Raw genomic sequence first — 70,028 nt, 5'->3', positions numbered from 1 at the left:
GTGTCCTCTCCTGCTGACTTCATATATTGGTCAGAGATTCTGTCATGCATAGGTGTAATAGGTGGCAGGGAAGTCAGGCGCAGGAGAGTCAAATGGAGTGTAAAATGGAGTCTTTTAATAAAGGCGGAGTGTGCTCCATAACACTGAACGTACATAAACAAACATGGGTACGAGGACCCGACGCGCACCTATACAACAGTGAAGCCGAACGCCGAGCACCGCCCGAACAAGGAGAGGCAACGACTTCGGCAGAAGTCGTGACAGCCTTTCCCACTGTCTCCATTAGATGGGTTGATTATTCTATCACGTTGTATAATGATTGGCGCACGAATATGAAAATAGTTTTTTACATTTCTCTATCCAAAATAGCGCACGTCATTAACATGACGGGTATGAAGCCCAAAACAAACACGTATATATTTAACACAGGGCTGTAACCCAAACAAAGAGCGAGGTGTAAACCTCTAATAAACACATGGGACGAGACCCATAATAACAATACACGGGATGAGACCCGTAATAACAATTGTACACTAATACGGTAACACACAAGCCGATACAACAGAGCACAGGACATGAAACAATAATCAACAAGGAGCAGCGGTCCTGGAGGAATCAGTGACAACGATTCAACGACTGGCTGAAGAAATTTGGCATGGCCCCTAAGACCCTTACAAGCTTCTATAGATACACCATTTAAAACCTGTTAGGGATGATGCAAATTTTCGCAGCTTTTTGTTAAAAATCGCGCAACATTTCAAAGTCATGCTACTCATGCCAGGAATATAGTATATGCATATGATAAGTATGTGTGTATAGAAAACACTCTGAAGTCTCTAAAACTGGTTAAATTGTGTCTGTGGCTATAACATAACGTGTTTAGGAGTAAAAATCCCTCGAAAAACTGTTCACCAAAAACACAAAAAAAATATCAATCCGCCAGTCAATGTATTGTCTAAGGCGACATAAAATAAATGAGGATGCCCTGTAAACGCCTAAGATTCCACACGATGTCGCCAGTACTGGCATTTCCAGTCAGCTTCATCCTTGGTTATATGACGTTTTGGCCCTTCCTGTTTTAGTCTCTCCACAGGATGTTGTGAAATTGAAAACAATGGACGATGATTTCAAGACTTGCTGCTATCGAATACAGATCGCCCCGTGATCAATTTGATAGATTATTAACGTTTATTAATACCTAAAGTTGGTTTCGAAAAGTAGTTTGAAGTGATTTGCAAAAGTTTATAGGCAACTTTTGTAATTTTAATAAGTGACGTTGCGTCTTGTAAAATGGAATATTCCTGGATCAGACCGGTCTAAGGAAAACTACATTTTGGCTATACAATGACGGATTTAATCGGGAAAAAGACCCAATTGTGATATTTATGGGATATATAGGAGTGCCAAGAAAGAAGCTCGTCAAAGGTAATGAATGTTTTATATTTTATTTCTGCGTTTTGGGTAGTGCCGGCTACCGCAAAATCTGTTGGTTTAGGTGACGTTCCAGTATTTTGGGGGGTGCATGCTATCAGATAATAGCTTCTCATGCTTTCGCCGAAAAGCATTTTACAAATCTGACTTGGTGGCTAGATTCACAACGAGTGTCGCTTTAATTCAGTACCTTGCATGTGTGTTTTAATGAAAGTTTGAGTTTTATCGAAAACTATAGGTGGCGCTCTTGAAATTTCCGCTGATTTGGTCCCGCCAGCGGAACCAAATCCCAAATCTGGTGGGCTGTGTACGACAACTGCTCCGCCCTCAACCACTTGGCTCTCCAGAGGGTGGTACGGGCAACCAAACCGGGGGAACAGCACCCGTATCAAAGGAAGGCCAAGAAGATAATTAAATCAGCATCATGGAATCGACTCTTCACTGTTGACGTTGAGACTGGTGTTTTGCGGGTACTATTTAATGAAGCTGCCAGTTGAGGACTTGGTCATTTACAACATTAACAATGTCTACACTGCATTTCTGATCAATTTTCTGTTTGTTAAATTCACAATTTAAAAAAAATATTTAAAAAACAAGGAAATTTGTAAGTGACATCAAATGTTGGAACGGTGGCGTATATATATATATATACAGTATATATATATATAGGATAGCTGTATATATGTATATATATGTGTGTATATATATTTTATTTTATTTTATTTGGGGGGTCAAATTAAACCACCCGCAGGCCACCAGTTAGGAAACCCTGCTATATAGTCTACATGTGGGCACATGTTTTGACTCAGCTTTGAGTATTTACGTTGCTCAGACAATACTAAAGAACATTTCGTAAGTTCCAAAGCACTCACCTTTAACACATCATAAACATGTGTCAGGAATGTGTTAGTAATCTGAATGTAAACTGGGCAGTAAATTGCTAGAAATATATTGTGTTGGCCTATACATTGCACAGAAAGATAAATACAAACAATTGGCTGATGCTTGTGGATTCCACCTTGTCGGAACAATGTGGTTGACTGAGCTTTGACCTTTCATGACTTCTCACTCAGAGGCCTTTCCACTGGTATTAATTAAAAAGTGAAAGCACCTCCCAACACAACCCTGACCTGCCACAGACTTCGCCTCCAATTAGCTGCACTACTAGAGGCAGTCTCAGAGGTTTGAGGCAATACCATTTTTTTCATGTGAGCCAGTGATGGATAACAGTGTTGAGCAACTTTCTTTCATCTCAACTGATTCCAACCTTACAGTATTCTTTAGTTTGAAGTGAATTTAGACCTATTATGAAAATGTTTTATATAGGTCAAATGACACCTCTGCTAGTGACCTGATCCTCTGGCAACCACAGCATGGTACCAGCAGAAGAGGCAGGCCAGAGATCGCATGGACCAGCTCAGGAGAGACACTGGACTGGAGGATGAGGAGATTGCATCTGCGATGGAGTACAGGCAGCTCTGGAGAATCCACTTTTCATCCCTGTTGACCCCAGATAATGATAAGATGATGGGAGGGTGAGTGACAACATGTTCAAATTACCTGAAATAATGATACCTCACTCCTCTCCCTGTGTGCCTATTCGAAGACATGAATATTGTCTACAAAGGCAACATCACCAAATGAAAACATATACAATTAAGACAGCAACTGTGCAGCTCTGAGAAGTTTGTGGCTTTTCTTATCTTTACAATGTGTTTTAGTTTAGCCAAAAGAGTTCTCATTTCAGAAGGGGTCTTACAACTCATTTTGAATACTCAGTTAATTTGCAATTTCTGTTCAGAGCCTGTTTAAGTCAAACATAACATGTTACAGTTTATACCTCCTATTCCAAATGCATTGAGAGCCTGGACCATAATGCATCTGGGTGTGTTAGATTTACTTTCTCACAACCAGGAAGTCCATAGCCAAGTGTAATGAGGGGAGGTGCATGCATGCTGTTGTTAATCCTCCTTATGGGTCCATTGAAATGGTTTTGTTTAGAAAGGGAAAATTAAAGAGATGACCAGATCTGATCCCTCTTCACCTATTTCTATAAGGAATTACAGCAGGGTCTGCTCTGATCTCTGTGACCTGTGCTTGTGCACATGGTATGTATGTTTTGTATGGATTGAAACATGCCACGTGTCGATGAGTCTATTTGACGCCATGGCACCAGCTTATCTAGGAACATATTTACATGTTTCAAATCATCTTTTGAAGCATATTCTTTGAAATACCCTGAACAGTCAAACTGAACAAGTCCTACCTCAGTGGATCTCTGAGTTATTGAGAGTGCAAGCTGAGTTGTGCTCATCAATAGAGCCATCCTGACACATGCTAGCTATTTCGTGGATGTAGAGTTATCCTCCCTCATGTATAACACTCCCACATGCTGACAATTTTAATTGCTGATTATGTTTGACTCATTTTAGATGTCCTCCGCTCAGCGGGTTGGCCCTGTTCAGAATATCACTGCATCATCTTAGCAGAACAAAGCTTTTTCAGCCTGCTGGTTTCATACACAGGCTCATAGCAAGGGTTGAAACAGAGGTTCACGTACAGTACAAATACTTTCCATTCAGAAACTTTGGAAATAAACTATGGATGTTCATGCACAATTTTACAGACTTTTAATGAGTTGGTGGATGAATAGAGTTTAATTGGTGATAAGTGAAGATGGGCCTCCTGCGTGGCAGGTGAGAAATGATATCACTGGCGATACTGACATGTCCTTTGGGAATTTTAGATTTTATGTTCAGAAATTATTCAGAGGAAAGTAAATTAATATGATGTTGACTTCCCTTTCCAGTTTTTAACCTGCGCCTCCAAGAAAAGTTAGGAAGACAACGAAAAGACTTGGCAGATCATTTTCATCCTTGTCAATGTAACTTCTTCCACTCATGAGAAATGTTACCTACTTTGCCTTGGGAGGCTAAACCAAAATTCTACACTGAACTATGAATGACCTTTGACTCAAATGTGTTGCCATTTGCAGAGGTCACAGGCTCTCAGGCAGTGGTAATTTCAAAAGAAGAATTTGTAAATATGCTTGTGAAATATTAATGCAAGCCAAAATCAATATTCTCAGGTATGCTTATAGCTGCTATGTGTGTGACATATTCTCCCCACTAGTTTTTCTGTGTACCTCTCCGACTCTCTGAAGCAACAGTGTGCCATTTACTCTGAGGCTGATTCCGCTCTGTGAGAATGAGAAGATACTGTGGTGAGTCGACTCTCATATCTGGACACTGCTAAGTTCATTACCCCCCCGCCTTCCAGGACACCACACCCATCATCCCTGAAGCACACAACTCGCTGCTCTTCTCACTTACCCAGGCATCCCCCTCTCGCCGTTAAATATTTAATTTGTAAACGTGCTGTGGAAGATCACACGCACGAGCACTCACAAAGGACCCTCAGCTGAATATGCAACGCTCCGATAAATATTTCAGCATTCCATTTCACCAGCCCCCTGTTGAGCCGCCATGAGCCTCGAGCTGACCCTTGCAAGAATTCAACATGTTTTCCTTTCAATGTTCATTCTTTGAATCAAATCAAGTCAACGTTTTTTGGTCGCATACACAGATTTTCAGATGTTATTGCAGGTGCAGCGAAATGCTTGTGTTTCTAGATCCAACAGTGCAGTAATAACTAACAACAACAAAATCGAATAATTAAACAACACACATATAATCCAGAAATATCAGAATGAGCAATGTCAGAGACTAGAATGTACAGTACCAGTCAAAAGTTTGGACACACCTACTCATTCAAGGGTTTTTCTTTATTTGTACTGTTTTCTACACTGTATTGTAGAATAATTGTGAAGACATAAAAATTATTAAATAACACATATGGAATCATGTAGTAACCAAAAAAAGTGTTCAACAAATGAAAATAGCCACCCTTTGCCTTGATGACAGCTTTGCACACTCTTGGAATTCTCTCAACCAGCTTCACCTGTAATGCTTTTCCAACAGTCTTGAAGGAGTTCCCACATATGCTGAGCACTTAATGGCTGCTTATCATTAACTCGGTGATTCAACTCATCCCAAACTATCTCAATTGGGTTGAGGTCGGGTGATTGTGGAGGCCAGGTCATCAGATGCAGTACTCCAACACTCTCCTTCTTGGTCAAATAGCCCTTACACAGCCTGGAGGTGTGTTGGGTCATTACCCTGGGGCGGTAGGGTAGCCTAGTGGATAGAGAGTTGGACTAGTAACCGGAAGGTTGCAAGTTCAAACCCCCGAGCTGACTAGGTACAAATCTGTCGTTCTGCCCCTGAACAGGCAGTTAACTCACTGTTCCAAGGCCGTCATTGAAAATAAGAATTTGTTCTTAACTGACTTGTTAAAAAAAATAAGCGCAAACCAGATGGGATAGCGTATAGCTGCAGAATAATGTGGTAGCCATGCTGGTTAAGTGTGACTTGAATTCTAAATCCCTGACTGTGTCGCCAGCAAAGCACCCCCACACCATCATACCTCCTCCTCCATGCTTCACAGTGGGAACCACATGTGTAGAGATCATCCATCTTACAAATACACAGTGGTTGGAATCTCAAATCTCAAAAACGAATTTAAAGTCCAATCTCAAATCTCAAACTTCCACCAGTTTAATGTCCATTGCTCGTGTTTCTTGGCCCAAGCAAGTCTCTTCTTATTATTGGTGTCATTTAGTATTGGTTTCTTTGCAGCAATTCAACCTCGAAGGCCTGATTCACGCAGTCTCCTCTGAACAGTTGATGTTGAGATGAGTCTATTACTTGAACTCTGTGAAGCATTTAATTGGGTTGCAATATCTGAGGCTGGTAAATCTAATGAACTTATCCTCTGCAGCAGAGGTAACTCTGGGTCTTCCTTTCCTGTGGCGGTCCCCATGAGAGCTAGTATCATCATGGTGCTTGATGTTTGTTCAAGTGCACTTTTGAAATGTTTTAACCTTTATTTAACTAAGCAAGTCAGTTAAAGGACAAATTCTTATTTACAATGACGGACCTACCCCGGACAGACCCTAACCCGGACGATGCTGGGCCAATTGTGTGCCACCCTATGGGACTCACAATCATGGCAGGGTTTGATACAGCCTGGAATTGAACCATTATCTAATAGGGATATCTTATGTATACCACCCATACTTTGTCACAACACAACTGATAAGCTAAAACACATTAAGAAAAAAATTAATTCCACAAATGTACTTTTTCTGTTAATTGAAATGCATTCCAGGTGACTACCTCATAATGCTAGTTAAGATAATGCCAAGAGTATGCAAAGCTGTCATCAAGGCAAAGGGTGGCTACTTTGAAGAATCTAAAATATAAAATATATTTTGATTTGTTTTACACTTTTTTGGTTACAACATGATTCCATATGTGTTATTTCATAGTGTTGATGTCTTCACTATTATTCTACAATGTAAAAAACAGTACAAATAAAGAAAAACCCTTGAATGAGTAGGTGTCCAAACTTTTGACTGGTACTGTAAATACAGTATATAATGTTGTGTATAGACAGTATGGACATTATATGAATATACTAGTGTGTACAGCAGTAGTTATATAAGATGAGCCATGAATAGAATACAGTATATACATATAAAGTTGGTAAAACAGTACGTGAACAATATTAAACTGACCCCTGACCAATGGCTTTAATACAGACTATAGAGGCCTAGACAACAAGATATTTGTTTTTCTACAAAAAAGCGACCAGGGTCCAGTTGACCCATAAATTCACATAATTTTTATATTGACATTTCTAAGGGTCAATCTGCAAGATTAGGGGGAAGAGATAGCAAAAAAGGTGACCCATGTTGTATAGAAATCTCCTTCCTTGTTCGTAAATGTACCATTCCTTTTCTCTAGTGGCAATACCACTGATTTATTGTTGGTGGCTGGTCTTTTATCCAGTTATGAAGAATTTGTGGGCCAAAAATAGTATTGCTTTAAGGAGATTGAGCTGTGCTAAGGTAAGTGATTGCCTGTTCCCGATGACACCCAGTACAAATAGCCATGGGTCCAATCTTATAGGACATATGACCATTATGTTCAGAAATCCACATGCTCGTGCGGTCACGACGGACAGATGAAAATTTCAAATAGTATCCGTAAAGTACATAGAAACATGTCAAACGTTTTTTATAATCAACACTCAGGATGTTTTTACAATAAATAATCGATAATATTTCAACCGGACGGTAGCCTTTTCATTAGAAGAGTGAAAGAAAAGGACTCGCTCCAGGCGCGCATGCATGCACAAATCTGAGGACACCTGACTATCCACTGACGCGATGTGATGATTCTCGCAAATTTTTCTGAATAAAAGCCTGAAACTATGTCTGAAGACTGTTCACATCTTGTGGAAGCAATAGGGAAAGGAATCTGGTTGGTATCCCTTTAAATGGAGGATAGGTTTGCAATGGAAAAGAGTAGTTTCAGAAAAACAGCACTTCCTGGATGGATTTTCCTCAGGTTTTCACCTGCAATATCAGTTCTGTTATACTCACAGACAATATTTTGACAGTTTTGGAAACTTTTTGGAAACTGCCCCAATTATATGCATATTCTAGCTTCTGGGCCTGAGAAATAGGCAGTTTACTTTGGGAACGTTTTTCATTCAAACATCAAAATACTGCCCCCTAGCTTAAAGAGGTTAACTAGCCTCTAAAAACATTTCAGGATGACAAAAGTGAATGCAACAGGGCGATAATAATTTAGTTTGGTTACCTTTGCTTTCTTTGGTACAGCAACAATGGTTTACATCTTGAAGCAAGTGGAGAGAAAAGACTACGATATGGAGAGATCCGTAAACACTCCAGCCAGCTGATCTGCACATGCTCTGAGGACGCGGCTTGGGATGCCGTTTGGGATCAAATCAAATCAAATGTATTTGTCACATACACATGGTTAGCAGATGTTAATGCGAGTGTAGCGAAATGCTTGTGCTTCTAGTTCCGACAATGCAGTAATAACCAATGAGTAATCTAACCTAACAATTCCAAAACTACTACCTTATACACACAAGTGTAAAGGGATAAAGAATATGTACATAAAGATATATGAATGAGTGATGGTACAGAACGGCATAGGCAAGATGGAGTAGATGGTATAGAGTTCAGTATACATATATGAGATGAGTAATGTAGGGTATGTAAACAAAGTGGCATAGTTTAAAGTGGCTAGTGATACATGTATTACATAATGATGCAGTAGATGATATAGAGTACAGTATATACATATACATATGAGATGAGTAATGTACGGCATGTAAACATTATATAAAGTAGAATTGTTTAAAGTGGCTAGTGATATATTTTTATATCAATGTCCATCAATTTCCATTATTAAAGTGGCTGGAGTTGAGTCAGTGTGTTGGCAGCAGCCACTCAATGTTAGTGGTGGCTGTTTAACAGTCTGATGGCCTTGAGATAGAAGCAGTTTTTCAGTCTCTCGGTTCCTGCTTTGATGCACCTGTACTGACCTCGCCTTCTGGATGATAGCGGGGTGAACAGGCAGTGGCTCGGGTGGTTGTTTTCCTTGATGATCTTTATGGCCTTCCTGTGACATTGGGTGGTATAGGTGTCCTGGAGGGTAGGTAGTTTGCCCCTGGTGATGCGTTGTGCAGACCTCACTACCCTCTGGAGAGCCTTACGGTTGTGGGCGGCGCAGTTGCCGTACCAGGCGGTGATACAGCCCGACAGCATGCTCTCGATTATGCATCTGTAGAAGTTTGTGAGTGGTTTTGGTGACAAGCCAAATTTCTTCAGCCTCCTGAGGTTGAAGAGAAGCTGCTGCGCCTTCTTCACAATGCTGTCTGACAACGCTGTCTGTGTGGGTGTCCGTGATGTGTACGCCAAGGAACTTAAAACTTACTACCCTCTCCACTACTGTCCAGTCGATGTGGCTAGGGGGGTGCTCCCTCTGCTGTTTCCTGAAGTCCACAATCATCTCCTTTGTTTTGTTGACGTTGAGTGTGCGGTTATTTTCCTGACACCACACTCCGAGGGCCCTCACCTCCTCCCTGTAGGCCGTCTCGTCGTTGTTGGTAATCAAGCCTACCACTGTAGTGTCGTCCGCAAACTTGATGATTGAGTTGGAGGTGTGCATGGCCACGCAGTCGTGGGTGAACAGGGAGTACAGGAGAGGGCTCAGAACGCACCCTTGTGGGGCCCCAGTGTTGAGGATCAGCGTGGTGGAGATGTTGTTACCTACCCTCACCACCTGGGGGCGGCCCGTCAGGAAGTCCAGTACCCAGTTGCACAGGGCGGGGTCGAGACCCAGGGTACTATGGTGTTAAATGCTGAGCTGTAGTCGATGAACAGCATTCTCACATTGGTATTCCTCTTGTCCAGATGGGTTAGGGCAGTGTGCAGTGTGGTTGCGATTGCGTCGTCTGTGGACCTATTTGGGCGGTAAGCAAATTGGAGTGGGTCTAGGGTGTCATTTAGGGTGAAGGTGATATGGTCCTTGACTAGTCTCTCAAAGCACTTCATGATGACGGAAGTGAGTGCTACGGGGCGGTAGTTGTTTAGCTCAGTTACCTTCGATTTCTTGTGAACAGGGACAATGTTGGCCCTCTTGAAGCATGTGGGAACAGCAGACTGGGATAAGGATTGATTGAATATGTTCGGAAACCCACCAGCCAGCTGGTCTGCGCATGCTCTGAGGACGCGGCTGGGGATGCCATCTGGGCCTGCAGCCCTGCAAGGGTTAACACGTTTATCCCTGTCTGTCTATCCCTGTTCTCTCCTCTCTGCACAGACCATACAAACGCTCCACACCGCGTGGCCGCGGCCACCCTAATCTGGTGGTCCCAGCGCGCACGACCCACGTGGAGTTCCAGGTCTCCGGTAGCCTCTGGAACTGCCGATCTGCGGCCAACAAGGCAGAGTTCATCTCAGCCTATGCCTCCCTCCAGTCCCTCGACTTCTTGGCACTGACGGAAACATGGATCACCACAGACAACACTGCTACTCCTACTGCTCTCTCTTCGTCCGCCCACGTGTTCTCGCACACCCCGAGAGCTTCTGGTCAGCGGGGTGGTGGCACCGGGATCCTCATCTCTCCCAAGTGGTCATTCTCTCTTTCTCCCCTCACCCATCTGTCTATCGCCTCCTTTGAATTCCATGCTGTCACAGTTACCAGCCCTTTCAAGCTTAACATCCTTATCATTTATCGCCCTCCAGGTTCCCTCGGAGAGTTCATCAATGAGCTTGATACCTTGATAAGCTCCTTTCCTGAGGACGGCTCACCTCTCACAGTGCTGGGCGACTTTAACCTCCCCACGTCTACCTTTGACTCATTCCTCTCTGCCTCCTTCTTTCCACTCCTCTCCTCTTTTGACCTCACCCTCTCACCTTCCCCCTACTCACAAGGCAGGCAATACGCTCGACCTCATCTTTACTAGATGCTGTTCTTCCACTAACCTCATTGCAACTCCCCTCCAAGTCTCCGACCACTACCTTGTATCCTTTTCCCTCTCGCTCTCATCTAACACCTCCCACACTGCCCCTACTCGGATGGTATCGCGCCGTCCCAACCTTCGCTCTCTCTCCCCCGCTACTCTCTCCTCTTCCATCCTATCATCTCTTCCCTCTGCTCATACCTTCTCCAACCTATCTCCTGATTCTGCCTCCTCAACCCTCCTCTCCTCCCTTTCTGCATCCTTTGACTCTCTATGTCCCCTATCCTCCAGGCCGGCGCGGTCCTCCCCTCCCGCCCCGTGGCTCGACGACTCATTGCGAGCTCACAGAACAGGGCTCCGGGCAGCTGAGCGGAAATGGAGGAAAACTCGCCTCCCTGCGGACCTGGCATCCTTTCACTTCCTCCTCTCTACATTTTCCTCCTCTGTCTCTGCTGCTAAAGCCATTTTCTACCACTCTAAATTCCAAGCATCTGCCTCTAACCCTAGGAAGCTCTTTGCCACCTTCTCCTCACTCCTGAATCCCCCCTCCTCCCTCTCTGCAGATGACTTCGTCAACCATTTTGAAAAGAAGGTCGACGACATCCGATCCTCGTTTGCTAAGTCAAACGGCACCGCTGGTTCTGCTCACACTGCCCTACCCTGTGCTCTGACCTCTTTCTCCCCTCTCTCTCCAGATGAAATCTCGCGTCTTGTGACGGCCGGCCGCCCAACAACCTGCCCGCTTCACCCTATCCCCTCCTCTCTTCTCCAGACCATTTCCGGAGACCTTCTCCCTTACCTCACCTCGCTCATCAACTCATCCTGACCGCTGGCTACGTCCCTTCCGTCCTCAAGAGAGCGAGAGTTGCACCCCTTCTGAAAAAACCTACACTCAATCCCTCCGATGTCAACAACTACAGACCAGTATCCCTTCTTTCTATCGGCTGCCTTCGATACTGTGAACCATCAGATCCTCCTCTCCACCCTCTCCGAGTTGGGCATCTCCGGCGCGGCCCACGCTTGGATTGCGTCCTACCTGACAGGTCGCTCCTACCAGGTGGCGTGGCGAGAATCTGTCTCCTCACCACGCGCTCTCACCACTGGTGTCCCCCAGGGCTCTGTTCTAGGCCCTCTCCTATTCTCGCTATACACCAAGTCACTTGGCTCTGTCATAACCTCACATGGTCTCTCCTATCATTGCTATGCAGACGACACACAATTAATCTTCTCCTTTCCCCCTTCTGATGACCAGGTGGCGAATCGCATCTCTGCATGTCTGGCAGACATATCAGTGTGGATGACGGATCACCACCTCAAGCTGAACCTCGGCAAGACGGAGCTGCTCTTCCTCCCGGGGAAGGACTGCCCGTTCCATGATCTCGCCATCACGGTTGACAACTCCATTGTGTCCTCCTCCCAGAGCGCTAAGAACCTTGGCGTGATCCTGGACAACACCCTGTCGTTCTCAACCAACATCAAGGCGGTGGCCCGTTCCTGTAGGTTCATGCTCTACAACATCCGCAGAGTACGACCCTGCCTCACACAGGAAGCGGCGCAGGTCCTAATCCAGGCACTTGTCATCTCCCGTCTGGACTACTACTGCAACTCGCTGTTGGCTGGGCTCCCTGCCTGTGCCATTAAACCCCTACAACTCATCCAGAACGCCGCAGCCCGTCTGGTGTTCAACCTTCCCAAGTTCTCTCACGTCACCCCGCTCCTCCGCTCTCTCCACTGGCTTCCAGTTGAAGCTCGCATCCGCTACAAGACCATGGTGCTTGCCTACGGAGCTGTGAGGGGAACGGCACCTCAGTACCTCCAAGCTCTGATCAGGCCCTACACCCAAACAAGGGCACTGTATTCATCCACCTCTGGCCTGCTCGCCTCCCTACCACTGAGGAAGTACAGTTCCCGCTCAGCCCAGTCAAAACTGTTCGCTGCTCTGGCCCCCAATGGTGGAACAAACTCCCTCACGACGCCAGGACAGCGGAGTCAATCACCACCTTCCGGAGACACCTGAAACCCCACCTCTTTAAGGAATACCTAGGATAGGATAAGTAATCCTTCTCACCCCCCTTTAAGATTTAGATGCACCATTGTAAAGTGACTATTCTACTGGATGTCATAAAGTGAATGCACCAATTTGTAAGTCGCTCTGGATAAGAGCGTCTGCTAAATGACTTAAATGTTAAATATGTAAATGTTTAAATGTTTTACTCACGTCGGATGCAGTGAAGGAGAGTCTGCCGTGTCATTGGCACTGTATTGTCCTCAAAGCGGGCAAAAAAGTTAGTTAGTCTGTCTGGGAGCAAGACATCCTGGTCCGCGACAGGGCTGATTTTCTTTTTGTAATCCATGATTGACTGTAGACCCTGCCACATACCTCTTGTGTCTGAGCCGTTGAATTCCGTCTCTACTTTGTCTCTATACTGACGCTTAGCTTGTTTGATTGCCTTACAGAGGGAATAGCTACACTGTTTGTATTCGATCATGTTTCCGGTCACCTTGCCCTGGTTAAAAGCAATGGTTCACGCTTTCAGTTTCACGCGAATGCTGCCATCAATCCACGGTTTCTGGTTTGGGAATGTTTTAATCGTTGCTATGGGTACGACATCGTCAATGCACTTTCTAATGAACTCGCTCACCGAATCAGCGTATTCGTCAATGTTGTTGTTGGACGCAATGCGGATCATATCCCAATCCACATGATCGAAGCAGTCTTGAAGCGTGGAATCAGATTGGTCGGACCAGCGTTGAACAGACCTGAGCGAGGGAGCTTCTTGTTTTAGTTTCTGTCTGTAGGCTGGGAGCAACAAAATGGAGTTGTGGTCAGCCCTCGCAAGGATGGCAGCCTTGCGAGGGTTAACACTTACTCACTTACTCTTACTTACAGCCTGGAGTCCCTGCCACATACTGTACATGTCGTGTGTCTTAGCAGTTCAATTGCAACTTCACTTTGTCCCTGTACTGTCGTTTTACCTCTTTGATTGCCTTATGGAGGTCGTAGCTGGTCTCTTTGTACACGTTCATGTTCCCAGTCAGCTTGCCATGGTTAAATGCGGTGGTTCATGCTTTCAGTTTTTCGCAAATGCTGCTATATATCCGGGTTTTTGGCTTGGATAAGTTCTAATTGTCACAGTGGGAACAACATCCTCTATACACTTGAACAGCGTCACCGAGTCAGTGTATTCATTGATACTATTCTCAGAGGTGACCCAGAACATTTCCCAGTCTGCTTGACCAAATCAATCTTGAAGAAAAGATTCAGATTGGTCAGCCCAATGTTGAATAGTCCTTACCACGGGAGCTTCCTGTTTAAGTTTCTGCCTATAGATGGGGAAGAGCAGTTTAGAGGCGTGATCTGATTTGCCAAAGGGAGTGCGGGAAAGTGCCTTGTAGCCATTCCGAAAGGGAGAGTAGCAATGATCCAGGGTCTGTGGTGCATGTGTGAGATAGGAGATGTGATGAGCATCTTCTAACAAAAGGACATGCGTTCCTGTACGTTACCACAATCACACCATGAGTTGTTATTCATGACACAAACCCCTCCGTCTTTCTTTTTCTCTGAGAGTTCTTTCTTCCTGTCCATGTGATGGATGGTGAACCCCACTGGCTGAATAGACGAGGATAATATATCCGTAGAAAGCCATGATTCCATAAAACAGAGTATTTTACAGTCTCTGATGTCTTTCTGGAGGGAGATCCTCGCCTTGAGCTTATCTACTTTTTTGTCCAGGGACTGAACATTTGTGAGTAATATACTTGGAAGGTGGATGGTATGCATGCCGCCTGAGTCTGACTAGGGCCGCACTCCTACCTCTTCGCCGGTGTCAGTGTTTTGCTGGAGCCTCCAGTATGAATAGAGCTGCCTCTGGAAGAGCAAACAAAGGATCTAGGTCAGAGAAGTCGAATTTCTGATGGAATTTCTGGTGAGTGACCATTGAGATAATATCCAAAAGTTTTTTGGGGCTGTAGGTAATAATACTAGAAACGTTCTGAGCAAATAATGTAAGAAATAACTGAACAAAAATATAAACGCAACATGCAACAATTTCAATGATTTTACTGAGTTACAGTTCAGATAAGGAAATCAGTCAATTTAAATTAATTCATTACACCCTAATCTATAGATTTCACATGACTGGGCAGGGGCACATCCATGGGGAGCCAGGCCCAGTCAATCACACTAAGTTTTTCCAGACAAACAGGCATTATTACAGACAGAAATACAGTTTCATCAGCTGTCCCGATGGCTGGTCTCAGACGATCCCGTAGGTGAAGAAGCCAGATGTGGAGGTCCTGGGCTGGTGTGGTTACACTTGGTCTGCGGTTGTGAGGCCAGTTGGACGTACTGCCAAATTTTGTAAAATGATGTTAGCTGCGGCTTATGGTAGAGAAATGAACATTCAATTCTCTGGAAACAGCTCTGGTGGACATTCCTGCAGTCAACATGCCAATTGCACGCTCCCTCAAAACTTCTGTGGCATTTGTGGCATTGTGTTGTGTGACAAAACTTTGTTTGGTACAAACACTGCAAAGTCCCCCACGCGCCCACACACACACACACACACACACACACACACACACACACACACACACACACACACACACACACACACACACACACACACACACACACACACACACACACACACACACACACACACTCCAGTGTAATTCTATGCATGTCACAGTCTCTTAAGCAGCCTAATCCTATCCTCTCTCTCTCTAAGGTAATCCTTTCATTACCACTTAACACCTCACCAAGTACTCTCATTCAGTCCAGGAGCATTTTCAAACAATACTAGTGCTATACACTATAACCACAGTTTTTATCTTGTTATAAGAAAGCCTAGGTCATTCAAACACATTCTACAATCAACACTCTCAATGTAAATTATCTACCTAAGGGATAAAAAAGGTAGACATGGTGTCATTGGAACAATTTCACTGAGGATTTCATGTTAATCCCTGTAGTTTCTCCAAAAGACAGTGCTTTCGGGAAGAAGAGCTTTGCTTGCTTTTCAGGGAGCAGTGAAGTGAAAACACACATTTGACACTGAATGTGCAAAAAATAGTTATTCAGTGGCAGGTTGAAAATAGAAGGAGCATATCCTGATTCTCAACAATAATAATAATTATAGGGAGAATGAAGACAACTGTCACGTTCGTCGTAATGATGAGACCAAGGCGCAGCGTGATAAGAATTACATTCCTCTTTAATAAACGAAGAACACAAACGTGCCGCTATTCTAAACCGAGGGCTGACATGCTACTACACAGACAATAACCCACAAAACCCAAATGGCAACCTACATAGGATCCTCAATCAGAGACAATGATAAACAGCTGTCTCTGATTGGGAACCAATTCAGGCCACCGTAGACCTACATATACCTAGACATACCAAAACCCCATAGAATACAAAAAACCCTAGACAAGACAAAAACACACATACCAGTGCATGTGTTGTTAGCTTGTGTTGTTACAGACTATGTGACTCCTATTATCGAAAAGATCACATCACTAGTCAAGTAGGGAACAATAATGCCTTACGGAGTACACTTCCTAACTGCTATTCTTAACTTTTAATGACAATGCTCAGAACTAAAGAAATGCTAACATTCCACTTCTGCTCAAACGATGAGAGTAAAACAATAGGTTGTATGTGGCGTCAAGTCTCATTCTGGTCTGTGGTGCTCTTCCTCTTATGGGGGGGATTCATCAATAAAACAATTGTTTACTCTCCCAGAGATCTCAGTGCAGGCTGTAAAATGTATGAACAGCAGAACAAACAGACAGTGGATGGTTGGGAAAGGTTCCCGGAGTCCTTAGCAATAACGACAAAATCAATCACATCTCACACAAGTCACACACATCCCAGGTTCCCTAGTAGTGCATTCCAAATGCATTCTCACATTCACATGTTCTCTGCTCCATCATCATATCTCATAGTTTTAGTAGGTTGTTCCATCATGGGGGGGGGGGGTGGATGGTATACCTCCAGCTTAATCTCAGAGTCTCTCTGTGTAAAATCCTGCTAAGCCTGCAACACACTTCAGGCTTTTTAGAAATCCTATGACAACACTACCTTTCACATAACAAGCCTTGGAGAGAGTTCTGAGAATGGAGTTGCTAGCATTCCTCTAGCAGTAATCATTTCACAGCAGAATGGTGGATATTCTTTGGAGTGGACAGCAACAGGGGCAATTAAGATACCAACCATGTTTGACATTTCCTGACAGTGCCTACAGAACCTTTTACATGTTGTTCCTTTAATTCCAATATGATGTCCCCAACTTTTATGGAAGCCTTAATCATTTGGAATGTCTTGCAAGATATCAATTGTGTTATCTGTTAAAGCACAGGTATCAAACTCATTCCAAGGATGGCCGAGTGTCTGCCGGTTTTCGCTCCTCCCTTGTACTTGATTGACAAATTAATGTCACTGATTCATAAGGAACTCTCCTCACCAGGTTGTCTTGGCCTTAATTGAAAGGAAAAACAAAAACCATGCAGACACTCGTCCCTCCGTGGAATGAGTTTGACATCCCTGTTTTAAAGGCTTTAGAGACTACAATCCTGAAAGAAGCACTACTTTTAAACATTTTGACAACGCAAAACTTGTAGTGATTAGCTGATATTTGAAGTGCAAAGTTTAGTCTGTCTATTGATTTGAAATTCCTCTCCCTCGTTCATTTTTCCATCTAGGCCCTGTATGATTGAAGCACACCTGATTCAGCCCTCAATGAGTTGAATCGGGTCAGTTTGTCTGGGGCGACAACAAACCTGTTGGGGCTACTCGAGGACCGGAGTTGGGGAAACACTGCACTTAACCATGGGACAGTACTGTTCTTCCTTCAAACAAAAACTAGAGAATGTCGGTCTGTGTTCCGTCACGTTTGCTTACTCGCATGGCCCCTCCGAACAAGTGTGGATGCTTTTTTGGCCTCCCCATCCACAGTTTACATGCTTGGAGAACCACATGGATAGCAGATTTGCCACTGGCATGCTCACAGCACCAGCTAGGAGTCTGCTCATTATTCTCCACACATTGTAAATATTATGTTTGGAGTGGGGCCTGGCGGCATCCTCAGGGCCGGACAGCAGTCTCAACCTGCACTGATGGGGCCAGATAGGCCTCTGATCTATCTATGCACATGGATTTACAGTGGAAGTGGACATAGAGAAAGCCTTGCCATTCAAAAGGGACTGCAGCAAAATAAGGCTCAGTTTATACAAGGGTACATTCCTTCTGTTCTTTGGAGGAGCACAGGGTGAAATGTACAGGTGCAGAAGTTGTATGAAACCTGACTGGGAAGCAGGGCAGGGTCTGGCTGTGGTAATCAGGCTTTCTAGTAGTTTATCTGTAAGAAGACAAATTTGCCATAACCAAGACCTTGCAGAATTCACAGAAGATAGACTTAGGGGTGCATTTGTGATTGATTGCATTTTCTTGACATCTCCATCATAAAGGCGCTGTGTATACAGAATGTACATTCAAGAGGATGCACACACATTCACATTCCTTCACACTCTTCACCTACGCTGCTGCTGCTACTCTCTGTTTATTATCTATGCGTAGTCACCTTACCCCTACCTACATGTACACTACAGTTCAAAAGTTTGTGGTCACTTAGAAATGTCCTTGTTTTTGAAAGAAAAACATTTTTTTTTGTCCATTAAAATAAAAATAAAATAGTTCAGAAATAGAGTGTAGACTTTGTTGTAAATGACTATTGTAGCTGGAAACAGCAGATTTTGTTATGGAATATCTACATAAGCGTACAGAGGCCCATTGTCAGCAACCTAACCTTAACTAATCCAAGTTTATCATTTTAAAAGGCTAATTGATCGTTAGAAAACCCTTTTGCAATTATGTTAGCATAGCTGAAAACTGTTGTCCTGATTATCGAAGCAATAAAACTGGCCTTCTTTAGACTAGTTGTGTATCTGGAGCATCAGCAATTGTGGGTTTGATTACAAGCTCAAAATGGCCAGAGACAAAGGACTTTCTTCTGAAACTCGTCAGTCTATTCTTGTTTTGTTTAATGAAGGCTATTCCATGCGAGAAATTGCCAAGAAACTGAAGATCTCATACAACGCTGTGTACTACTCCCTTCACAGAACAACGCAAACTGGCTCTAACCAGAATAGAACGAGGAGTGGGAGGCCCTGGTGCACAACTGAGCAGGAGGACAAGTACATTAGAGTGTCTACTTTGAGAAACAGATGCCTCACAAGTCCTGGACTGGCAGCTTCATTAAATAGAACCCTCAAAACACCAGTCTCAACGTGAACAGTGAAGAGGTGACACAGGGATGCTGCCTTCTATACAGAGTTGCCTCAGACTGGCCAATAAAAAGAAAAGTTTAGGTGGGCAAAGGAACACAGACACTGGACAGAGGAACTCTGCCTAGAAAGCCAGCATCCTGAAGCTAGCTAGCTTACAAAGAATAACAACAAAAAATATCTAGTTAACAGAAGAAAGGAAGACAAAATAAGGACAAAAGAAGGACAGAAGAAAAAGGAAAAGAAAGAGGACAACAAAGTGAAACAGTCAGCACTTCTATTGCAACTTCGTATTTCGTCGTCCTAACGTAGTCTACACTGCTATCTGCCCAGCAGCTAGCCAGCTAGCAAACGTCCACCATCTACCGAATAGCAGCACTGTAGAAACTATTACACTCAACTGAACGACTTGATTAGTGTAGTGTTAGCTAGCTACATAGTTGTCTTTGCTGTCTTCGTATCCAATATAATTGTGTAGTTTAGAGCGTGTAGTCTTAGAGTGATTATCTTAATTTACCGAGGTTAGCTAGCCAGCTATTTGTCGTCCTTAACATAGGAGACACTGCTAGCTAGCCAACAGCTAGCCAACGTCTACTGAATAGAACTTCCGCACTCAACAACCCGGTCGCATTCCGCTTCGCTCCACAGGTAGTATCACATTTTCATTTAATTTCATTACAGCACAACGATTTGATTTGTTTGATCGTAGCTAGCTACATAGCTAGCTACATAGCCGTCTGTGTATCAAAGATAATTGTGTAGTCTAGAGCGATTTTCTAGGTTAGCTAGCCAGCTATTGTCGTTCTTTTAACGCAACGTAACGTAATCAACACTGCTAGCTAGCCAGCTAGCCCCCGAATAGCAGCACTGTAGAAACTATTACACTCAACGGAACGACTTGATTAGTGTAGTGTCAACAACGCAGCCACTGCCAGCTAGTCTACAAAGTCAACAACGCAGCCACTGCCAGCTAGCCTACTTCAGCAGTACTGTATCATTTTAATCATTTTAGTCAATAAGATTCTTGCTACGTAAGCTTAACTTTCTGAACATTCGAGACGTGTAGTCCACTTGTCATTCCAATCTCCTTGCATTAGCGTAGCCTCTTCTGTAGCCTGTCAACTATGTGTCTGTCTATCCCTGTTATCTCCTCTCTGCACAGACCATACAAACGCTCCACACCGCGTGGCCGCGCCACCTAATCTGGTGGTCCCAGCGCGCACGACCCACGTGGAGTTCCAGGTCTCCGGTAGCCTCTGGAACTGCCGATCTGCGGCCAACAAGGCAGAGTTCATCTCAGCCTATGCCTCCCTCCAGTCCCTCGACTTCTTGGCACTGACGGAAACATGGATCACCACAGATAACACTGCTACTCCTACTGCTCTCTCTTCGTCCGCCCACGTGTTCTCGCACACCCCGAGAGCTTCTGGTCAGCGGGGTGGTGGCACCGGGATCCTCATCTCTCCCAAGTGGTCATTCTCTCTTTCTCCCCTTACCCATCTGTCTATCGCCTCCTTTGAATTTCATACTGTCACAGTTACCAGCCCTTTCAAGCTTAACATCCTTATCATTTATCGCCCTCCAGGTCCCCTCGGAGAGTTCATCAATGATCTTGATGTCTTGATAAGCTCCTTTCCTGAGGACGGCTCACCTCTCACAGTTCTGGGCGACTTTAACCTCCCCACGTCTACCTTTGACTCATTCCTCTCTGCCTCCTTCTTTCCACTCCTTTCCTCTTTTGACCTCACCCTCTCACCTTCCCCCCCTACTCACAAGGCAGGCAATACGCTCGACCTCATCTTTACTAGATGCTGTTCTTCCACTAACCTCATTGCTACTCCCCTCCAAGTCTCCGACCACTACCTTGTATCCTTTTCCCTCTCGCTCTCATCCAACACTTCCCACACTGCCCCTACTCGGATGGTATCGCGCCGTCCCAACCTTCGCTCTCTCTCCCCCGCTACTCTCTCCTCTTCCATCCTATCATCTCTTCCCTCTGCTCAAACCTTCTCCAACCTATCTCCTGATTCTGCCTCCTCAACCCTCCTCTCCTCCCTTTCTGCATCCTTTGACTCTCTATGTCCCCTATCTTCCAGGCCGGCTCGGTCCTCCCTCCCGCTCCGTGGCTCGACGACTCATTGCGAGCTCACAGAACAGGGCTCCGGGCAGCCGAGCGGAAATGGAGGAAAACTCGCCTCCCTGCGGACCTGGCATCCTTTCGCTCCATCCTCTCTACATTTTCCTCCTCTGTCTCTGCTGCTAAAGCCACTTTCTACCACTCTAAATTCCAAGCATCTGCCTCTAACCCTAGGAAGCTCTTTGCCACCTTCTCCTCCCTCCTGAATCCTCCTCCCCCTCCTCCCTCTCTGCAGATGACTTCGTCAACCATTTTGAAAAGAAGGTCGACGACATCCGATCCTCGTTTGCTAAGTCAAACGACACCGCTGGTTCTGCTCACACTGCCCTACCCAGTGCTCTGACCTCTTTCTCCTCTCTCTCTCCAGATGAAATCTCGCGTCTTGTGACGGCCGGCCGCCCAACAACCTGCCCGCTCTCGACCCTATCCCCTCCTCTCTTCTCCAGACCATTTCCGGAGACCTTCTCCCTTACCTCACCTCGCTCATCAATTCATCCCTGACCGCTGGCTACGTCCCTTCCGTCTTCAAGAGAGCGAGAGTTGCACCCCTTCTGAAAAAACCTACACTCGATCCCTCCGATGTCAACAACTACAGACCAGTATCCCTTCTTTCTTTTCTCTCCAAAACTCTTGAACGTGCCGTCCTTGGCCAGCTCTCCTGCTATCTCTCTCAGAATGACCTTCTTGATCCAAATCAGTCAGGTTTCAAGACTAGTCATTCAACTGAGACTGCTCTTCTCTGTATCACGGAGGCGCTCCGCACCGCTAAAGCTAACTCTCTCTCCTCTGCTCTCATCCTTCTAGACCTATCGGCTGCCTTCGATACTGTGAATCATCAGATCCTCCTCTCCACCCTCTCCGAGTTGGGCATCTCCGGCGCGGCCCACGCTTGGATTGCGTCCTACCTGACAGGTCGCTCCTACCAGGTGGCGTGGCGAGAATCTGTCTCCTCACCACGCGCTCTCACCACTGGTGTCCCCCAGGGCTCTGTTCTAGGCCCTCTCCTATTCTCGCTATACACCAAGTCACTTGGCTCTGTCATAACCTCACATGGTCTCTCCTACCATTGCTATGCAGACGACACACAATTAATCTTCTCCTTTCCTCCTTCTGATGACCAGGTGGTGAATCGCATCTCTGCATGTCTGGCAGACATATCAGTGTGGATGACGGATCACCACCTCAAGCTGAACCTCGGCAAGACGGAGCTGCTCTTCCTCCCGGGGAAGGACTGCCCGTTCCATGATCTCGCCATCACGGTTGACAACTCCATTGTGTCCTCCTCCCAGAGCGCTAAGAACCTTGGCGTGATCCTGGACAACACCCTGTCGTTCTCAACTAACATCAAGGCGGTGGCCCGTTCCTGTAGGTTCATGCTCTACAACATCCGCAGAGTACGACCCTGCCTCACACAGGAAGCGGCGCAGGTCCTAATCCAGGCACTTGTCATCTCCCGTCTGGATTACTGCAACTCGCTGTTGGCTGGGCTCCCTGCCTGTGCCATTAAACCCCTACAACTCATCCAGAACGCCGCAGCCCGTCTGGTGTTCAACCTTCCCAAGTTCTCTCACGTCACCCCGCTCCTCCGCTCTCTCCACTGGCTTCCAGTTGAAGCTCGCATCCTCTACAAGACCATGGTGCTTGCCTACGGAGCTGTGAGGGGAACGGCACCTCAGTACCTCCAGGCTCTGATCAGGCCCTACACCCAAACAAGGGCACTGCGTTCATCCACCTCTGGCCTGCTCGCCTCCCTACCACTGAGGAAGTACAGTTCCCGCTCAGCCCAGTCAAAACTGTTCGCTGCTCTGGCTCCCCAATGGTGGAACACACTCCCTCACGACGCCAGGACAGCGGAGTCAATCACCACCTTCCGGAGACACCTGAAACCCCACCTCTTTAAGGAATACCTAGGATAGGATAAAGTAATCCTTCTCACCCCCCTTAAAAGATTTAGATGCACTATTGTAAAGTGGCTGTTCCACTGGATGTCATAAGGTGAATGCACCAATTTGTAAGTCGCTCTGGATAAGAGCGTCTGCTAAATGACGTAAATGTAAGACGCCTCTTCACTGTTCACGTTGAGACTGGTGTTTTGCAGGTACTATTTAATGAAGGCATGAGCTCTGATTTGTTTCTTGTGCAGGCTGCACACACTTCATCTGTCTTGAATTTCCCAGCGGCATCCCCCTTGTGTGGCCGTAATGCCCCCTAAAAAATCCATGCCTTTTGCTGCCAAAGTGGCTGTTGTGCCCTTGGGCTGAATATTATAATTATCAGTGCTTCATTTGTAAATTGGGAGGTGCTGGAACAAAAAGTGAGTGCGAGGGTGGGTGACCTGGGGAGCTCTGAGGTACTGGAACGCATGAGAAAGAAAATTACCTTTATAATAAAAGATTGCATGCATATCATCACATTTTCGTAGTGGCATAGAGCAGTAGAGTAGAGGCACTTACAGAAGTTGCACACGTGGGAAACAATTTTTGTGGCCTTGGGTCTGGGAAATGTTTGGCCATTTATTAAAGCATTTTATGAAATTGTACATCATTTTACATGACTGGAGACTTTGGCATAATCTTTTTTAATACCGTGTTCAAAACAACTGGTGCTGAGAACGGTCATCCAACTCGGAATTCCAAGTGGTGAACTCTGGCCTCTTTCTAGAGCTCGGACTTTCCGACCTGAAGATCACTGACGTCATGATTCAACCGTTTTTTTCAGAGTTCCTAGTTGTCTTGAAAGCACAAATATCTCACAAATGATTGAAATGACAGGATACTTTGATACTGACAAACTGAAAATCTGAGATCAATGAAAATGACCTTGTCTTGAATCCATCAATATCCTAGGCCTAGGTGTGTGGAGATATATTGCATGCTACAATATGAGGAGCAAATTATAGTCCTAAAAATACTTTCCAGTTTCACTGACTCACCTTATGATGCACAGCTTACTTGCTGGTGATGGCATATGCACTCGTGCCAAAAGCCTCTCTCTCTCTCTCTCTCTCTCTCTCTCTCTCTCTCTCTCTCTCTTGTTTTATTTTGTGGAACAATATTTGGAAATTGATCAATTATTTTGTTAACCTACAGCTGACAGATTAGTCTTCTCTTTTCAGCAGGAGCCATTTGCTTTTCATCCTATGTTTTCCCTTGATTGTAGACTATTTTAAATATTGCGAATTGCCAGTTTTGTCTACATTCTGTTTGTTCACTGACAGATTTTCCGCCGAATGTAGGCTATTCCTTGATGTTGGACTACACTCCACATCTATGTATCCTCTGTGGCAAAATGTTAGACTTTCTCATGGTGTAGTAGGCTATTCTGAATTATTTAATTTATTTAATACATTTATTTCAATTTATCAGGCGTTCTGCAAAACCGTTCGCTCGGCTCTATAAGGAAATAAAAGATAAAATACGATGCTGGAGAGATGAGAATTACAGGCTCGTGTATCAGAGCAGAGAGAGGGAGAGAGATCATAGAAGGTAAATATTATTCTAGTTCTGTGAGATATACGGTGTCACGTTCTGACCTTTATTTCCTTTGTTTTGTCTTTTGTCTTTATTTAGTACGGTCAGGGCGTGAGTTGGGGTGGGCAGTCGATGTTTGTTTTTCTATGTTGGTTTTTGTGTTCAGCCTAGTATGGTTCTCAATCAGAGGCAGGTGTCGTTAGTTGTCTCTGATTGAGAATCATACTTAGGTAGCCTGGGTTTCACTGTTGGTTTGTGGGTGTTTGTTTACGTGTGAGTGTTTTTCGCCACACGGTACTGTTTCGGTTTTCGTTTTCATCACATCGTTTATTGTTTTGTATTTCAGTGTTCAGTTTGTTTTTAATAAATCGTCATGAACACTTACCACGCTGCATCTTGGTCCGATCCTTACTCCTCTTCAGACGAAGAGGAAATCTGACGTTACATACGGGGGCAGGAAAATTAATGAAGAGGCAACTCAAATGAAATTTGATGGCATTTATTATCATTTTTACATTGCAAAAAGTAACAATTCTTTTTCATACTAAAAAAGGTACCGGATCCGACCAAATAGGTTCCGGAACAACACAGTCCAAAACGCAGAAGAAGAAAGAGAGAGCTTGGATGAAGATTGTACTGTGGAGGAGTCCCTGAGATCTGGAGAGAACAGAGTTCGGGTGATGATCGTACTGTGGAGGAGCCCCTGAGATTGGGACAGAACAGAGTTCGGGTGATGATCGTACTGAGGAGGAGTCCCTGAGATCTGGAGAGAACAGAGTTCAGGTGATGATCGTACTGAGGAGGAGCCCCTGAGATTGGGAGAGAACAGAGCTCGGGTGATGATCGTACTGAGGAGGAGCCCCTGAGATTGGGACAGAACAGAGTTCGGGTGATGATCGTACTGAGGAGGAGCCCCTGAGATTGGGAGAGAACAGAGTTCGGGTGATGATCGAACTGAGGAGGAGCCCCTGAGATTGGGAGAGAACAGAGTTCGGGTGATGATCGTACTGAGGAGGAGCCCCTGAGATCTGGAGAGAACAGAGTTCGGGTGATGATCGTACTGAGGAGGAGCCCCTGAGATTGGGAGAGAACAGAGTTCGGGTGATGATCGTACTGAGGAGGAGCCCCTGAGATTGGGAGAGAACAGAGTTCGGGTGATGATCGAACTGAGGAGGAGCCCCTGAGATTGGGAGAGAACAGAGTTCGGGTGATGATCATACTGAGGAGGAGCCCCTGAGATCTGGAGAGAACAGAGTTCGGGTGATGATCGTACTGAGGAGGAGTCCCTGAGATCTGGAGAGAACAGAGTTTGGGTGATGATCGTACTGAGGAGGAGCCCCTGAGATTGGGAGAGAACAGAGTTCGGGTGATGATCGTACTGAGAAGGAGCCCCTGAGATTGGGACAGAACAGAGTTCGGGTGATGATCGTACTGAGGAGGAGTCCCTGAGATCTGGAGAGAACAGAGTTCGGGTGATGATCGTACTGAGGAGGAGCCCCTGAGATTGGGAGAGAACAGAGTTTGGGTGATGATCGTACTGAGGAGGAGCCCCTGAGATCTGGAGAGAACAGAGTTCGGGTGATGATCGTACTGAGGAGGAGTCCCTGAGATCTGGAGAGAACAGAGTTCGGGTGATGATCGTACTGAGGAGGAGCCCCTGAGATCTGGAGAGAACAGAGTTCGGGTGATGATCGTACTGAGGAGGAGCCCCTGAGATTGGGACAGAACAGAGTTCGGGTGATGATCGTACTGAGGAGGATCCCTGAGATCTGGAGAGAACAGAAAGGTGAATGACTTGTCTCTTCACATAGAGATGAAAGAGCTACCAGTGCCAATCTCTAAACCTGAACATGTGTCCCAGAAAGAAGAAGGGAAGAACCATAGAATAAAGGGAAGGTTCTGTAAGGCTATCACTCTGTGTATCCAAGACTAAGAAAACATATCTCCGAATCAACCATAGAGCACCAGCATGTTCGGCAGCAGCGGAGTGTCTCTCTCTACTCTCTACTCTACTGGCGACACCAGCATGACTGACACATACAGTACTTCATTGGTGTGTCTCTCTACCATCACTCTGTCATAATCTCGGCTGCCAAGGACTTTACCACCTGCACACCTGCATAGCTGAGTGGGGAGAGAGAATCGGAAGATCTGTGAGTTTCTTTTCTGCAGCTCAGCCCACTAAATACATTTTTACTGTGATCGTGTACTAGGCCAAAGTGCATTACACACATTGCGTATCAATGGTTGTGTGCCAAGTAATTGACAATAATAAAGTACATTTTTCATGCAGAAAAGGTTTTGATAGGCCATTGTAGGTAGTTGGTTTGCATTCTCACAGCACAAAAAAAAAGAAAAAAAAAAGAAAAGGGGTTCCTCAAAATATATTGTGAGACTAACAACTTCCTAGGGCTCATCACTAACAATGACAAGATATATATACTGTAGATAGACATGAAGTGCAATGTCTAATAGTCTGGTGCAGTGAAAACAGCATTGAAGTGAATACAAAGAAAACAAAGGCTATTATTGGGAATTTTAGGAATCACGGGGGAATCACGTTGCGGGGAGCATAGGTGGCGTTGACGTGGAGCTGGTGGACTGTTTTAGGAGGCAGGGGGAATCACGTTGCGGGGAGCATAGGTGGCGTTGACATGGAGCTGGTGGACTGTTTTAGGAGGCTGGGGAATCACGTTGCGGGGAGCAAGGTGGCGTTGACGTGGAGCTGGTGGACTGTTTTAGGAGGCAGGGGGAATCACGTTGCGGGGAGCATAGGTGGCGTTGACATGGAGCTGGTGGACTGTTTTAGGAGGCGGGGGAATCACGTTGCGGGGAGCATAGGTGGCGTTGACGTGGAGCTGGTGGACTGTTTTAGGAGGTGGGGGAATCACGTTGCGGTGAGCATAGGTGGCATTGACGTGGAGCTGGTGGACTGTTTTAGGAGGCGGGGGAATCACGTTGCGGGAGCATAGGCATAGGTGGAGTTGACGTGGAGCTGGTGGACTGTTTTAGGAGGCGGGGGAATCACGTTGCGGGTAGCATAGGTGGCGTTGACGTGGAGCTGGTGGACTGTTTTAGGAGGCGGGGGATTCACGTTGCGGGGAGCATAGGTGGCGTTGACGTGGAGCTGGTGGACTGTTTTAGGAGGCGGGGGAATCACGTTGCGGTGAGCATAGGTGGCGTTGACGTGGAGCTGGTGGACTGTTTTAGGAGGCGGGGGAATCACGTTGCGTGGGAGCATAGGTGGCGTTGACGTGGAGCTGGTGGACTGTTTTAGGAGGCTGGGGGAATCACGTTGCGGGGAGCATAGGTGGCGTTGATGTGGAGCTGGTGGACTGTTTTAGGAGGTGGGGGCATCACGTTGCGGTGAGCATAGGTGGCGTTGATGTGGAGCTGGTGGACTGTTTTAGGAGGCTGGGGGAATCACGTTATGGGAGCATAGGTGGCGTTGATGTGGAGCTGGTGGACTGTTTTAGGAGGTGGGGGAATCACGTTGCGGTGAGCATAGGTGGCATTGACGTGGAGCTGGTGGACTGTTTTAGGAGGCGGGGGAATCACGTTGCGGGTAGCATAGGTGGCGTTGACGTGGAGCTGGTGGACTGTTTTAGGAGGCGGGGGAATCACGTTGCGGGAGCATAGGTGGCGTTGACGTGGAGCTGGTGGACTGTTTTAGGAGGCGGGGGGAATCACGTTGCGGGGAGCATAGGTGGCGTTGACGTGGAGCTGGTGGACTGTTTTAGGAGGCGGGGGGAATCACGTTGCGGGGAGCATAGGTGGCGTTGACGTGGAGCTGGTGGACTGTTTTAGGAGGCGGGGGGAATCACGTTGCGGGGAGCATAGGTGGCGTTGACGTGGAGCTGGTGGACTGTTTTAGGAGGCAGGGGGAATCACGTTGCGGGGAGCATAGGTGGCGTTGACGTGGAGCTGGTGGACTGTTTTAGGAGGCGGGGGAATCACGTTGCGGGAGCATAAGTGGCGTTGACGTGGAGCTGGTGGACTGCTTTAGGAGGCGGGGGATTCACGTTGCGGGGAGCATAGGTGGCGTTGACGTGGAGCTGGTGGACTGTTTTAGGAGGCGGGGGGAATCACGTTGCGGGGAGCATAGGTGGCGTTGACGTGGAGCTGGTGGACTGTTTTAGGAGGCGGGGGGCATCACGTTGCGGGGAGCATAGGTGGCGATGACGTGGAGCTCGTGGACTGTTTTAGGAGGTGGGGGGGAATCACGTTGCGGTGAGCATAGGTGGCGTTGACGTGGAGCTGGTGGACTGTTTTAGGAGGCGGGGGATTCACGTTGCGGGGAGCATAGGTGGCGTTGACGTGGAGCTGGTGGACTGTTTTAGGAGACGTGGGGAATCACGTTGCGGGAGGCATAGGTGGCGTTGACGTGGAGCTGGTGGACTGTTTTAGGAGGCGGGGGAATCACGTTGCGGGGAGCATAGGTGGCATTGACGTGGAGCTGGTGGACTGTTTTAGGAGGCGGGGGGAATCACGTTGCGGGGAGCATAGGTGCCGTTGACGTGGAGCTGGTGGACTGTTTTAGGAGGCGGGGGGAATTACGTGGCGGGGAGCATAGGTGGCGTTGACGTGGAGCTGGTGGACTGTTTTAGGAGGCGGGGGGAATCACGTTGCGGGGAGCATAGGTGGCGTTGACGTGGAGCTGGTGGACTGTTTTAGGAGGCGGGGGGAATCACGTTGCGGGGAGCATAGGTGGCGTTGACGTGGAGCTGGTGGACTGTTTTAGGAGGCGGGGGGAATCACGTTGCGGTGAGCATAGGTGGCGTTGACGTGGAGCTGGTGGACTGTTTTAGGAGGCGGGGGGAATCACGTTGCGGGGGCATAGGTGGCGTTGACGTGGAGCTGGTGGACTGTTTTAGGAGGCGGGGGGAATCACGTTGCGGGTAGCATAGGTGGCGTTGACGTGGAGCTGGTGGACTGTTTTAGGAGGCGGGGGGAATCACGTTGCGGGGAGCATAGGTGGCGTTGACGTGGAGCTGGTGGACTGTTTTAGGAGGCGGGGGGAATCACGTTGCGGGGAGCATAGGTGGCGTTGACGTGGAGCTGGTGGACTGTTTTAGGAGGCGGGGGGAATCACGTTGCGGTGAGCATAGGTGGCGTTGCGTGGAGCTGGTGGACTGTTTTAGGAGGCGGGGGAATCACGTTGCGGTGAGCATAGGTGGCGTTGACGTGGAGCTGGTGGACTGTTTTAGGAGGCGGGCGGAATCACGTTGCGGTGAGCATAGGTGGCGTTGCGTGGAGCTGGTGGACTGTTTTAGGAGGCGGGGGAATCACGTTGCGGGGAGCATAGGTGGAGTTGACGTGGAGCTGGTGGACTGTTTTAGGAGGCGGGCGGAATCACGTGCGGTGAGCATAGGTGGCGTGCGTGGAGCTGGTGGACTGTTTTAGGAGGCGGGGGAATCACGTTGCGGGGAGCATAGGTGGAGTTGACGTGGAGCTGGTGGACTGTTTTAGGAGGCGGGGGAATCACGTTGCGGGGAGCATAGGTGCCATTGACGTGGAGCTGGTGGACTGTTTTAGGAGGCGGGGGGGAATTACGTGGCGGGAGCATAGGTGGCGTTGACGTGGAGCTGGTGGACTGTTTTAGGAGGCTGGGGAATCACGTTGCGGGGAGCATAGGTGGCGTTGACGTGGAGCTGGTGGACTGTTTTAGGAGGCGGGGTGCATCACGTTGCGGGGAGCATAGGTGGCGGACGTGGATCGTGGACTGTTTTAGGAGGTGGGGGAATCACGTTGCGGTGAGCATAGGTGGCGTTGACGTGGAGCTGGTGGACTGTTTTAGGAGGCGGGGGATTCACGTTGCGGGGAGCATAGGTGGCGTTGACGTGGAGCTGGTGGACTGTTTTAGGGACGTGGGGAATCACGTTGCGGGAGGCATAGGTGGCGTTGACGTGGAGCTGGTGGACTGTTTTAGGAGGCGGGGGGAATCACGTTGCGGGGAGCATAGGTGGCATTGACGTGGAGCTGGTGGACTGTTTAGGAGGCGGGGGAATCACGTTGCGGGGGCATAGGTGCCGTTGACGTGGAGCTGGTGGACTGTTTTAGGAGGCCGGGGAATTACGTGGCGGGGAGCATAGGTGGCGTTGACGTGGAGCTGGTGGACTGTTTTAGGAGGCGGGGGAATCACGTTGCGGGGCATAGGTGGCGTTGACGTGGAGCTGGTGGACTGTTTTAGGAGGCGGGGGAATCACGTTGCGGGAGCATAGGTGGCGTTGACGTGGAGCTGGTGGACTGTTTTAGGAGGCGGGGGAATCACGTTGGGTGAGCATAGGTGGGGTTGACGTGGAGCTGGTGGACTGTTTTAGGAGGCGGGGGAATCACGTTGCGGGGAGCATAGGTGGCGTTGACGTGGAGCTGGTGGACTGTTTTAGGAGGCGGGGGAATCACGTTGCGGGTAGCATAGGTGGCGTTGACGTGGAGCTGGTGGACTGTTTTAGGAGGCGGGGAATCACGTTGCGGGAGCATAGGTGGCGTTGACGTGGAGCTGGTGGACTGTTTTAGGAGGCGGGGGAATCACGTTGCGGGGAGCATAGGTGGCGTTGACGTGGAGCTGGTGGACTGTTTTAGGAGGCGGGCGGAATCACGTTGCGGTGAGCATAGGTGGCGTTGCGTGGAGCTGGTGGACTGTTTTAGGAGGCGGGGAATCACGTTGCGGTGAGCATAGGTGGCGTTGACGTGGAGCTGGTGGACTGTTTTAGGAGGCGGGCGGAATCACGTGGTGAGCTAGGTTTGCGTGGAGCTGGTGGACTGAGGCGGGGGGGGGGCATAGGTCACGTGGAGCTGGTGGACTGTTTTAGGAGGCGGGGGGAATCACGTTGCGGTGAGCATAGGTGGCGTTGCGTGGAGCTGGTGGACTGTTTTAGGAGGCGGGGGGAATCACGTTGCGGGGAGCATAGGTGGCGTTGACGTGGAGCTGGTGGACTGTTTTAGGAGGCGGGGGGAATCACGTTGCGGGGAGCATAGGTGCCGTTGACGTGGAGCTGGTGGACTGTTTTAGGAGGCGGGGGAATTACGTGGCGGGGAGCATAGGTGGCGTTGACGTGGAGCTGGTGGACTGTTTTAGGAGGCGGGGGGAATCACGTTGCGGGGAGCATAGGTGGCGTTGACGTGGAGCTGGTGGACTGTTTTAGGAGGTGGGGGAATCACGTTGCGGTGAGCATAGGTGGCATTGACGTGGAGCTGGTGGACTGTTTTAGGATGCGGGGGAATCACGTTGCGGGGGCATAGGTGGCATTGACGTGGAGCTGGTGGACTGTTTTAGGAGGCGGGGGTAATCACGGTGAGCATAGGTGGCATTGACGTGGAGCTGGTGGACTGTTTTAGGAGGCGGGGGAATCACGTTGCGGGGAGCATAGGTGGCATTGACTTGGAGCTGGTGGACTGTTTTAGGAGGCGGGGGGCATCACGTTGCGGGGAGCATAGGTGGCGTTGACTTGGAGCTGGTGGACTGTTTTAGGAGGCGGGGGAATCACGTTGCGGTGAGCATAGGTGGCGTTGACGTGGAGCTCGTGGACTGTTTTAGGAGGCGGGCGGAATCACGTGGCGGGGGCATAGGTGGCTTTGACGTGGAGCTGGTGGACTGTTTTAGGAGGCGGGGGAATCACGTTGCGGTGAGCATAGGTGGCGTTGACGTGGAGCTGGTGGACTGTTTTAGGAGGGGGGAATCACGCTGGAGGTGGCGTTGACGTGGAGCTGGTGGACTGTTTTAGGAGGCGGGGGGGAATCACGTTGCGGGGGCATAGGTGGCGTTGACGTAGAGCTGGTGGACTGTTTTAGGAGGCGGGGGATTCACGTTGCGGGGAGCATAGGTGGCGTTGACGTGGAGCTGGTGGACTGTTTTAGGAGGCGGGGGCATCACGTTGCGGGGAGCATAGGTGGCTTTGACGTGGACCTGGTGGACTGTTTTAGGAACCGGGGAATCACGTTGCGGTGAGCATAGGTGGCGTTGACGTGGAGCTGGTGGACTGTTTTAGGAGGCGGGGGCATCACGTTGGGGGAGCATAGGTGGCTTTGACGTGGAGCTGGTGGACTGTTTTAGGAGGCGGGGGGAATCACGTTGCGGGAGCATAGGTGGCGTTGACGTAGAGCTGGTGGACTGTTTTAGGAGGCGGGGGAATCACGTTGCGGGAGCATAGGTGGCGTTAACGGGAGCTGGTGGACTGTTTTAGGAGGCGGGGGGTGGCGTTGACGTGGAGCTGGTGGAATGTTTTAGGAGGCGGGGGAATCACGTTGCGGGGAGCATAGGTGGCGTTGACGTGGAGCTGGTGGACTGTTTTAGGAGGCGGGGGAATCACGTTGCGGGGAGCATAGGTGGCGTTGACGTGGAGCTCGTGGACTGTTTTAGGAGGCGGGGAGTCACGTTGCGGTGAGCACAGGTGGCGTTGACGTGGAGCTGGTGGACTGTTTTAGGAGGCGGGGGAATCACGTTGCGGTGAGCATAGGTGGCGTTGACGTGGAGCTGGTGGACTGTTTTAGGAGGCGGTGGGAATCACGTTGCGGGGAGCATAGGTGGCGTTGACGTGGAGCTGGTGGACTGTTTTAGGAGGTGGGGGAATCACGTTGCGGGAGCATAGGTGGCATTGACGTGGAGCTGGTGGACTGTTTTAGGAGGCGGGGGATTCACGTTGCGGGGAGCATAGGTGGCGTTGACGTGGAGCTGGTGGACTGTTTTAGGAGGTGGGGGAATCACGTGCGGGGGAGCATTGACGTGGAGCTGGTGGACTGTTTTAGGAGGCGGGGGAATCACGTTGCGGGAGCATAGGTGGCATTGACGTGGAGCTGGTGGACTGTTTTAGGAGGCGGGGGGAATCACGTTGCGGGGAGCATAGGTGGCGTTGACGTGGAGCTGGTGGACTGTTTTAGGAGGCGGGGGGAATCACGTTGCGGGGAGCATAGGTGGCGTTGACGTGGAGCTGGTGGACTGTTTTAGGAGGCGGGGGGAATCACGTTGCGGTGAGCATAGGTGGCGTTGACGTGGAGCTGGTGGACTGTTTTAGGAGGCGGGGGGAATCACGTTGCGGGGAGCATAGGTGGCATTGACGTGGAGCTGGTGGACTGTTTTAGGAGGCTGGGGGAATCACGTTGCGGGGAGCATAGGTGGCGTTGACGTGGAGCTGGTGGACTGTTTTAGTTCCTGGGCATAAACACCTCATCTGACCTGACACGGTCAGCCAAAACTAATCTACTGGGTGGGGGTACTGGAGCTTAAGTGAAAGTACCATAGTAGTACCCAGTGGGGTTAAGTAACTCGTACAAATATTTGACAGTACAGCTTAAGTAGTTTTTGGGGGTATCTGTACTTTACATTACTATTTATATTTTTGACAACTTTTACTTTTACTCTACTACATTCCTAAAGACAATATATACTTTTTACTCCCAGACATTTTCCCTGACAACCAAAAGTACTCATTACATTTTGAATGCACAGCAGGAGGACAGGAAAATGGTCCAATTCACACACTTATCAAGAGAACAGGTGATCTTCCCTACTGCCTCTGATCTGGTGGACATTTATTAAACACAGATGCTTTGTTTGTAAATGATGTCTGAGTGTTGCAGTGTGCCCATGGCCTTCTGTAAATACAAAAAACAAAAGAAAGTCATGCCATCTGGTTTGCTTAATATAAGACATTTGAAATGATCTGTTCACAGTCCACGCTCTTTGGTCTGTTGGTATGCTCCCACATGGCAACATGGCAACTGTCAGACTTGGGCCTTTCTTGCCACAACCAGTCCCTGACTGAATCGTCTCTGTTTAACTGTGATTTGTGCCCAGTTTGCCAAATTGTTATTGTAGGCTTAAGGCACATTCAAACCGAAACAAAAATGATGCATCCTACCAACAGCCAATCCAGTGTTTTTTGATGAATGCAATGTAAGGGTGGAACGTGCAGTCACTGGTGTAGTGGGGGGTATGCACAGGTATACACTGTATATGTCACGCCTTGGTCATTGTATTTTGTGTTTTTGTTATATGTTTGGGTAGGCCAGGGTGTGACATGGGTTTATATGTTGTGTTTCGTATTGGGGTTTGTATTAATTGGGATTGTGTTTGATTAGGGGTGTGTCTAGTTAGGCTTGGCTGCCTGAAGCGATTCTCAATTGGAGTCAGGTGATTCTCGTTGTCTCGGATTGGGAACCGTATTTAGGTAGCCTGAGTTCGCGTTGTATTTTGTGGGTGTTTGTTCCTGTCTCTGTGTTGTAGTCACCAGATAGGCTGTAATTAGTTTCACGTTTCGTTTGTTGTTTTCGTATTCAGTTATTTCATGTACCGCGATACTTTCATTAAAGTCATGAGTAACCTACACGCTGCATTTCGGTCTGACTCTCTTCTTACAACAGACGAACGTCGTTACAGTATACCAACTTATTTCTGTGGGCATTGCCTATACTCAGTTGTTAATCCCCATGATGAGTATCGAAGTAGGCTAGTGTGGAGGTCATCAAAACATCCAGTTTTGTGTTTATTTTTTCTATTTAAAAAAAAGTGTGACTGAGAGCAAAAATACTGGAAAAAAATGTTTTTGTGAAATCTGTGAATGTCTGACTCAGTTTACAGCCTAATATATCTATTTTAATAGCAGGCCTACTAGTAGACTATTTGCACAGTACAACTTGGGTTGGCCTGTGAAAGGCCAATATGTGATTTATAATTTTAGGTCATTCAGTTTCATTGTTTGTCATAGAATTCTTCACACAGGGTGCCTTTCCTTCTCCAGCCGGGCCGTTTCAAAAGATTTGGGCAATATTGGAGTATACCTACTTCTCCAGGCACCACTACATCACTGGGTGCAATAGAATAGTTCAGTGTCCTAAGTTACCATGTAGTGAGAAGGATCTGTTGAACTTATAGTTCCTTTCATCATTACCATGTGTATTTTGCAAGTAGTCAGCAAAGCCCACATCTAAATTAGAAAAACAAAGGCAATTTGCACTCAAACCCTTTTGTTCCTCGTGCTTTTAAAACCATAGACTGGGACTGTAACCCAAAGCGCTCATCAAAAATGTATAACCCATGGGAGTCAACAACACTTTCAACTGCGAAAAAAGCAGAAAAGTTGTCTACATTTTCTGCATATTTATAAAAACATAATATACAATATACTAAATGAACAACAGAAAAAAAGCCTCTACCTCATTTGTCCTTATCATACAATTTTACCCCCACTCATATACTGTTCAGGGTGTGTTGGCAACTCTATCCACATATTAAACAGCTGCATTTTCATTTTATTATAGCAAAACGCTGTTACATTCATTCATTGCTTTACCCTCATCCATGCAGTCACCATAAATGATGAGAAATGGGAATTGAAGCACCTTGTTGCAATTTGTCATTTCATTTCCAGATCTAATTTGGTTTAGTTCAAATTATGTATCTGGGATTCTATAGACATGTCTCTAAAGGTCAAATCTGTTTCACTCCCTTAACAATAATTTGGTTTATTTTTCACAGGGCCACGCCCCACACAGATCTGTCTCTAAGGACAGCTATTTCTCTCTGATAGTCACATGATGAAGTAACACACAATAACTGTCCATACTGCAGGGTGTTTGTGAGTATATCTGCAGGAGCAGCAGTGTTACATCCACATTTGGAGAGGAGCCCACATACAGCAGTGCTGTGTTGTGAGTCAAATAGACAAATGAACATTGTGAAAGGGACCAGGGAGATGACAAGCAATGCTTTGGAATGACAAATGCTCTGAAATGATATAAGTTCTGGAATGACAAATGCTCAAAATGATAAATGCGCAGGAATGATAAATATTACAGGATGACAAATGTGGACCAGCTGCAAAGGAAATCAAACACCAGACAAATTAGATTAGAGATCCTGAGAGTGGATACAAGTTTTTATTTCTTCTACAATAGGTCTTGATAACAATGATCAAATCTGAACAAGATTGTTGATTTGTTATTGTAGTGTTGGAGTTTTTTGGCGATGTTTCCAGGTGTAGAAGAAGAGTATTAACATAACAGGAAGTGGCTGTGTGATGTTGCCTCTGTAACAGAGTGCATAGGGCAAATAGACAAACTCATGAGTTAGTCTTGTGTGATCCTATGTGGAGGCAAGGTTTGTTGCTTCTCTCTCAATACGCTACTTAAAGACAATTTCAAAAACAGGACTCAATAGACCCTTCCAAATTTGAGATTTTTCTGCCATTATTATCACATCAGAACACAATTTGGGAAGGGATTACATTCCTTGGCTAGCTGGAATGACTGCCGAGAGACACATTTGTAATTGGGACCACAGGCCATAAGGATTACTGTACGCTCAACAATGTAGGGGAGCCAAGCAGGCCAACTCCAACAGCTACTACCAATCCTTGAAAGGAAATAAATCCTTTCGACATCTTAAGATGTTGAATGGAGTCCTGTGTTAAGAGTGAGGCTTGGATTTCACAAAGCTATGAATTACACTAAAGATAGGAAACAATTTAAGAGAACCACAGTATGCCCTTGAAATATACACTCAGATGTCAATAGCTTATAGGTTCAATAATCTTATGCGTGACTGTTTGAAACTTGTATGAAGCATGCCAGATTTGTGATCAAACCAGTGTCTCTATGGTCTTACTTAAAACTGTTGTGTGGATACTTTCAATTAATGCAAGGCTGAAACACATTTTAATCAATCAAAATGCATGTGCAGAACTAACCATTTCATGACATGTATTTTAGAACACATATCATGTTGCCTTTTTGGAACATATAACTTGGACTGTTTTACAGTCACCATGGTCACTCCCTATCACTCATGTCTCATGTTGTGACTGTAGAGTGTACAGTAGTATGGCTAGTAATTATTTGATCTATTTACCTACCAAGTGCTGACACCAAACACGTTTTGTCATCATTTCTGAGGGCTCTGGTGAGATCTTGAATTGCCTCCTTGGCTTGTTGGTTCCAGTTGATGTTATTATTTATAAAATCTCAAGGTAACGCTTACCTCAGCAAATGGCTGAACACCTGCCATACAAAAATAGCAGCAGCCTGCATGCACTATTAGGGACCAGGATCTCTCATGTTTATCATAAGGTTGCAATTAGGAGAATGGATTTGAAACAATACTAATATGATCAAAACATTTACTCTGAACGAAGATGTTATATCACAATGAAATGATATAATCTCATATTCACTTCACACTTGCTGAATATTTTTCTGTTTAAAATGTATGCAGATATTCAAAGACTAAACAAAGCTGGAATAGGCCTACCAAGTTCCAAATAAATAATATCTTAAATAATAGAGCTTTGTGTTCTGAAACAGGTAAACAAAGGCATCTGAAAAGAAATACAAAGTGATTTGAGAAAGAAACATTTTTGAGCGGGAGAAAAGAACAGAGAATGAATATTCAAAGAAATAGATAGTATGACAGAGACATGCTTGTGACAAAGAGACCAGGAAATGGAAATATTAGAGACAGTGTGGTACAATCATTACTCATTGTGAGAACCTCAAGGGAATAGAGCGTAACAAAGATGGAAACCTGTCTCTAATCACTTTTCCCTTATGGACTCACAATGGGACTGTGTTTGTGCTGTAATATGTGGTCGTATAACCAATTGATTATTGCAAATCAATGGCAACAGTCCAAGGCATCTCATGTTGCTCAAAAACAATATATTTAACAGCAGGTATGAGAATACACATCGTAATTACTAGGCTCAGTGATTTGTGATGACTGTAACAAGACTTGTAAGCTCAAATAGACAGACCCAGCACTATCCTGGTGTTTATACCCTTGAGATGTAAAATGACTTAGTTCATGCATAGAGTACATAAAACAAAATTGAGCTTGGTGAAGAGTTGAATATAATACTGAATCAAACTCAAATACAATAGATCCCGGGACATATTTGACACCAGCATTCGAAGTTAGACTTTCCTATGCTCTGCCATGTTCTTTAAGTCAACATTAATCAGATGCATCACATGACAAACTCCCCCTATGTAGGCGGTGTGTTAATTGAGGTATGAGATTGAGTAACAGTTAAAGGATCATTGATTTTCTGCTTCAAGCTGCTGAGTTAGCTTCATTTAACATGGTAAGATAGAACCCAATATATGTGCTGGTTCTGTCTCTTAGCCTCACAGGACAATCACTTTGAAAGATTCTTCCCCTCTCCTCTGGTTGTGAATAGGTGTATTAGTCTGGCGGGCATGTTGAGAAATGTCTTGAGAAATGTCTTGGGAGGGATTTTTAAAGGCTGCAGGTTTTTTAAGCAAACCATTTGTTTAAAGGGATTGCCTGAATAGCACATCACTGTCAATTTCATAATAGCCTTTGGTAATTACTAAATTACCCAGATCCCCTTAATCACAGATGGTTTATTGATTTTTCAATAGGATGTAAATTATATTATCATACTGTCATTGAAGTATTTATACCCAGGATCCATACATGTGATAAATTCAAGTTTATGGTGCAGGATTCCAGGTTAAGCATGATATGGTATTAGTTTATCTGATGAGATGGAGAAGGTTCTATCAATCTGTAGAAATCAATCAAACCTGCACTGCAATATTATCTACATTGGGAAATGTCACATCATTCCTGTGCCAGAAAATGCAAATCTCTTAATTTAACAATGATCTGATATTGACATTTAATGGAATAATGCATGTTCCCCTCACAGGAACAATGTTACATTTCCACAGTCTATGATTCTCCCCATGTAGGCCTACTTTTGATTAAATACCAGCTTGGGTCTTACTGTATAAAAGACTTCCAATAGAGGCCTTGAGCATTCCTGAGATTTTTTCACCAAATATCTCAACAATCTTTAGAATTTTTTTGACTGGTTTTATCAGAGCAAAAGGGTATTGTGTAAAATGATAAAGCACAATGTTAAGTACAATTTATTTAGAATGTGAAGGGGTTAAACCAAGGTCTCATACCTTTCAAAGGGTTAATGAATTGTGTTATGATAAACTATAAGGTCTCCTTTTCTGTGTATGTGTTAAAACCTGTTTTGAGTTATGTGCACCTGCAGACACTATCAGAAGGCGGATACCACCTACACTCATACTTCTCCTGTCTGGGCCCCTCTGTGGCTGTCTGAGGTTCTGAGAATACGACTGGTTTCCTGAGAACACAAGGCTGCTGCAGGCCTGATGAAAACAGCCACCTGTCAGAAGATGCTTAGACTCATTCACCTTGTTATGACTCTATACTTGTGATGAAAGGTCAAGTTGCGGTCAAACCCACTTCTGAGCTTTTAATTACTGACAAGATGGTTTCTGCTGTCAACGGGAGGTTAGATTTATTAAAATGTTGTTGTCAGGGAAAGTCACACAAGGGGAACAGGGGAGACTATATACATTTCAGGATGTCTTAGACACCTTGCAGAACCTGGGGAGAGCTAGCATATACTGTACTCTGTACCAACTTCTGCCTACAATTGTATTACTAAAGGAGAATTTTAATACTTAAACAAAGAGTCTGTGTTTCCTTTCCATTACTAATATATTTTTGATAATTACATAGACCTGATCAACTGTTGAAGAAATTGACAAACACATGTAATACAGACATTGTTTCAATGCCCCTATGATTTATATTCCAATAATTTCTAGCAATAGTATAAATCTGAAAAGAGCATCAACAAACATTGATTCAGCTCATCAAAGCTTCTTTCCTCTTAGGAAAAGCTGACTACTTCTCTTTTCATTTGTCTGCACCGCAGCTCAAACATTACACACTAAAACAAACATTGTTCGTGTATAAGATAGCTATGACTGCACATGAGCCATGGCAGCTTTCATTCAGTGCACTTCATCAGCTGTCTCTTGTACAGCATTGATCATTTTCCAAAATGCTGCATTAACAACAGCATGAAGCTGATCGAATGGAGGAAATTACTTTTCTTTTCTTTTTTGTGACCGATCAAAGAGAAACTGCAGTAAGGTGGGATTTGTGGAACATATCAATTACTGGTTTATCATGTTCATATTTATCACGTGTGCTCCCTCTCCGGCCTCTAGGTCACCAGGCTGCTCATAATGGCGCACACCTGTCACCATCGTTACGCGCATAATCGCATTAATGACACTCACCTGGACTCCATCTCCTCCTTGATTACCTGCCCTATATTTGGTATATTTCCCCTTGGTTCCTTCCCCATGCGTCATTGTTTCTGTTTCAGTTTCATGTCTGTTCGTTGTTCTTGTTTCGTATTATGTTTTGTTCATTGATTAAATCACTCACACCCTGAACTTGCTTGCTGACTATCAGCGCACATCATTACAATTTTCAAATGTATATCCTAATTTATATCCCAAAACAGATCAAACATTTATTTTGATTAATGATCTTTTCCCTCCTTTTACTCTCTCTCATGGTGTCAAGCTGTCAGAGTCTATTTTTCACTTGTCTTCTGTGATAGCTCAAGGGATTAATTTGTCTCGATCTGTTGAGTAAGAGCGATCATCAATCAGGCTGAATCAGGCCAAAAAGTACCACCCTTAACTTGAATCTGTCCCAACCTGGTCAGACAAGAGGCTCCCACCGACAGGAGACAAACCTTTGGCCAAAGTCGGCACGATGTATACATGATACATAGGGAAGAAGCCAGGTAGGCATCGCTTGCTAATTGGCAAGACGTCTTGCAGATGTATTCAGAATTCCTACATTCTAAGAGTTATAGTTCTACATTGTTTATAAGCTGGCCAGGCATCAACATTCTGACATCCCAGTAACTTCTTCTTAATGTGTAAACGCTCTCCATACTACATATTCCCGACACATTTTGATACGTTGGCCAAAGGTGTGCGTGTTTGCTGGGCATTTGTACCAAGGCCAATTTCATGTTCGGGAAAATTAGGGATTGCAATCAGATAAATGTGTGGTATTTTAGTGGAATAGCAGAGGTACTGTAATGTCCAAGGCTGTGCCTGGTTAGGAACAAGCAGTACATCCACATACTGAATCTGGATGAGTCATCCCACCTGAATAATCATGCCTGTTCCCATATAATCCATCTCTCTTTGAAACACGAAGCACCAAAAACACAAGTATTCTAACAACAACTTGAATGACAGGCCTGAGAAGAAGAGACCAATTCACTGATTGATTACCTGCTGCAATGCACAACGGTTTCAATGATGACGTTCAAGCTTTCCTCCTGTTATTGACAGAAGCCTTGGAATTAGACCTTTGCATAACAGACCTTACTGAAGGAAGTAGCAGCCTGCACTATGCGCTGTAAATGCTGTCTTAGCTGCAGTGCTGTTTCTGCAACTATTGTCAAATCAAATTGGCCTGTAAGTCTTTGAATCAGATATGATCTAATTGTGTCAGGATGCGTTGTTGTTGTCTCCCTCTGATTGTGTTGGATACAGAGAGAGAGAGGTTCAACAATGGAGATCTCATCCTCTGGTTCAAACACGTGAATGATGATGCATTATGCAGCGGTTACTGGGTTTCTACAGCTGTTAAACATCACCCTGGATGGAGAGGGTCACCAAATTAATATGAAATCTGACTTCCATTATGAATGAGGGCCAGGTGTGCCTCATTAAAAGTAGGCCCACTGTCAGGAGAGCCTCCCATGCACACTCTCTCTCTCTCTCTCTCTCTCTCTCTCTCTCTCTCTCTCTCTCTCTCTCTCTCTCTCTCTCTCTCTCTCTCTCACACACACACACACACACACACACACACACACACACACACACACACACACACACACACACACACACACACACACACACACACACACACACACACACACACACACTATCTGACAGACCTCCAGCCCTTGGGGCTAGGTGTGGAATATGTGTGTTGTGCCCTTGAACTGCTAGTGACAGAAACTGGCAGCTAGAGGGCTCACTGGAATTCATAATTTGAAGTGCCACTGTTCTCATATTCTTTGGGAGTGAAGAAGCATGTTCTGTCGACAACATCAATTATTGCTGTTACACTTGATGTTGCAATTTCTTAGCTTGTTAGATCTCATCATTAAATGTATGTTGACCTTTATTATTTATCTCGTTATCGAAACAATATTATAGTTCCTGGTCATAGTTCTTCTTTTCAGGATACAGATAAGTGGAATGCCACATTCACAGTGTATTACCTTACAGTGAATATAATGTAGGTTAAAAAGCATAAGAAACAAGTAAGGAAAAAACGATCAACTTCAAGCCTCCAAAAACCTCTCCAGCCGGACTATTTACAGGCCCCTAAACATTTTGCTGTCTCATTTTATGGCTGTCATAAATCTGTTGTATGGGGTGCAGCAGGACATATTGTACATTGTCTGTCCCTCCATCTGGAAGACCAAGTTTTGATTTCACTTCCGAGACCCGTCGAGACGGGGAGGCAGATGAGAGTGATTGGAAGCCCAGCCGGCTGACTCCACTGGAGCGATTAACTGAGCCCAGGGAGGGTGGCTCTAGATCTGCAGTTCTCCATCTGCTGTCATGGAGGACCTACTTCACAGACCCAGCCCAGCTGATTCTCCCTCCCTAGGCCTGTCAGAGGTGCCAACCTGACCCCTCTCTGGAGCCGGACTAAAAATAACCCACCAATTCATCATGGGGAAAACCAGCCAGGGTGCTGCTGCCTGTGCTGCCTAGGCACTTCTCTCAACTTCTGTAACTATTTCAGACTGACAGAAGGGACCATTCACATTCAACTTCAATGCATTCATTATTCAAGGACCTCTGCTGTGTATTTGCTGTGTACACCCATCAGATCAGCCCCCATCTGACTGCTCTGTGTAAAGGATCACATATCTCACCTAAGGTTCCAGCATGGAATCTTTTGGCATGTATTTAATCAGCTACTGCTTTACACTGTGATCAAAACACCACCGTGATATGCAAAGAAAAGTAATGCTCTTCCGCACTTTGACTTTGCTTTTGATTGACCGCACTGCTCTTGATAAATGTCCATTGTTTGCAATCTGTCATATCAGCCTCTCTATCTCATCCCCATTAATCTATGAGGGTTTCACCAAAATGAGCTAAAGTTGCTCAGGTGAAAGAATTATTCTGGGGTTCAGGCAAACTGTTATGATTCAGAGTTGTGGTAAGATGGTAGAATACTAAACAGCTGTCAGATATATAATGTTTCATCTCTAACAAGAAACAGGGGAATAGATAAATAGGAAAATAGCCCCTTCCTAAACCGTTTGAAAAGCAAGATATATTTTATCTATTTGAGAACTCGGATGAGATCTACAAAGCAGGAAGCACAATACAATCACAACTTTATGAATCCTCTCAAGAGCAAGTTTAGAGCACAAGAGCTCAGTGATGTGCATCTTCCACTACCACACATCATGCAACACACTGTCTAGCCTAGACACAGTTAGATTGCACATATCACCCACAGTCTGTCTACAAGTGCACAGAAATTCAAAAAGACAACAGGCATCAGTCAAATCCATGATGGAAAATATGCTGTGACCCATCAATCTAGGTGTCAATACAAATGACCCCAGGGGTATTTATGTAATACCATCGGTATTTCAAATTATATTTGAGGCCAGAGATCATCCTTTAACTATTTTGACCTTGAAAAGAACAAGTTATTACAAGTAGCTGAAACTACAGTTTATAAAATAATGATTGAGATCGACATTGATCTTTTTTCTGAGACGGTGAACCACAGGTATGCCTTGTTTGTTCCATTCCAGGTCTAAATGGACAGGAAGTATGATTATACCCCAAACTGAGTTATGTTCAAGGATAAAATCATAGAAGTATGAGCTTTACCTTTAAGGACCTGGATTGATTCGCGGTAAAAGGATTTCTGGTTTGATGTCAAATTTGACTGAGTCAGGCATCACTCAATCCATATAATATTTTCAAAATGACATTGCAACAGTACTTTCTATTCCTTAGTGTTTAATATTCCATTCTCCTTTATTTCATTATTTTAACATCTTATTGATTTCCTAATATTTAGAACTTGTTAGTGGGCCAGCCAACCCCATGTGCCAAGAAAGATCTCAATCAGTGAGATTGACGATTGGTATCACTTTGTCTCTTCCCTCTCTGTCCTGTATTTTATAAAATATGGTAGCATGGTAACAATCTTCTTCACTATGTGGGTATTCATTTGTGTATACACCTCATACATACAGAGATGTATATACAATCCTGAAATGTGGTTATCAAGTCAACAGATGTGAGGGGTGGTAAACAACAATTCCACCTCCGATATACAATAAAGTGGCATCATTTCTGAATGACCTTCTCCCCATCTCTCTAGTCCACCTTTGTGGAAATGACGATACAATAACCTATACTTCAGAAATAATACTGCATTGACATGTGATAAAATGGTGCAAAGGTTCTTAGAAAGCAGGATGGTGTCTTTATGCCCCATCTGCCTAGTATTTTATAACCATACCCGCACAATCTCCCAGGCAGTAATTAACACCTTCATTCTCACTAGGATCACTGGGATTTCAATCTGCAACTTTATTCTCATTGGGCTTTGCAGCTGTGGACATGCAATATAATACACTGCTTTTGAAAGACAAGGGAACAGAAGTGTAATGTCAGCTTAATTGATGGGTTTTCTATTCACATGGCTCGCTGCTAGTGTCCTGCAATTGAGTTTCAGGGAGCACAGCTCAAGGACAAAGAGCTTGACACTTTGGTATGTTTACGCAGCCAAGATCACTTACTGTACAGATAGACAGGCAGTCTGCTGAAATCTGTTCTGAAAGATCCCAGTTGTTCACTTTCTACTGTGACAAGTAATTAACACACAGTGTGAAGGTAATAATTTGTGAACTAACTGATCTATGCAGATGTTTATATTATTCTGAATGTGAGCAATATTCCTACTGAGTACAATATTTGCATGGTGTACTCTAACATTAGGCAAACAAGAGCATCATTGTGAGTGTTTAATGATAGCAACAATGGAATTTATTGCAGAACAAATGGAGAAAGAGTGTGTTTGTACAGGCCTAGGAAATCCAAATGTTCATACAACATATTTATTTTTCAGTGCTTTTTCAGATAGCAGACCTCTATCGCTTTTTCTACTGCAGTACAGTAGAGTGCAGTCCTGTTGGATCACTTTTACCCTCAACACCTTGACTTTGACAACTGGAGCTGGAAAGGCTTCAAATGCTTCAAACATCAATGGTATCTCCAGGACTATCCTCTTGTCTATTCTGTTTGTGTTTCCAGGGCTGATGAAACGGGAGCAGGGAGCTGGGAACTCCTGGATTAGGAAGGGTTGTGAAATCTAGAATAATCATCCAACTAGGACGAGCAGGCGAACCCTGCCCATTGCACCAGAAACACGTGGTACAGTAAGTGCCTCTTGTGCCTTTTCCAAGAAAAACATGCATTAGCAGTTGTGCTTGAAAGAATACAGCCCATTTTCAGCCAGTCACAATGAGATAAGAGCCATCATTATCAACATTAGCATGTCCTACTAATATAGTCAAGAACCACAAGTATGAGAGCACCCTTAAAGTCTTTGCTTTGATCATTGTCAAAGAACATGGAGGTACAGTATATTCTGTAGAGAATATATTTCTGGTGTATCAGGTATTTCTTTATTTTGGACAGTGGAAGCCAGGTATTGGCATAACACAGAAATAGTACTAGAGGGAATACATGCACACCTTATTAGAACATAAACAAGCGTACACATTTCAGGGGATAAATTAGAATGTAAACGTATAGCTTTGATTCAGAATAAGGCCTCATCTTTATTGTGGGATCAAGAGTCCTCCTGAGATGATAAAATGGGGACTCAGATGTGAATTTGTTGTTATGTGCAGAGGACAGAGAAGGGCAGAGAAGAGCTGTTTGCAGTGGCTACTACAACCCCTTTCCACTCGATTGGCTCTGATAATTGCCTTTTGCATTACAATCACATTGCACCTGGATTCATTGGTGAGAGACATTGCACTTTTTCAGGTTGTTTCTCGGGACAGAGGAAAGCTGTAAATGGTCTAATGTTTCTCACCAGGGAACCAGTGAAGCATTGTTGTATTCACACTCGCAATCTGGGGGCCTCACAACACCATTGCTCAGGGTAAAAAATGAACGCCTATCCAGGACTCTCTTTGTTTTTACAGTACTTTTTATCTAGTGACAGGTTATTCAGTGGTGATGTGTGTTTTGTCATGCGGAGGTGTATTAATTTGTTTTGTAGCACCGAACACTAAGGTTGGGGGGTTACTATTGGACAGTGAATGTTTGTAGATAGGTTTGCTCACTGTTGGCCCATTTTATGAAAGCCTCCAATAAACAACAGCCACACAAGAGCTGATCCCACTTCCCCCATCTGCTCCTGGCCATCAGACAGAAATGTTATTACTCTCTTATAATACCTAAGCTCAGGGGTGTCACCAGCGAAGCCCTAACAGTGCTAGCGGTTGTTATCTGTTCTGTTCAGACTATATTCACAATCAGTGGAACCAGGCTCCTGGCCTCTTTTAGAATCCGAGAGTGAAATGCTACACTCTTGTATCTAACATGTAGGCTCAGCATTCCATTATAAGTCAAAATATTGAACACACTTAATTTCAACTTACTTTACCTGTTGTCTGACGATTTTTTTCCCTATGTAGGAGGTAATCTGATACAAAATATCCACAAGGAAGCCTTATCAACCCCACCTTCAGTACTCTGATCTGTATATCGGTTTGTATTTCCGGTTTTTATTTTCAATACTGATGCAATTTGCATGTGACAAATACTTGCATAATATGGCCTCACCTAAACGACTGAATGGTAAACACTTCCATGTGATTGAGAAGAAACGTGCTTCGGTGGACTACGTACGGTTACATTGGGCTATTGTTTACATAATGGGCATCACGTGCAATGTGTCAAGCAATTGAAAATACCAGCGACAGGTGCTACCTGCACCGCAAAAAGCCAGTGTATCCACAGGAAAGTGTTGTTTACCCATCTCCACCTGCTAATGCCAAAAGGACCAACAGAATGTGCAACCGGTAAAGTAAGTGTAAATATAATTTTATTCAAAATTCTGGCTTGTATTGCTTCTTTTTTAGGGTGACTTCGGTCATACTGAAAATCCATGGGGTAACCATGGTAACAGTCTAATGTTTAGGTAACCAGTCTCCATGCATGGTCTTCTCTGCCTTATCCCCCCAACACTAACACCATCAATCTCAATGTAGGCCACATACTATAAGCTCTCAGCTGATCATCCTTGTGGTGAAAAGCCAGAGGCATTTTGTCTTCATGACGTTGCCATCACAAGCTTCTGTACATAACAATGTGTCACTTTTGACAGGTGAAGAGGAGACATACTGTAAAAGCACAGGCAGAGGTTTGAAATCTGTTTATACCAGTTAAATAGTTTCAACAAACAAGTGTTTCATCTAAAATAACAAGCCACAAACTAAGGGGAGGACTGAAAAGAACAAAAAAACATAAAAAGTTTGTGTAGACATTTACTATAGGAGGTTGTATTGAGGTGTGGAGAGATAATTAATGTCAAAACAGTGTACTGGTACGAACAGGCTCTGGGTCACCTAGGCTGACATGGTCACAATGCACCAGCAGGCTTCACAGCCCTTCAAATGCTTCAGTGGAGATACATTCCATCAGAATGCACCGCAGAGCCTTTGACTGTCCCTCTAATGAGGTGGGGGACTGTCAGCAGCCTGCCATCGCCAACCAGGCCCTCCCTCACTCCCCCTCACTGCCTACCCACAGCCCCTGCTCCCTCCGGGCCTGCCAGCCTCCCTTCCGACTCACACTGACTGACTGACTGACCAGATTAATCAAATAAGCCCTTTTGCTTTTGCCTTTTTAAGGACCGGTGCCCCGGCAAGTCGTCCCGACGGTCTCTATAATTGGGAGTCCTGTTTGGCCCTGTTTTCTGTGCAAAAGTGGAAGGGCCACAGCACACCCTTATGTTGCCTTGAAATATGTGTTTGTGGGAATTTGGGAAACTGGCCATGTTTTGTCAGTCCATCAAGGTCCTGTTGAATGTTATATGTTGTGCATTGATGTCTTTGAAAAAGCTGAAACAATGACACTGAGGTTCCACATGGTATAATTACTGCCCTCGTTCATGTTACATACCTATGTATGTAGGTTCAGTATGGCATATTTGTGTTGTCAAGCATCTAGGCTCCTGAATAGGTGCAGTGGTCTAAGGCACTGCATCTCAGTGCTAGAGGTGTCACTAGAAACCCTGGTTCAATTCCAGGCTGTAGGCTGTGATTGGAAGTCCCATAGGGTGGTGCATAATTGGCAAGTGTTGTTAGGGTTTGACTAGGGTAGGCTGTCATTGTAAATACGAATTTCTTCTTAACTGACTTGCCTAGTTAAATAAAAATATAATATATTGTTGTGAAGGTAAGCTACATATTGAACTGAATCTCCTTGAATTACATTGAAACGAAAGTGTATATAATATGCATTTGTAACGGGGTATAACCATCAACCTATTTTAAACACACCCTTGTTGGTTTGTATGTGCCAGGTGTATGAGATTGTTAAGTAAGGGTGTGTCCTTTTGTATAAAGTCCTTCCTGTTTGTGTCAATCACGGGATCCCCTTTTCCATGTTAAGGTTGACATGCCTTGGGAGGACGGGGGCAGTGATATAGGTGGTTTATCAAAAGTAAGTATGGAACTGTAGCAATTTTAAATATAGTGTTTTAGGTCCGTTTCTTTGGCTCACCTAGACTCGCTCTCCTCCCTTGGCAAGCCCTCCATAAGTATTGTCTCTTTTCATATGCAAATAAAACGTAAAAGACTTGTGAGTAACTTGTTAGTAAGACTATTGATATCTGTTGAAGTTTGTCTTGTAGGACAGTTGTACAGATCTCCTGTAGCTGAAGATGTATGGGAATGAAATAGGCTTATGGATATTTGTGCAGTGGTGGAAAAAGTACCCAATTGTCAAACTTGAGTAATAGTATAGATACCGTAAAAGAAAGTTGCTCAAGTAAAAGTAGAAGTCACCCAGTAAAATACTACTTGAGTAAAAGTCTAAAAGTATTTGGTTCTAAATATACTTAAGTATCAAAAGTAAATGAAAAGTATGAATCATTTCAAATTCCTTCCATTTAGCAAAGCAGGCGGCAACATTTTCTTGTTTTAAAAATGTATGGATAGCCAGGGGCACACTCCAACACCCACACATCATTTACAAAAGATGCATTTGTCTTTAGTGAATCCACCAGATTAGAGACAGAAGGGCTGACCATGTGCTGTCTTGATAAGTGCGTGAATTGCACCATTTTCCTGTCCTGCTAAGCATTCAAAATGTAACAAGTACTTTTGGGTGTCAGGTAAAATATATGGAGTAAAAAGTACATTATTTTCTTTAGGAATGTAGTGAAGTAAAAGTAAAAGTTGTCAAAAATATAAATAGTAAATTAAAGTACAGAAACCCCAAAAAACTAGTAGCACTTTAATTCTTCGGGATCGGTGTCCCTTCCATGGGACGGTTTAGCTAACGTAGGCTAATGCGATTAGCAATAACAAGAACATTTCCCAGGACATAGACATATCTGATATTGGCACAAAGCTTACATTTTTGTTAATCTAACTGCACTGTAGCTATTACAGTTAAAAAATGCTATGCTATTGTTTGAGGAGAGTGCACAATTTTTAACATGAAAAGTTACTAATAAACAAATTAGGCACATTTGACCAGTCTTAATGCAACATTTTGAACAGGAAAACAATGTTTCATTGGATCAGTCTAAAACATTGCACATACACTGATGCCATCTAGTGGCTAAAGTCTAAATTGCACCTGGGCTGGAATAATATATTATGGCCTTTCTCTTGCATTTCTTAGATGATGGTACAAAAAAATACAAAAGAACAGTTTTTTTTTTATTTGTATTATCTTTTACCAGATCTATTGTATTATATTCTACTACATTCCTTTCACATTTTCACAAACTTCAAAGTGTTTCCTTTTAAATAGTACCAATAATATGCATATCCTTGCTTCAGGGACTGAGCCTCAGGAAGTTAGATTTGGGTATGTCATTTTTGCTTAAGTACTTTACACCACTGTCTGTGTGATGCTGACAATGAAAATAAACTGTGACATTCTGATTGTTGTCTGATTGATGAAAATAACCTGTGATGTTTAGCTTAGTCCATGGGACCTCACCTCAGGTATGAAGAGGTGGTGTAGTACAGATGCAGGAATAGATATTTATTGCATAGTTAACAGGATCAGGGACCGGAGCATGGGAATATTTTAAGAGTATTTATTTGTTAAGGGATGTTTTAGTATACAGTACCAATCAAAAGTTTGGACACACCTACTCATTCAAGGGTTTTTTCTTTATTTTTACTATTTTCGACATTGTAAAATAATAGTGAAGACTTCAAAACTATGAAATAACACATATGGAATAATGTAGTAACCAAAAAAGTGTTAAACTAATCAAAATATATTTTAGATTTTAGATTATTCAAAGTAGCCACCATTTGCATTGATGACAGCGTTGCACGATCTTGGCATTCTGTCAACCAGCTTCACCTGGAATGCTTTTCCAACTGTTTTGAAGGAGTTACCACATATTCTGAGCACTTGTTGGCTGCATTTCCTTCACTCTGTGGTTAAACTCATCCCAAACCATCTCAATTGGGTTGAGGTTGGGTGATTGTGGAGGCCAGGTCATCTGATGCAGCATTCCATCACTTTCCTTCTTGGTCAAATAGCCCTTACACAGCCTGGAGGTGTGTTGGTCCATTGTCCTGTTGAAAAACAAATGATAGTCTCACTAAGCTAAAACCAGATGGGACGGCTTATTGCTGCAGAATGCTGTAGTAGCCATGCTGGTTAAGTGTGCCTTGATTTCTAAATAAATCACTGAGAGTCACCAGCAAAGCACCCTCATACCATCACACCGTCTCCTCCATGCTTCACGGTGGGAACCATATGTGCAGAGATCATCCATTCACCTGCTCCGCGTCTCACAAATACACTGCGGTTGGAACCAAAAATCTCAAATTTGGACTCATCAGACCAAAGGACAGATTTCTACCGGTCTAATGTCCATTGGTTGTGTTTCTTGGCCCAAGCAAGTCTCTTCTTATTATTGGTGTCCTGTTAGTAGTGGTTTCTTTGCAGCAATTTGACCATAAAGGCCTGATTCCTCTAAACAGTTGATGTTGAAATGTCTGTGTCGTGTCTTTGACTATGCCAGATTAAGTGATATGACATGCTATTCTATAAAATAATTTATCCGTAATTAATATTACCTGATTGAGCAAATCATGTAAATGTAATTAACTAGAGAGTCGGGCACCACAAAATAATATTTATAGAGCTGTTATCTTCCGAATAAACTCTTAAAGACATAGTAATATTTTACATCAATAGCAGTCAATATTAATCGTCATTTTAATTCAGTCTCATCTGAAAGTTGTAAATTCTTGGATCTGCACGAACCCTGGCTAACAAGTTGAATCAGCAATACAAAATTGGGTTCAATTATTTATTTACTAAATACCTAACTAATCACACAGAATTACACATACACATATTTAAATCATAACTTGATTACAAATGATGTCATAAAGGAAAACGCCCCTAGCGGGCGGAACAGATATGGCAGCTGGTTGCACAAAAGAAGGGGGGCTGGGTTTGAATGAAAGAGCGGGAAGACTGAGGAACAAAGGGCGAAGCTGTGCTATCGTAAATATCTTATGCATTCTAAATTACCGCCCATTTGGAAAAGGAAAATGCAATACATATTTACTCTGAGCTGCGCTTCGGTGGGTTAGTGGTAGATGGAAGGCCGTGTTGCCCAACCGAGTCCTTTGAAGAATGGTAAATTGAATACGTTGTAGTAAAGTTGTTGTGTGGTAGACAGGATACTCTGTCTGTTCCTTCCTATCCCTCGTTTGCAGCGGCTGTTTTTTACTCAACGGCTAGGAGGTATCATTTCTGTAGTGAATAAGAGTTCAAAGTTCATACCATTCGCAACCAAAGCTCACGCTGATGTTGGCTTCATTCTGTAGTTATTATCTGAACCATTCTGACATCGGACCGTCGTCCTCACGTCCTCGGAACAGGAGGTTATATTGTCATCAAGGCTTTATATAGGAAGGGAGAGGAGGGCGTGTTTGAAAAGTTTTATAGCCCATGTCCCTTCACAGGGGCGGGCCACTGATTGAGCAGAGCCCTACCTTGTGAAAACCCAAATCTCACATTTAGAAGCTAAAATCACATTTCATCCCATGACGAATAATTTCATATTCAAACATTTAAATTGAACAACAATTCCAAGTGAATCCGATAGCTCTTTCCCTTTCCATTTTAGAGTTTATGTCATCTTATCATTGATGAGAATGTCTCAGATGACAACCGAACTGACATCATATTCATTAAGTACCACCGCATATGTTCAATTGGTCGTATTACCAGAATATAGTTAATTTACCCCCACCTTTTGATGTTCCCAGAATCTCTATGTTAATCAAGGGTTTTGCAAATGTAACATCAGTAGGGTAGAGAGAGGAAAAAGGGGGGAAGAGGTATTTATGACTGTCATTGTCACAAACCTCGCTGAAGAGGGTGCCTCTTCCTGTTTGGGCGGGGCTCGGCGGTCGTCGTCACCGGCCTATTAGCTGCCATCGATTCCTTTTCCGTTTGTGTTGGTTAGTGGTTAATTGGGTACACCTGTTTTGTATTAGGGTTTGTCTGTAGGGTATTTAAGGGCACTAGGCCCGCTGGGTATTTTGTGCGGGCTTGTTTTTTGTTACTCTGTGTTTGATGGTGTGATTTGTTTCTTATCTTTATTCTCTGGTCTTTTTTGTCCTGTTGTTTTGGACTGGCAACCTATATACGCCCTGTGTGTTGGCGTGATCATTTTCGGTTGCACCAGTGTAATAAATTTGATAAACGACAGAACCCTGCTCTCTGCGTCTGATTCCATCCACCACTCATAGTTATTCGTAACAGTCATAAACCCAACCCCCAGGCCAACGTCATGACATCTGTTACTTGAACTCTGTGAAGCATTTATTTGGGCTGCCATTTTTGAGGCTGGTAACTCTAATGAACTTATCCTCTGCAGCAGAGGTAACTGCTGGGTCTTCCTTTCATGTGACGGTCCTCATGAGAGACATTTTCATCATAGCACTTGATGGTTTTTGCGACTGCACTTAAAGAAACTTTCAAAGTTCTTGAAATTTCTGGATTGACTGACCTTCAAGTCTTAAAGTAATGATGGACTGTCATTTCCCTTTGCTTATTTGAGCTGTTCTTGCCATAATATGGACTTGGTATATTAGAAAATAGGGCTATCTTCTTAAGGATCCGCCCCTTGTTTTAAAATTTCACCTAAAATGACACACCCAAATTTGTCAACTCATTTAAGTACACCAATCATATTATAGATGTATTTTGACATTATTGTATAGAGAAACGTGTACATTACAGTTTTTTTAACACTGATGAATTGTTGATGTGATGAATAACTGAGATATTTGTGCAGTGAATCTGTCCAAGTTCATATGTTGCAGAATGGTATTTGTCCCCTGGTAAAATCTGATGTGGCAGTGTGAGACTCCTCGGAAGCAGTTAAGTTCCTGGACGCTATCCCCCCCAGTGCCTCTGCATGTTGTGGTCCTCTTATCCTTTTTTACAGTATAAGGATTGCAGGATTCATTTAGCTTGAAAATGGTGTGTATTGCATGTTTATTTTGCTAGTCTTTATTTTTGTTGTGCTTTTGTATAGTGTGACATTTATAAGTAATTTTATGTGGAGTTGTATAATTTATTTTGTGTCAAATGTGAGGACACCAAAAAAATATGGGGAAAGATGTCACAGGGTTGAACTGTCAACCTATTTTGAACACACAGGTCTGCCTGTGCCAGGTGTATGTGATTGTCAATTAAGAGAGTGTCCTTTTGTATAGACGCCTTCCTGTTTGTGTCAATCAGGGGAACACCTTTAGCATGTTAAGGTTGGCATGCCTTGAGGGGACAGTGTATCAAAAGTAAGTATGGAACTGTAGCAAATATAAACATAGTGTTTTGGGCTCAGCAACTTTGGTTCACCTTGACCTGCTCTCCTCCTCCCTAAGTAAGCCATCCATTAGTGTTGTACAACATACTTGTCCGTTTTCATATGTGAATGAAACAGATAAACCTAGTGGTGTTTGTAAGACTATTGTCATCTGTTGAAGTCGGTCTTGTAGGACAGTTGTAGGGCAGAACTCCTGTAGCTGAAAATGTATGGAAATTATATAGGTCTGTGGAGATTTGTGATGCTGAAAATGAAAATAAACTTACATCCTGATTGTTGTCTGATTCCCATGCTCCACTCCTTTATTCAAATAACCCGTTAGGTTAAATCCCCCATGTTACACTTTTCTTGGCATTGAAGTAAACACATTTGCTTGCTTGGGATTTTATGGCTCCAAATTCATTCATAATTCACACTTGCAGTGTAGTCTTGTGCTAGCTGATTTTAGTCACGAGCAATGCTATCGTGTTTCCTCTGTGTAGTGGCGTTAGTAAATACGAAGGCTATTGTTTTAGGCCATAAAATGTACTTTATTCCAAGGTGAAAACCAGCAAATTTGCAGGTCTTTCTGCTGATGAGTGGCATGCCCCAGTGACATCAGAGAAATTCCTCAATATGGATGGGGTGCAATGCATTCTGGGTCCTTCTCCACAGAGCGCTAGTTGCCAAATTGGAGGGCTGTTAGCAAATGCTTTGGTATGTGAGATTACACTGGCATTGATGCATGGCATGGGATTGAGTCGCCGTGGGTTTGAGTGGGATGCAGTTACTCTGCCGTATGCATATTAGTGTTAGTTTACACTGTACTCATATGTGTCTGTGGAGCCAGTTCACTGCATGCTTTCAGGCATGACCAGTTGCACTATTCCCCAGCCTCAGGGAAGAATGATAAATGTAAAGCAAGAGATCCCAAACAGTCAGCATACTGTATGGTTTACATGTTCCATTTCTCCCCTCTTGACTATGTGCATGCTGGATATTTATTTATACAAAAGATGAATTACGGAGAAATCACTGACTAGGCCTACTTTGCATAGGGCTGTAGTAGAAATGAGTGCCCTAATAGTGCTATTATAAAACCAGCATGATACTAGGGAATCTCATAAATTACAGTCCCAGTTCAATAATTATTTACAATGTATGTAACATTTTAGACAGACTAATCCATTTGAACAACTATCTTTACAGGGGCAATTAAGGACAAGAACATTTCTCAAGGGCACAAAAACCCCTCTTGGGATCCTATGTCAATGTTGGTAAATCACCAGGGCTTTGGCCCTCTGTGATAGCTCATGCTGACGCAGTGAAAACATGTTTAATTATACATTGAAATGAAATTGGTGGGAGTAATAATGGTAAGATCCCGAAGGCAAGGGGACTTCAAAGTCAAGGGAGCTAACAGTGTAACAGAGTAGACTGCCTGGGTTAGTGCTACTACTATGTAGGAAAGAACACAAACCATCTCCCTCTCAATGGCACTTTTTGGTCCAGTTAGTGGTGGAAGGTGGAAGGATTTCCTTTTTTAATGTAGATAATGAATTACGAATCCTATTTACGAGTACAGAAATGTATATCATGTGATAGAATGCAATGGAAGATTTTTCTCATTACTGAGTGCAAGAAACATTTTGTCCAGACAGGGGCATTAAAGACAACACAATCTGTCAATTGGTTTATTTCAGTTTAGAGATAACAAGGGATAGATTGTAATAGTGGACTAAAAAATATAATGTTTTAGTACAGTATTTAACAGAGAAAATGTTACTTACGGTGATGATTATTGAATGTCATGATTTATGACCAAATCACTAAGGAAAACTGTTCCTCTGCTCCTATCAGTTGTAATTACTATGACGGCCAGTGGGGAGTACTGTAGCACAAGCCAATTTTAGGAAAATAGCGTATAAACTGTAGGCACAGGGAGATTACATATGGTGGCTCTCCCTCTCTGGGCTGTATGACTTTCCAGTCCCTATTTGATCCCTTTCTCTTGCCTTATTGAAAATGGTCTTTCTCGCTCTCTTTTTTTTGTGAAGATACTTTCAACAATCAGCCAATAACTCCATTACTCATCAAATGACATTAACTCCTAGCTCAATTACCTTACATGAAGTGCTGAGGCAGATACTGAAATGACTTGAATTTGATTCCACTGAAATTACACAAAGATATAGATGGTTTTGCATCAGGTCTGCAGGTAGACTAGAGGTTAGACCAAAAGGTTGCTGTTTCAACCTGACTCGGTGAAACATCTCTCCATGTACCCTTGAGCAAGGCACTTAAACTGCTACTGTAAGTCTCTCTGGATAAGAGTTTATACAAAAATGTAAGAAACATGTGAAACAATGTGAGAAACAAAGAGCAGTACAAGTGTTTGTGGAGCCAGTGTATATAATATCTGCGAATCAGAACAAACCACCTGTGAAGAATGGCCAACCCATACACCATTCTACACACCACTAGACAATATTCTGTCTCGTAGCAACCCCAAATATACACCATCCTTGATCTCTCCATTATTATGGCACCAAGAGACCACCAACTAAGGAACCAGACATCCATTTTGTTAGTACACAAAACTAAAGATATTGAATTCATAGCTTAAATACACCCGCAAAAAATGTTACAGTGCACTTATAAGGTGTTATTGCAGCAAAAGTATTCCTTATTCAGACTGTATTCATAACCTAGATATGAGAGGAGAGAGGGGAGAGAGAGAGAGAGAGAGGAGAGAGAGAGGGGAGAGAGAGAGAGAGAGAGACATACTGATACTGTGTGGGGGAGCTTCATCTGAACACAAAGAGGGCAGACAGAAACTCGATTACTGGGAAATGTAACTCTGCTGTCAGTGTGACATTGCCAGTGTGGGGGGCAGGCTGTGACTCCCTGATGATACCATCAAAGTCCTCCTTTATTTGTCTTGATGAGGAAGCAATGCCGCATTCCCAGAGCCCCCGGGTGCACGCTGATGTCATCTGCCTGTCACCCACCATGACTGGACTCACTGCTTCCAGGAGTCTAGCACAGATTAATTAAGTCTGCTGCTCAATGCATCAGGTCTCACAATGTGACTGGTCAAGCCCAGTAATAACATCCAGAATATATTAGCATATTTGCTGTTATTAATGCTATGAGAATCACTATGATAAAACCACTATAACCACAGTTAGCTAAGACTTCTACTAAAATGACTTCTACTGCTGGTGCTACTTCTACTACTACTACTACTACTACTAGTAGTAGTAGTAGTCCTGGTACTACTAGTAGTAGTAGTCCTGGTACTACTAGTAGTAGTAGTCCTGGTACTACTACTAGTAGTAGTCCTGGTACTACTACTTTTTCTTATTTCTTTGTTGTACGCCTTTTGTTGTTGACTGGCTATGCCCCGCCCTTGTTTCTCAGAGACACAAAAGCCAATGCCAGACAGAAAAAATGTGTGCTGCGCCTTTCCAGGATTTTGGGTGCACATGCACATTACATACAATCCTGCCTGCCCTTGTGTGTGTCTTTTGAATGTCTGAGTCTCAGGCAGCACTTTGTTGAGCCGACAGATTTATCAGCAAGCCTTTGTGAGTGTCCCTTGCCTCTAGCACCTTTGGCTTCTACAGAATGACTGCAGACAAACACGTGGTCTAACGAGAATATACCTCATTTGAGATGTAGAATGGTGGCTTTAGAGTGTTTAAAAAGCCCTCTGAATCCCCTGTATTCACAATGGTGACAGGTCACGGATTCAGGTTAACTGTTGATCGTCACTGTCCATTGAAGCACACTATAAAGCCATTGTCCATTGAAGCACAGTAGAATAATTATATGAATAGAAGTGAAGCATAAACTGCTTCAATGTAAATGTCTGAAAATAAATCCCATATTCAGCTGCTTATCACTGCATGCAAGACAATATATAATGACATACAGCTAGATTTTTAATTGACTTCCTGAATTCCACCTAGCCTACATCTCCATGGCAACCCCGTAGCTCTTTTCAAGGTTGCTGCAAAAGAAAAACAAAGTTCAAAACAGTCTTAGTCACTCAAGCTCACATCATGCCAGTCTCTGAATAGTAAATCAACACTTGTTTTTTAGGCGAAAAAACTAATACTCCAAACACTTTTTTAGTGTTGGTTTGAAATTATTTTGAAATCACTTGCACTATCAAGCTACCACAGATTTTTGTTGCAGTTATCATGTATAGCAGTTATCATGAATAGCAGTCTATGGCTTCTGGGAACTCGTAAAGAATGTGTCATTTAGGCACAGATGCACAGACATAGGAATCACAGAGAGGGCAGGCGTAGGAGAGCCAGGGAGAGATAGTCGGGGCTGGTTGTCAGAGCTGAACTCCAGTCCCCACTGACACTAACATGGCCTTCTCTGTTTTCTGTCACAGTGAGATCATCCAGTCCAGGCCTGACTCAATACCTGGTGTCCCACTCCTCCTCTGGGAGCCACTCTGAATCTCTCTCTCACTAGCACATTGACCCCAACAGATCATGTGTCTACATCTGTGGGGTATCAGGATAGCTTGTCTGCTGAAAAAACTTGTGCCATTGTGCAAGAACATGCTTAAAACCAACCATTTGAAAACAAACTCTTGATTTGTGTAGGGGTTTTTGTAATCTCATTGTTATCAAACATGTTTAATCTGCTCTTCTTGGAACACAACCATCAATGTAATTGTCCTCAGCCAATATGTTGTCACGGTTACTTATACTGGATTATCTTGGCAAATATGATCACACATGCAATGTCTTCTAATTAGAGAGACCATTTCAACACCAGAGGAAAATGTGACTTGTCACCTAAATGTCATCACCATACCACTGTTATTCCGTGCAGCATGCTGTGTGAAGGCAGAGTGCTGTGTGAAGGCAGAGTGCTGTGTGAAGGCAGAGTGCTGTGTGAAGGCAGAGTGCTGTGTGAAGGCAGAGTGCTGTGTGAAGGCAGAGTGCTGTGTGAAGGCAGAGTGCTGTGTGTAGGCAGAGTGCTGTGTGAAGGCTGTCTCTTCACTGCAGTAAATGACATCAGATAGCTGTGGGGGATGTTCTTTAACACCAGGTCTGATAACAATATGCACTGGAACAAACTATTGTAGTAGAAGATAGGAATAGAGTGAATGTAGAGGAAACAACTCTGACAGAGTAGCACCCTTAGAAATTGACAATTCCCCCCTATTATGTTCTATGAAAGGACCCTAATAAGCACACCTCATGGGTTTTACATGTTTTCCCCACAGCCCTATGATGAAACAGGTGGTGCCGTTTCCCCTTCATCTGAATCTACTCCATATGTCGGGGGCGAGCATGAAGATTACAAATAAAATATTATTTGTATTGATTATAATCTTTTATTTTCAATTAGGCCGAGGGCTTAGGTCTTGATTAGATTGGGCCTCTGGCACTAATGCTATTGATTTGTGTTAGACTCTAAATCTACTCTCCTGCTTATTGTAGATCCCCGCTACCTCCCCCGTGGGCTGTGTTAGGCTCTAAATCCACTGTCCTGATTATTACAGATCCCTGCTACCTCCCCCGTGGGCTGTGTTAGGGTCTAAATCCACTGTCCTGATTATTACAGATCCCCGCTGCCTCCCCCGGGGGCTGTGTTAGACTCTAAATCCACTGTCCTGATTATTACAGATCCCTGCTGCCTCCCCCGTGGGCTGTGTTAGACTCTAAATCCACTGTCCTGATTATTACAGATCCCCGCTGCCTCCCCCGGGGGCTGTGTTAGACTCTAAATCCACTGTCCTGATTATTACAGATCCCTGCTGCCTCCCCCGTGGGCTGTGTTAGACTCTAAATCCACTGTCCTGCTTATTACAGATCCCTACTGCTTCCCCCGGGGGCTGTGTTAGACTCTAAATCCAATCTCCTGATTATTACAGATCCCTGCTGCCTCCCCCGTGGGCTGTGTTAGACTCTAAATCCACTCTCCTGATTATTACAGATCCCTGCTGCCTCCCCCGTGGGCTGTGTTAGACTCTAAATCCACTGTGCTGCTTATTACAGATCCCTGCTGCCTCCACCATGGGCTATGTTAGACTCTAAATCCACTGTGCTGCTTATTACAGATCCCTGCTGCCTCCACCATGGGCTGTGTTAGACTCTAAATCCACTGTGCTGCTTATTACAGATCCCTGATTCCTCCCCCGTGGGCTGTTTTACATTCTAAATCCACTGTAATACTTATGACAGATCCTTGATGCCTCCCCCGTGGGCTGTGTTAGACTCTAAATCCACTCTCCTGCAAATTACAGATCCCTGCTGCCTCCCCCGTGTGTTAGACTCTAAATCCACTCTCCTGATTATTACAGATCCCCGCTGCCTCCCCCGTGTGTTAGACTCTAAATCCACTCTCCTGATTATTACAGATCCCTGCTGCCTCCCCCGTGGGCTGTGTTAGACTCTAAATCCACTGTCCTGCTTATTACAGATCCCTGCTTCCTCCCCCATGGGCTGTTTTACATTCTAAATCCACTGTAATACTTATGACAGATCCTTGATGCCTCCCCCGTGGGCTGTGTTAGACTCTAAAACCACTCTCCTGCGAATTACAGATCCCTGCTGCCTCCCCCGTGGGCTGTGTTAGACTCGAAATCGACTCTCCTGCTTATTAAAGATCCCTGCTTCCTCCCCCGTGGGCTGTGTTAGACTCTAAATCCACTGTCATGCTTATTACAGATCCCTGCTGCCTCCCCTGTGGGCTGTGTTAGACTCCAAATCCACTCTCCTGCTAATTACAGATCCCTGCTGCCTCCCCCGTGGGCTGTGTTAGACTCTACAACCACTCCTCTTCTTATTACAGATCCCTGCTGCCTCCCCTGTGGGCTGTGTTAGACTCGAAATCGACTCTCCTGCTTATTAAAGATCCCTGCTTCCTCCCCCGTGGGCTGTGTTAGACTCTAAATCCACTGTCATGCTTATTACAGATCCCTGCTGCCTCCCCCGTGGGCTGTGTTAGACTCCAATTCCACTGTCCTGCTTATTACAGATCCCTGCTGCCTCCCCTGTGGGCTGTGTTAGACTCCAAATCCACTCTCCTGCTAATTACAGATCCCTGCTGCCTCCCCCGTGGGCTGTGTTAGACTCTACAACCACTCCTCTTCTTATTACAGATCCCTGCTACCTCCCCTGTGGGCTGTGTTAGACTCTACAACCACTCCTCTTCTTATTACAGATCCCTGCTGCCTCCCCTGTGGGCTGTGTTAGACTCCACATCCACTGTCCTGCTTATTACAGATCCCTGGGGCCTCCCCCGTGGGCTGTGTTAGACTCCAAATCCACTCTCCTTCTTATTACAGATCCCTGCTTCCACCCCCGTGGGCTGTGTTAGACTCTAAATCCACTCTCCTGCTTATTACAGATCCCTGCTGCCTCCCCTGTGGGCTGTGTTAGACTCTAAATCCACTCTCCTGCTTATTAAAGATCCCTGCTTCCACCCCTGTGGGCTGTGTTAGATTCTAAATCCACTCTCCTGCTTATTACAGATCCCTGCTTCCTCCCCCGTGGGCTGTGTTAGATTCTAAATCCACTCTCCTGCTTATTAAATATCCCTGATTCCACCCCTGTGGGCTGTGTTAGATTCTAAATCCAATGTAATGCTTATGACAGATCCTTGCTGCCTCCCCCGTGGGCTGTGTTGGACTCTAAATCCACTGTCCTGCTTAATACTGATCCCTGATTCCACCCCTGTCGGCTGTGCTAGATTCTAAAACCACTCCCCTGCTTATTACAGATCCCTGCTGCCTCCCCCGTGGGCTGTGTTGGACTCTAAATCCACTGTCCTGCTTAATACAGATCCCTGATTCCACCCCTGTCGGCTGTGCTAGACTCTAAAACCACTCCCCTGCTTATTACAGATCCCTGCTGCCTCCCCCGTGGGCTGTGTTAGATTCTAAAACCACTCCCCTGCTTATTGCAGATCCCCGCTGCCTCCTCCGTGGGCTGTGTTCGACAATAAATCCATTGTATTGCTTATTAAATATCCCTGATTCCACCCCTGTGGGCTGTGTTAGACTCTAAATCCACTCTCCTGCTTATTAAAGATCCCTGCTTCTTCCCCCGTGGGCTGTGTTAGATTCTAAATCCACTGTAATGCTAATGACAGATCCTTGCTGCCTCCCCCGTGGGCTGTGTTGGACTCTAAAACCACTCTCCTGCTAATTACAGATCCCTGCTGCCTCCCCCGTGGGCTGTGTTAGACTCTAAATCCACTGTCCTGCTTATTACAGAACCCTGCTGCCTCCCCCGTGGGCTGTGTTAGACTCTAAATCCACTGTCCTGCTTATTACAGATCCCTGCTGCCTCCCCCGTGGGCTGTGTTAGACTCCAATTCCACTGTCCTGCTTATTACAGATACCTGCTGCCTCCCCTGTGGGCTTTGTTAGACTCTAAATCCACTCTCCTGCTTATTACAGATCCCTGCTGCCTACCCTGTGGGCTTTGTTAGACTCTAAATCCACTCTCCTGCTTATTACAGATCCCTGCTGCCTCCCCCGTGGGCTGTGTTAGACTCTAAATCCACTCTCCTGCTAATTACAGATTCTTGCTGCCTCCCCATGTGGGCTGTGTTAGACTCTAAATCCACTCTCCTGCTTATTACAGATCCCTGCTGCCTACCCCGTGGGCTGTGTTAGACTCTAAATCCACTCTCCTGCTTATTAAAGATCCCTGCTTCCTCCCCCATGGGCTGTGTTAGACTCTAAATCCAATGTAATGCTTATGACAGATCCTTGCTGCCTCCCCCGTGGGCTGTGTTGGACTCTAAATCCACTCTCCTGCTTATTAAAGATCCCTGCTGCCTCCCCCGTGGGCTGTGTTGGACTCTAAATCCACTGTCCTGCTTAATACAGATCCCTGATTCCACCCCTGTGGGATGTGCTAGACTCTAAAACCACTCCCCTGCTTATTACAGATCCCTGCTGCCTCCCCCGTGGGCTGTGTTAGACTCCAAATCCACTCTCCTTCTTATTACAGATCCCTGCCTTCGCCCCCGTGGGCTGTGTTAGACTCTAAATCCACTCTCCTGCTTATTAAAGATCCCTGCTTCCTCCCCTGTGGGCTGTGTTAGACTCTAAATCCACTGTAATGCTAATGACAGATCCTTGCTGCCTAATGCTAATGACAGATCCTTGCTGCCTCCCCGTGGGCTGTGTTGGACTCTAAAACCACTCTCCTGCTAATTACAGATCCCTGCTGCCTCCCCCGTGGGCTGTGTTAGACTCTAAATCCACTGTCCTGCTTATTACAGAACCCTGCTGCCTCCCCCGTGGGCTGTGTTAGACTCTAAATCCACTGTCCTGCTTATTACAGATCCCTGCTGCCTCCCCCGTGGGCTGTGTTAGACTCCAATTCCACTGTCCTGCTTATTACAGATACCTGCTGCCTCCCCTGTGGGCTTTGTTAGACTCTAAATCCACTCTCCTGCTTATTACAGATCCCTGCTGCCTACCCTGTGGGCTTTGTTAGACTCTAAATCCACTCTCCTGCTTATTACAGATCCCTGCTGCCTCCCCTGTGGGCTGTGTTAGACTCTAAATCCACTCTCCTGCTAATTACAGATTCTCCTGCTTACAGATCCCTGCTGCCCCCTTGTGGGCTGTGTTAGACTCTAAATCCAATGTAATGCTTATTACAGATCCCTGCTGCCTCCCCCGTGGGCTGTGTTAGACTCTAAATCCACTCTCCTGCTTATTAAAGATCCCTGCTGCCTCCCCGTGGGCTGTGTTAGATTCTAAATCCAATGTAATGCTTATGACAGATCCTTGCTGCCTCCCCCGTGGGCTGTGTTGGACTCTAAATCCACTGTCCTGCTTAATACAGATCCCTGATTCCACCCCTGTGGGCTGTGCTAGACTCTAAAACCACTCCCCTGCTTATTACAGATCCCTGCTGCCTCCCCCGTGGGCTGTGTTAGACTCCAACTCCACTGTCCTGCTTATTACAGATCCCTGCTGCCTCCCCCGTGGGCTGTGTTAGACTCCAAATCCACTCTCCTTCTTATTACAGATCCCTGCTGCCTCCCCCGTGGGCTGTGTTAGACTCCAAATCCACTCTCCTTCTTATTACAGATCCCTGCTTTCTCCCCCGTGGGCTGTGTTAGACTCTAAAACCACTCCACTTCTTATTACAGATCCCTGCTGCCTCCCCTGTGGGCTGTGTTAGACTCTAAATCCACTCTCCTGCTTATTAAAGATCCCTGCTTCTTCCCCCGTGGGCTGTGTTAGATTCTAAATCCACTGTCCTGCTTATTACAGATCCCTGCTGCCTCCTCCTTGGGCTGTGTTAGACTCTAAATCCACTGTAAGGCTTATTACAGATCCCTGGAGCCTCCCCCGTGGGCTGTGTTAGACTGTAAATCCACTGTAAGGCTTATTGCAGATCCCCGTGCCTCCTCCGTGGGCTGTGTTAGACTGTAAATCCACTGTCATGCTTATTGCAGATCCCTGATTCCACCCCTGTGGGCTGTGTTAGACTCTAAATCCACTCTCCTGCTTATTACAGATCCCTGCTGCCTCCCCCGTGGGCTGTGTTGGACTCTAAATCCACTGTAATGCTTATTACAGATCCCTGATTCCACCCCTGTGGGCTGTGTTAGACTCTAAATCCACTCTCCTGCTTATTACAGATCCCTGCTGCCTCCCCCGGGGGCTGTGTTAGACTCTAAAACCACTCCTCTTCTTATTACAGATTCCTGCTGCCTCCCCTGTGGGCTGTGTTAGACTCCAAATCCACTGTCCTGCTTATTACAAATCCCTGCTGCCTCCCCCGTGGGCTATGTTAGACTCTAAGTCCACTCTCCTGCTTATTACAGATCCCTGCTGCCTCCCCCGTGGGCTGTGTTAGAGTCTAAATCCACTCTCCTGCTTATTACAGATCCCTGATTCCACCCCTGTGGGCTGTGTTAGACTCTAAATCCACTTTCCTGCTTATTACAGATCCCTGCTGCCTCCCCCGTGGGCTGTGTTAGACTCTAAATCCACTGTCCTGCTTATTACAGATCCCTGCTGCCTCCCCTGTGGGCTGTGTCAGACTCTAAATCCACTCTCCTGCTTATTACAGATCCCTGCTGCCTCCCCCGTGGGCTGTGTTAGACTCTAAATCCACTGTCCTGCTTATTACAGATCCCTGCTGCCTCCCCTGTGGGCTGTGTCAGACTCTAAATCCACTGTCCTGCTTATTACAGATCCCTGCTGCCTCCCCTGTGGGCTGTGTTAGACTCTAAATCCACTCTCCTGCTTATTACAGATCCCTGCTGCCTCCCCTGTGGGCTGTGTTAGACTCCAAAACCACTATCCTGCTTATTACAGATCCCTGCTGCCTCCCTTGTGGGCTGTGTTAGATTCTAAATCCAATGTAATGCTTATTACAGATCCCTGCTGCCTCCCCCGTGGGCTGTGTTAGACTCCAAAACCACTGTCCTGCTTATTACAGATCCCTGCTGCCTCCCTTGTGGGCTGTGTTAGATTCTAAATCCAATGTAATGCTTATTACAGATCCCTGCTGCCTCCCTTGTGGGCTGTGTTAGATTCTAAATCCAATGTAATGCTTATGACAGATCCTTGCTGCCTCCCCCGTGGGCTGTGTTAGACTCCAAAACCACTCTCCTGCTTATTACAGATCCCTGCTGCCTCCTCTGTGGGCTGTGTTTGACTCTAAATCCACTCTCCTGCTTATTACAGATCCCTGCTGCCTCCTCTGTGGGCTGTGTTAGACTCCAAAACCACTCTCCTGCTTATTACAGATCCCTGCTGCCTCCCCTGTGGGCTGTGTTAGATTCTAAATCCACTCTCCTGCTTATGACAGATCCTTGCTGCCTCCCCCGTGGGCTGTGTTAGACTCTAAACCCACTCTCCTGCTAATTACAGATCCCTGCTGCCTCCCCCGGGGGCTGTGTTAGACTCTAAAACCAGTCTCCTGCAAATTACAGATCCTTGCTGCCTCCCCCGTGGGCTGTGTTAGACTCTAAAACCACTGCCCTGCTTACTACAGATCCCTGCTGCCTCCCCTGTGGGCTGTGTTAGACTCCAAATCCACTGTCCTGCTTATTACAGATCCCTGGGGCCTTCCCCGTGGGCTGTGTTAGACTCTAAATCCCCTGTAATGCTTATTACAGATCTCTGCTGCCTCCCCTGTGGGCTGTGTTAGACTCTAAATCCCCTATAATGCTTATTAGAGATCTCTGCTGCCTCCCCTGTGGGCAGTGTTCTCTATGTTACCAAACATGTAGTCTGCTTCTGATGGGGCCAGAAACCATTTGATTGAAAGTGACAACATAACACCCCTGCTGTCCCTGCTGTATTACCCTGTTATGAACTTCCCTTGGGGAAGAAGAAGCGCCTTGCATTCTGGGTTGGTGTGCAGAACAGACAGCGTGATTCTGATCTTTAAACCTCATCTTGGGAATTATTCAGGGAATTTAGAGCACAGAGAAGCACAGAACAGCCTCTCACGCCTGGAGGGTTGTTTAGTGTCTGTGAATCCTCCAGTGATAAAGCTTGTGAATGACATCCTCCTACAAGAATCAACCTTTCATATCAAAATGTTTTTTTAAACAATCATTCACACATTAATGAGCTCCAATGTACAACATCACTCAGGGTGATTACTCTCTCTAAACATGAAGTCTTTGCTGTATTCACACAGATCAGATATGGCCATGCCTGCCAACCCATCTGGCTGAGCATGAGTGTAAAGACAATTATTTGCATGATTAGACAGTCATTGTGTTGCATCCATCCATTGAGATATGGAATTATAGTATTTTTTTTCAGAAGAGAAGGATGGAAGTGAAGACTGACTGGCAGACACTTTGATGCATGTTTCTCACTATGTATACAGTAACACACAAACCTTTCAATCCAAATTTGCCATATGTTCTGTAATGAACTTCAAACCACTTTCAATATTACATATTTGTATGGCAACCATATAACCCACTACTGGCTCTCTTGTTCCCCACCTTTATCAGTCGGTTTCTTGTTGATGTTGTAGAAATATGTGTAGACAATATCATTTTTAACATGTAAGTGTAACACAGCAGTAATATTACAAATATTAAATGGAAATATCGGTGACAGTCTGGCATCTGTTTGCTATCTCACCTCATTTAATTTCCTCAATATTTTGATTACTATGGTAACAACATATTAGCTCCCACATTTCCTGCCCCTACCCTGCCCCCCCATCTATCCACTGCCAGATTCTCCCAGATTTGATTGTGTGCAAGGAAGTTCCTTATTTCCCTCATTAAGAGTAAATTATCCCACGATGGCGGTATGATGGAGCTCATGCCAGCACTGGGTTGTTCTCCTGGGAACTCTCCTACGCACACTGAAATCTGCCTCAGGAAGACGCCTGCCTCTCCCTGCCTGGTGATGATATTAAGTCCAAACCCTGGACAACATATGGCTGTATGATCTCAAGGCAGCACATCCCAGTCTCTGGCTCTGGGGCTGTGGGTTCATTAGAACACTAAGGATCCACAGATGGTTTAGGAACATTCTAATGCAGGATGGTGGCAAGGCAGATTGTAGGGCTACCTTTAATCCTACACATTGTATTCAACAAACAATTGGTTTGTTAATACCACTGAGGAACCAATGATGCCTTTTTGGCATACATCTATGATAGATAGCATTCCCATTTAAAAAGAGATGTATGCTTTCTCCCCAGAGAATTCAAACTAACAGACAGGGACCTAATCCATACAAACTATTTATTGAATGAAGAAAACAATTGTTTTCAGAAATCTGTCATTCAAATCTGAGTTTTTAATCTCCCTGTTTCCATTTACTAAAAGCTGTGAATGGTTGCATCTTCAAGTGAAATGAATAAGCATTAGGCTTACCTTTGATCCTGCCCTAAAATGTCACAACAATAATACACATATGCCTAGACAATATTCATAATGACTTGTGGCAATGGCTCTAACATGTTTTTGAGTATTTTGTGTATTTTCTTATCAGGGGGGTTTGCTTGGGCTCCCCAGGGGAATATGCTCTTAGTCCATGAATGTGAAGCAGCCAATTTCCCTCTTTGACATCAAAGGTTTACCAAATAGAAGCACTAAGTGAGAGATTATCAGGGCCTCCTGAGAAGGGCTAGTGATCCCAACCGACTGTTCCACAAGACTGCTTACCCTCCTTCAGAGGTGGTCAATTGCAAAAGATAGACAGTAATATAATTCCTATTGAATGAAAGGTAAATGTCAATAATCAGATTAATATGTTTATTTTGCACCATTAAACCCAATTAAATTCGTATAATTTACGTCAATTAGTATACTAGCAGACAGAGTACAATTCATGTTCAATTACTGCCAAATGGTATGCTCATCATCCATAACAATAAACAAATAAACTATTTACAATACATCCAATGGTACTTCTAAACATATTGAATGTAGTGTAACTGTATCCTCCAAAAGGGCCCTTTAAGTCTGGGTAAATACAACACCATACAACATTGTGCCTTTTGGCAACACAATATGTTTTCATTTTTTAGGAAAGCCTATGGGCTGACTGGTAAAGGAGCATCAGGCAGAATACAGGCTGCATATTTCTTCCAGCTCATATATTCTCATTATGCAGCCCTTCAGACGTCAATGAGGGGATTTCTGCCCCACAGAGATACCCACAGTAGGAAAAAAAAGAGGAAGGGGAGAGGGGAGAGAGTGAGGGAGAGTGAGAGAGAGAGAGTGAGCGGGAGAGAGAGTGCAAGAGAGAGAGATGCGTGTATAGATATCTGTAAAGGATGAGTGGTCAGAGTAACACAGGGACACAGAGGAAAGGGGACGATAGGGCATATATTTATTCATGCTAGGCCTGTGAACTTTGACACCTCTGACAGAGGTTCCCTTTGTTTGCAAACCCAACTCTGACGACAGGAGCTCATTAATTTCCTCTCGCTTTGTATCCATAGGACATTTAGCATTCTGACTCATAATGTCATAGTGTCTGGTGGTGGCGGAAGTGATGCTGGAGGTGCTGATGATATCTTATTTTACTGTAGTTATTTACAGGCTAGTAACCACACAGAGTGTTCTCTCATTACTGTCTCGGAATAGTGGATCAGTTGAGGACATAATCCACATTTCCAGTCAATTCCATTCACAATCTATGCTTCCCGTGAATGAATGAAAGTCATTTCATAAGCTGTCTTATGGAATGACCTTAGGTCACCTCCAGAGGCATTACTTCCAAGTGAAACAAGATCTGATTTGCAAAATGGGTTTCCAAGATAGTCTTAAGGACTATAGCCCACTGCTCCCAAAACAAGACCGTGTTACTGCT

General features: G+C 44.9%; 2 protein-coding genes across 2 annotated transcripts; one reads left to right on the top strand and one right to left on the bottom strand.

Annotated features, from left to right (window-relative positions):
• The first annotated feature begins 11,778 nt into the window (after window positions 1–11,778).
• Window positions 11,779–23,184, top strand: LOC127932160 (uncharacterized). Its single transcript, XM_052526627.1, has 2 exons — window positions 11,779–12,394; window positions 22,690–23,184. Exons 1-2 carry the CDS (start codon window positions 12,134–12,136, stop codon window positions 23,176–23,178), a joined length of 750 nt encoding a protein of 249 aa, XP_052382587.1. The 5' UTR covers window positions 11,779–12,133; the 3' UTR covers window positions 23,179–23,184.
• A 4,821-nt stretch (window positions 23,185–28,005) lies between these two features.
• Window positions 28,006–40,785, bottom strand: LOC127932615 (uncharacterized). Its single transcript, XM_052528637.1, has 20 exons — window positions 40,776–40,785; window positions 33,306–33,468; window positions 32,894–33,147; window positions 32,803–32,842; window positions 32,475–32,711; window positions 32,352–32,392; window positions 32,159–32,260; window positions 31,960–32,127; window positions 31,695–31,801; window positions 31,015–31,239; window positions 30,763–30,913; window positions 30,443–30,652; window positions 30,100–30,258; window positions 29,825–29,930; window positions 29,558–29,664; window positions 29,095–29,196; window positions 28,962–29,063; window positions 28,690–28,795; window positions 28,225–28,396; window positions 28,006–28,146 (listed from the first exon to the last, which is right to left on the bottom strand). Exons 1-20 carry the CDS (start codon window positions 40,783–40,785, stop codon window positions 28,006–28,008), a joined length of 2,703 nt encoding a protein of 900 aa, XP_052384597.1.
• Window positions 40,786–70,028: the final 29,243 nt, after the last annotated feature.

The sequence above is a fragment of the Oncorhynchus keta genome, chromosome 10, assembly GCF_023373465.1.
Source record: "Oncorhynchus keta strain PuntledgeMale-10-30-2019 chromosome 10, Oket_V2, whole genome shotgun sequence".
In the NCBI taxonomy this organism is placed as follows: domain Eukaryota; kingdom Metazoa; phylum Chordata; class Actinopteri; order Salmoniformes; family Salmonidae; genus Oncorhynchus; species Oncorhynchus keta.
The sequence above is the reverse complement of the archived record's forward strand: the minus strand, read 5'-3'. Positions and strand labels throughout refer to the sequence as shown.

Bases quoted from the DNA above. Each gene is read 5' to 3' on its own strand.
- LOC127932160 (XM_052526627.1), top strand. From the start codon at position 12,134: ATGACGGATCACCACCTCAAGCTGAACCTCGGCAAGACGGAGCTGCTC. The intron at 12,395-22,689 runs GTCCTAATCCAG...GAAGCGGCGCAG, and splicing joins TCACACAGGAAGCGGCGCAG to GTCCTAATCCAGGCACTTGT.
- LOC127932615 (XM_052528637.1), bottom strand. The intron at 32,128-32,158 runs GCAACGTGATGC...CTCCTAAAACAG, and splicing joins CAACGCCACCTATGCTCCCC to TCCACCAGCTCCAAGTCAAT. The intron at 29,064-29,094 runs GCAACGTGATTC...CTCCTAAAACAG, and splicing joins CAACGCCACCTATGCCTCCC to TCCACCAGCTCCACGTCAAC.